A 72,089-nucleotide genomic window follows, 5' to 3' on the forward strand; every position below is an offset into this window, starting at 1 on the left:
GAGGTTTTTGTGCAAGTAAGCAGTTTAACAAAAGCTAAGATAAGCAGCTGGAGGGGGAGGTTTGCACAGGTTTGCACAAGCAAACAGTTTAACTGAAGCCATGTTAAGTTAGCTGGGGCATCTTGACCTCAGATTCTTAGAACAGAATTGGGTGGTTTTTCTCATAGGATTCTCCATTAAGGAAATCAAATTCTAATAAAACCTAAAATGGCCTCAGCATGAATACAAATGGAGGAACCTCTGCACTGTCTTGCCCCGTCACAATGTGTCTGTAGCCCCGGAAAGATTGGAACGCATGGCAAAGGGAAAGTTTTGGAGCAATGCCTTGCATCTTCCCATCCCAAGCCTCCTTTCCCCACATAAACACACGGCCCAGCCTTCCTTTCCTGTACTGATCAGTGCTAGTTGTCCATGCACCCAGCTGGGCACAAAGAATATCAAGGGCGACCTCTGGGGACAGTTGGGCCTCACTCCTCTTGAGCTTCATAGATTTAAAACAATAGTTTGAACTGCATGAGGAAATACAGTGAGGCAGTGATGGAAAATGGAATAAAAATTCTCCCTGGTCGAGACAGGTAGAAAGGCCACTAGAAATACCAAGCTTGTCTCCCATGAACTTGATTTTTAATATTAAGACCTTCCTCTACAGGAGGACATTTGCTAAAATGTTATCTAAACTTAATTTCAAGAAGACAAGCGCATGGCTGGAATTGAAGCCAAGAGCTTGCTTTCCAATGCGGAAATCCTTGGCCCTCAGGGGAAAGCAGCTCCTTTGAGCTGTACTGGAGGCAGCCTTAGAACAGGAAGAGCCATGGTCTCCCTGCTGCTTGGCCTGTCTCTTCTTTTTCCCTGTTTGGGCTTCCCTAGCACTGGACCTTAAGCTTTGCAGTCCCCCTCAAAGCCCCACCCCGCACAAGTGGCTTTGTTCTTTCATTCAGTTCAGGGAGTATGCTTGGGCATACTGTCAGTCAACAGGCCCTCCTATGGCTCAGCCCAGAGCCTATTTTTAGGCTTTCAGTTCCTCTTCATCCCTTTTCTTTTCTCTTCACTTTATTGATCACCTACATGGTTTTGTTCCCAAAATTCAACAGTGATATGGGAATCAGTCTGCCCGGCTCTCTCTGTTCTTTCTTGTTTTCCCACAGTAACCATGAAGCCTTTCATTTTAAGGGTTTATTGCTAATAACTACAGAGGAAAAAAATCAGCCCCCAAACTAACAGTGACAATAAATACAGGGAAGTTCCAAACCTGAAGAAATCCTTCAAAGTTTACACAGCATTGGTCTCCAGGCTACAGTTATGGTTTCCTTTTAAAATGGTATTTGAAAACTACATTTGATTTCTGTTCCTTCTTTTTATTTCTAAAGTTGGAGCCCATTAAATCTTCCATTTCCCAACACAGGCATAGTGACCATCTTTCAGCCATAAGGACCTTTGACTCTGAGCAGCTCCATCTCATGTCAAATGAGTCCTTGGACCATCAATTAAACAAACAGTTACTCTCTATTCAAATTTCCACCCCTATAGATCCAAATTGAATTTGATCCTTAAGCTACACTAAGTGACTAGTAATTACTTACCATGCTACCAATACAGAGGCAATTGTATTAAGAAAGATTCCATGGACTGGGGGGCAAGATAAAGGAATGATGGAATGATGCTTGGGGGTTGGGGGAATCAGACATGACAGTCCTGTAGAGAATGGAAACCGACCACCTGTCCTGATGCCTGGAAAGAAGCCCTTGCTGAGCCATGTGTTAGTCTGTCCAGTGTTAGAGGGTGTCAAGTCGATATAGATTATCCTAAGAACCATTCTAAGTCCTTCTTTATACTAAGACAAGACAAGTTGAGGTATTCAAATGGAATATAAATTCCAACTGATGTGAATCATGACAAAGCACACTTGAGGAGCCAGATCAAAGAGCTGCAGTTTTGAATTCAGTCTGACATCCCATCAGTGTGCAGGAGGCACACAGTATTCAGGGCACAATCCTAGGCACCCAGCAACAGTGAACAATATCTCTGCCCTATATGGGCTTTACACTGGACAAATGTAAAACCAAAGCTGACTACACATGTGGGTGTTGAAAAGTAGCAGCACAGATAACCAAAAGCTGAAGACCATCTGCTCATCACTAACAGAAGCTCCCCCTGCCCTGCTCCCTACCTGGCTGAGGAAAGCAAGGTGGGGGGTGACTGGGGCTCTAAGCAAACCCAAACACAACAAGGAGGTGCCAAGCAACAATTTGCCTTACAGTAACCGACTTCCCAAATGGGTGCAGGGCCATGTTTTGTATGTTAATTATATGTATCCATTAAAAAACAGAACTGTTTAATGGATATCTATTATATTAGGAATATATATATATCAGGTGATGGCGTGACTTGTTCAGAAAAAGGCAGGGGGAGATCATGACAATAATCACCACAACAACACCACAGCAGACAAATGCTAAGGTTTTGGGTTAGAGCCGAAATGGCTACCTAAAATATGTCTTCACTTGGTGTTTTAAGGCTTATAGGCTTATTACAGGAATTGATTAAGTATAAACTGCCACCTAGTTGTAAAGGCCATTTCTAACTGAGACTGTCTCTAGAATTCCCTTAACTCAAAATTCAAAATTCACTAGCACTCTACTGGGCTGCAGGCTACAAAAGGCCGTACTGTGTCTAATTCCCTCTAAGTACAAGAATGACTTAAGTAGTTAATGAAGAGAGGTTTTCTCCAAACTTTAGCCTCCTTCCCCAAGGCCCTGGCCTCATCCCTTCATCTTTGATAATTCACCTCACCTTTCCCAGATAAGAAAGAGAGTTTCCCACCTAGTGTCATGGCCGGGCTGCTTGCTAACTATTAACAATTGCGTTGATCGCAGAGATTGGCTGGGCAACAAAGAATGATGGAAATTACAGAGCAATGCACAGGAGCCTTGACCAGCAGCTCTTTGCTCTGGAATGGAGGACTTTCCCTTCATTGTGTCACATTTTTAAACACTGTGAGACCCTTCCCAAATGTTTGGAGGGAAGAGTTTGTCAAGACTTCTCTTTCTCTGCTCGATCCATGCCTCCTGCATGACTTATGAGACTTCATAAAAACAGGGCCCCATGTAACCTGCAGTGGTATTACAGAATTCCTGAGGTAACTATGCAGATTAGACCCTTCTATGATCCTGGGCAACTTTAATTTAAGGCAACATGCTAATTAAGTACTAAAAGGTGGTGCAGGCAGCAAGAACAGAGGGAGTTCAGGGTAGGGAGAAAGTTCATGTCCTTCTCAATTCAATTTATAAAGACGACCAAGGATTTTTATTCTCTTTGCCCTTAACTTCTCCCTTACTCCCTTCTGAGACACACCACCACGACCACCGACCACCCCACAACCATACTACATTCCTTCCTGGCAATGACAGGTGAATGGAAGGTAGCAACCAAAGAGAAATCCAATTTGTGTAAGCACCCAATGAATACCTACTATGTGCCATCACGGTGCTTGATAGTGACAATGAAAACTGCCAAGAATCACTCACCAGTCCCATGAAACTTGTAGTCAGGGTGGAGGATGGGTGAGCATGTCAGCAAATTCCAGGCGCTGAGGGTGAGAAGTGCTTCAATAGTGGGATGCACTGCTGGGGAGGCAGAGGAGCAGCTGGCAGGAGGGAGCACCCTGCAAACTTCAGGTGCAGGCAAGTGATGCTCTCCTACAATACTTACACTCCTGAACTCTGAGAACCTTCTGGGAACCCCAGATAGATAAAAAGGTGCATGAGGGTGGATATGCACACATAAATTTGATGTACAAGTGGAGGTAAAACTGTGCCAGACTTTTTAAAAGAAAAGCTAAAGCGGGATTATTGCATAGTGATAAAATGTAAAGCACTTTTCAAATGTTTTGTGGCAATAAAAGACACTTCTGCTAAGCATTTGTGCTAAAGAATGTTGTATGCACATCATAAACACTTTTTGTCAGATTTGTATTCTTCTGTAATTTGAGGTAAAACTTCACTTTGTGGTGTTTTTTGGTTTTTTGTTTGTTTGTTTGTTTGTTTTGTTTTGTTTTTAGGGCAAAACACCAACAAACAAATGGAGGTCAAACCCAATACTGGGTGTGATTCAAAATTTCCAGTTGGAGGAGGCATCAGCACCATCACTGATACAAAAGTCTATATCTAGATTCTAGGCTAGGGCCCTCCTTTGGGTCCAGAAACATGATTCCAAAGCCCAGGATATTTTAATAGAAGACCTAAAAAAGTATTTTGGCCAATGGGAATAAAAACAAAAATTTCTAAAAATAATGTCACCAGAAAAACCTCAGTAAGTTTAGTAAGTTTATACATACACTCATGCACACACACAAAACACAAACATACATTTCCTCCCATGTTCAAGTTAATGACTTGCTTAAACTTCATATACATTCCCTGTCATGAGATTCACTGGCCTTGATTAAGCCTCAGCTTTGGGTTTTTTTATTAGGTCACCAGGTGATTACTGAAACTTGGATACTGACTGTTCAAACTATTTAATCACAGCACTGTCTCTGTCTATCCTTTTCCTGAAATAGCTTAATGAATGGTTGCAACTTCTCCTAGCCATGAGGAGTCCTTCAGTGAGAGCCACTGTCACAAAGACTAGCTTCTATTGTTGGAAGACTATGGGTGCACCCATGAAAAGATGAAGTTGAAATTTCACTCTAGGGTTCACTCTCAATGAAGTGACTCTAATAAAAGAGAATCAAGGTAGATCGTTAGAATCTAGATGTTCACCTGAGAAAGAATTAAAAGTGACCAAAGAAGTTTGCACTCAAGTCAGAAATACAGACAGGTCCTCAAACTTACAGCTATGGTCCTGTGGGCAATCCTGAAAGTGGCCCTTTAACAAGGCCATTATTTGAATATCTGGAAGAAACAAAGAAATGCAAAGCCATAGAGAGCAACCTGTATTAAAACCTGGTACACATTTGCTAGTTTTGCACATAGACAAAAGTATAACTCTCTTTTCAAAATTTATTGCTTTGGACAGTTATACACATAGCATACTTCGGGATAGATTGACTTTGCTACTCATCCTTACTCAGTGGCATCATTCTTTACATCGTTGTTCTAATGACACTGTTCTTTCTTTCTTTATTTATTTATTAGTATTTATTATTTATTTATTCTTCTCTCATATATTACATCCTGATCAGAGCTTTCCCTCCCTCCTCTCTTCTCAGCCCTTCTCCTCCAGGTCCCCCCTTCCCAGATCCACTCCTCCTCTGTTTCCCTTCAGAAAAAAGCAGGCCTCCCAGAGATATCAACCAAACATGGCATAGCAAGTTGCAATAAGATTAGGCACATTGTCTCATAGGCAACCCAGTAGGAGAAAAAGGGTCCCAAAGGCAGACAAAAGAGTCAGAGACAGCCCACTCCTACTATTAGGAGTTCCACAAGGACACCAAGCTACCACAATCATAACATATATGCAGAAGATCTAGGTCAGACCATGCAGGCTCCCTGGTTGTTGGTTCAGTCTCTGTGAGTCCTATGAGCCCTGGTTAGTTGATTCTGTGAGCTGTGTTCTTAAGGTGTCCTTGTCCCCTCTGGCTCCTACAAGCCTTCCTCCCTATCTCCATGGTATTCCCTGAACTCCACCTAAAGTTTGCCTGAGGGTCTCTGCATCTACTCCTATCAGTTGCTGGTCAAAGCTTCACTGATAATGATTATGTTAGGATCTAGTCTATGAGTATAGCAGAATATCATTAGGAATCATTTCATTGACTTTTTAAAAGTAACTATCTTTCACTCATTTGTTTGATGTGTCTAAGGTACTTAGCATGGTTAGCTATTTCTTCCTTCTCAAAATGTGTCCCTTGACTTTTGTGGAGAAGTTTCTATTCTGGCTTTCCCTTTCTAAATTTTGCTCATTGACCTTTATGTATTGACCCTCCCCTTTAAATTGCATTGGCATAGGCATCCCAGCCTTGGTCCTCTATTTGGCAAAACCTCCCACTGATAATTGGATTCTGTCTCCACCTTCCTTATTGTGACTCCATGTCTTTTTGTGATGAACTAATGCAAATATAAAATGACATTTTCCACTTCTTCCTGGTGGATTTTTACATGTTTGGGGCTTATCCTCATTCAGATGAACAGACTCCATAGACTAAACAACTCTGGGTGTCAGGTTCTACATGTGGGTGTGGTGAAGTTCCAGTGATGAGTGGGATTGTGATGAACCTTTTGAAACATTGGCTTCTTCCAGAGCATTGCCTTTGAGGTTAGTTTAAAGGAATCCACTACAGTGTGAATCACATCTGTATCATCAGTACCCACAATTTACAAGTGGTAAACTAGGACTCCATCCTCTTTAAGGCACCTGATTAGAACAGTGAGAATGTTTGCTAGGCCATTTTGGAAGTAGAATCTAGAAGAGAGTTTTTCATGGTATCTGTCATCAATGTGTAAAGAGAACCTAATACGAGAACAGCAACATGACAATTTGAGACTTTAACTGTGGTTTCCTCCCTGGTCCTAAGAACTTCTTTGCCCTTTCCTCTCCCATTTAGTAGAAATATTCAATTACTTTATGGGAATATCATTATAGCAAAGCATGAAAGGTCAGTATTGTTTTTTTTTGAGTCTCAAAATAACATCTTGAAATGATTTCCAGAGAAAATCGTTGGAGAAGAAATCTTTTGATCTTTTGTGTTTCAAAATCTTGTTTTTCTGTTTTGTGAGTATCAAAAGCAAAAGTTTTGAAAGATTCTGAAACTAAAGTTTATTCACTATGAACACAGGCTCAGGGAAAGCAAGAAGGCAAAGACCACCCTGCAGTAGACCAGGTAAAGGTTCTAGCAGCTGGAGTGAGGGAAAATCAAAGAAGCAGAAATGGGCTTAGATGTCAAGAATTCTGTGAGAAAAAGTCCCTTTCCTACCCTATGCTCTCCATCAGGTTTTAAGGTGAAGCGTAATAGAAATTCCAGAAAACTTTAAGACTCTGAGACCAGAGAGGATCCATGCTTGTGGACCAGATAAGGACCAGTGAGCCACCAGCAGGAGCATTATACAAAGAAACCAAAGGCCCTGTTTGTCCATCTCTGAAATGTCTTTGGGGAAACAAGGATTTTTTCTTTCACATCATAGGAAATGTAAGGAACTCGGAGCATTTTTTTGAGACAAAGTCCACATATCTCTACCTGGTCTTATATTCACTATGTGGACCAAATTATTCCCAAACTGTGATGATCTTCTTGCTGCCTCCCAAGTGCTGGGATTACAGGTGTGAACCACCACATCTAGCAAACCTGTCAGTTTCTACAGGAAGCAGAGTATTTTGAGTGGAAATCTCTCTACAGACAACACAAAAATGCATACTTCCCAATGGATGCCAGGGGAATAAAGCAAAGATCAAAGACCAGACATCCCAGCTGTAGAGTGTTTGTGCTACATAAACTTCTGTGAACTAGAATTCAGAAGGAGAAAATTAAGAGGAGAAAACCCAAGTTCATCCTGGATTTCCCCATAGCAAATTTACTCATGAGTAGAAATATAATTAAGCCATGAAAATATATTAATTTACATCTCTATAACTCCAATATCTATCTATCTATCCATCCATCTTCTATCTACCTATCTGCCAATTCATCCATCCACCTATTGAGAGAAATAAAGTCTGTCTATGTAGCTCAGGCTGGCATCAAATTTCAACGCACAAATGATCCTTCTACCTCAAACTCTCATAGTTAGAGATAATGCACATGCCACTACACTCATCTGTAAGCCTAGAATTTATAATTCTTATACGTACTTTGCTAAGCATACTTAAAAAATACAAACAGGTCCTGGAGGTTGCGAGTAATCTTATATGATGAGCAGGTGCTTTAGCAAATCCAATAGATGACCAGTCTGTTGAAATCTCCGGTGTAACTTTCAATATCTTCTCCTTTTCTCTTTCCCCCAAAGACACCCTAGAGGACTTGAAGGAGAAGCCAAATGGGGGCAAACGCTGAGCAGAGTGAGAAAGAAAGTCCATCCAATGATGGTGTGAATACAAGTGTTTTCAAAACAACCCCAGGGGCTGAATGGGAAAACACTGCACAAAATGAGCAGTCATCCAAGTCCCCTTCAGGGACACTTGTCCCACTTCCAGCCTCAGAGCCACTGAAGGAGAAGAGAGCAGCATTATCTCAGAGCCATAGCTCATCAGTGCACTGCCATGGTGGCTGCTGCTTGCAGGTCTGCCTAAAGCAACAGCTCCCATCTCCAGCTGTGAGTGTCCCACAGGCTCCCAGCCTCCACAGAAAAAGCTGCTGAGTAAGAAACTGCACCCTCTCCTCAGAAAAAGCTTCTGAGTAAGAAACTACACCCTCTCCCGGCTCTGCATCCACTCCCAGAGTCTCTCAAGTCCTCTCTGCAGGGGCCTCCTGAAGCTGAACCCTTCCAACTGTAAAACAGACCTAACTTCCTCACCTGAGGAGTCAACAAAACTGTGTCCATGCCTGAAATTTAGCATTTGGAGCCTGAGCTTCCTAAGAATTTCAATTGAACATCTTTAGTCTCTTTGAACTAAGTGAGAATCTCATCATGTTGTTTGAATCTTAAGTGGTCTTTTAATAATAAAAACCCAGTAACAGATATTGGGGTAAAAACTGAAAGATCAGAGAAGCAGAACAAGCCACAGCCAACACCTATTAACTCACCAACTCCACAAATCCTCAGACTGAAAGCCTCTGGGTCCTCATCCCAATGAGTCTTAGCTGAACTGCCTTTGTTCCTGTTTCCTCAAGCCTTACATACCTTTCTCCACCCTGTGGTCACTTCCTGGGATTAAAGGTGTGTGTGCTTCACAGTACTGGGATTAAAGGTGTGTGCCACCACTGCCTGGCTCTGTTTCCAGCATGGCCTTGAATTCACAGAGATCCAGACAGATCTCTGCCTCCCTAGTGATAGGATTAAGGGTGTGTGCCACCACTGTCTGACCTCTATGTCTATTCTAGTGGCTGGCTCTGTCCTCCAATCCTCAGGCAAGTTTATTAGGGTACGCAATATATCACTACATTACCTACAGAAACCAGGAAATTCTTGGCTAGTTGAACTCCCCCAGGGTACTGTGAAGATTACATTAAATTTGGTTAGTGGACATTTAAACTGAGGTGGGTTAGGACGTGTTTCAAAATTAAATCTGAATGGTGTCCAATTCCATTTAAAATAAGTGAACAATATGCACGGTAGTTGAATTAAAGATACATTGATAGTTTGTAAAATAACTAACTGCAGCTGGGACAGCAAATGTGTTTGGGGAAACAAACTCTGCTGTGTATATTTTCTCTGCATCCCAACCTTAAATGGAGTACTTGGGAGCTCATTAGCTTTAATTGCTTTACCTGTGAATTTTCTTATTCTGTCTTGCATAGGAAAAGAAAATGTTGGTGAATTTTGCAGGCAGAGAATCATTTGAACCAACCACAATGGAGCAGTTACAATGGTCCAGGCAATGCTGTAGATCCAAAGAACCCTAAAACCAGGCTAAGGATCTAGAGAAGTCAAAGCTATCAAAGGAGACTACAGTGGGGGTGGATACATTGGGGGTGACCTCCAATAGCCCATGGTCAAAGGTATGGTCTGTAGCCCACAGTACTACTAAAAGGTAGGAGAAACAGAGATAGAACCTAGTGGGGGATTCTAAGTCATCTGGGGGAGTTGAAAGGAATGCAGAGAAACCACTAAGCCTCTCCTCTCTCTTTGCATATCAGCCACCATCCTCCTTGACCACACATTAATAGAATAATGCACCATGCTGCTAGAGACCCAAAGCAATGAGAACAAAAGTCCGTGGACTGAAACCTTTGGAAGGAAGTCCTAAAATAATCCTTGATCCCAATGCAGTCAGTCATTTCAGGTATTTTGCTGCCATGAGGGAAAGCCAACTAAACAGGCTTACACTCGCAAGTCAGTATAATACAATAGGAAAATGCTCTGCTAATTGTACAGTGACCACAGAATGGGAATCCAAAGAAACCATATACATGGGCTAAGGCAAGGAAACCAATATAAAAATAGGTGACTTCAAAGCTGAGATAGCCCCAGATCATCAAGGTCTCTAGGAGAGAGTGAAGAGCAAAGTTCCTGTAAGAAGGAAGAACAGGTAACGTGAAAATGTGCCAAGCATGGCTTGAGGAACTGTGGCTGCAAACAGATGGATAGGGTACAACATGAGAGGCTGAGAAAAGAACCAGGGCCTCTCTCAGGAAAAGCCCCGAGTGCCAAGCTAAGCACTGTCATTTTTATCCTGCAAAGTCACTGAAGACTTTAATGAGGGCAGCCACTTGATTGGAGAGAAAATGGGTTTCAGACAGAAGCAAGGAAGCCATCTGGAAGGAGAACTGTTGCAATGGTAGAAGGGAGATGGACAAAGGGGAATTAATCTAGACTCAGCAGAATGTCCTCTTTTACCCCAAAAAGTAATTGATTAAAAATATTTATCAGCGGGATAACTTAAAATATAGATTGAACCATATGAAATTGCTATTTTTGTAGGCCAACGATGATTGAGCATCAGCAATTTCATATAGTTCAATCTAATATAAAGCGCTGCCCATAAGCTACTCTGAATTTAGCAGAGACACAAGGAGCACATATCTGCAAAGAATCAAATTTCTAGAGCCAAGGATCATATCTGTGTAACTTGCTTTATACATTATCGACAACAGAATTGCCCAGAGCTAGATTCTTAATGCTCCAACAAGAGGGAAAAACTGTCAAAAATATTGCTTAGTGTTTGCTACTTCTTCTGTCTCCTCTTTGTTGTTTGCTTATTTAGAAGTGTGTTATAGAAGACAGGAAAAAAAATCACAATGTGGGCAGAATGGGGAAGCAAAAGAGAGTGAGATTGAAGGGAGTGGGGAGAAATAAGAAACAAGACAGCACTTGCCCAATGCTACCTGTGACCCAGCCACAACGTGGGGGTGCATTGCCTGAGAAAATTCAGAGAGGGTCCCCTAGGAACTTAGCTGGAGAGAAAGACAAAGCCAGCATGAGCAAAGGGAGCTAAGCAGGAGGACAGGGGGATTTGGAAAACATCTGGACTGCCTTTTCTCAGACTCCCTGCTACTCATCCAGTCCCTGGGTGCTGTGGGACAGAATTTTAATCTGGTTCTAGCCCTTCCCCCTCACATTCCTACCTTGTATTAACTGCAGATTAGGATGCATCTCCCTGTTCTGAAAGGACAATTCCTGTATACTGTTGTCTCTTTAGATTTAGAATAAGTGGAATTCATTTCTCTTGTGCTGGTTCTTTCTTTCCACCCTAAAGAATGAGTCAATCTCTTGCTCACTCCTTTTCTCTTGTTCAATTCTCACATAAATATCACACACACACACACACACACACACACACACACACACACACACACACACACATCTATACATACACGGTCCCTCTTGGGATGAAAATTAACATTAAACTGTTCTATTCAAGGAACCAAGACTCTGTTATCACACCCCAGAAAGTGATAAGTTGTAATTTCCACCATGTGGTGCTACTCAGAGCAGCAAAAGGAGAGAACTCTGAAAAGGCACAATGCAAGCAAGCCTGGAAATGTCGAGGGTCTGTTCTCACACCCCCTCTCCCCATCACTACCCTCACCATGCCATATGGCATGCAACAACTGTTCAGAGAAATGAGCTCACGCATTGAGCACACCCCTTTGGCTCTCCCCTGGACCCAGAAACATTCACAAACTACAGAAAGATTAAGTAGCCCCAGATCAAATTGCATCTCATAATCAAGAGGAAGTCTTGAGGAGTCATCATCAGTCTAGGAGTTTAGATCAGGATCTCTTGTCTAAATGGTCCCTCATCCACCTACATCTGGCATCACAGCCAGCCTCAGTGTGGCACCATGATCCAAGGGTTATAAGGACAGAAGAGGCCATACTGAAGATCCCTGCTAAGGAATTCCAAGACAATAGGCAGGTGGTCTGCAGATTCTTGTTCTGACATACTGAAGACCACTGCTGGGTCGCTAGGTTGGCGAGCTGGACATGAGACTTTACAACTGCTCCCACACTGGCATTTCCCTACTCATGAACCTGGATAGGCTTATGACTTGCATAGTCCAAAAGTGATGCAGGATGAGTTCTGATCTCTGGCTTTGAGAGCCTTGTCAGCTTCCTTTCTTACTGCCCTTGGCTAAACTGAACCCGCATGAAAGAGGTCAAGAACCTGATGGATGACAAGAGACAAATGGCTTCCCACCACATCCAACAGCCAGCTGACTGGCAGACAATCTGAGCGAAGCTGAAGTGTTAACTGCCAGCTGAATCTAGATGCCAGAATGAGGCCAGTTAAGACCAGCGGGACTTCTCCAGCTGATCCCAGACCAATTGTGAACTAAATACTAGTTGTTATTTAAAGCTGCCAGATTTTAGGGTGTTTGCTATCTTGTTTAAAAAAAAAAAGAAAGAAAAGAAAGCAAAACTGGTAGAAAGGTAGTTGGATAAGTCTCAATAAAAAAACATTCAGAATCTCTATAGAAGAGAAAAATATGTCTTTGATTTTCAGAAAAAATATTAAATTTCCTGTCATAGCTTCTTTGCACAGAAATATTTATAACTGGCATTGTGCGTTTTTCTATTTCTTAAACAAATAAGAAGGTACAATTTAACCTTTCTTCAGAACTATAAAACAGAAGTCTTTCACTAGGCTACAGTTGCAGGATGTCTTCAAGGCACTAGTGAAGCCCACAGAGAAACGCTGACATGCTTAAGAAATTCTTTTCTCCTGTGATGCTATCTTTGATCCTCTATTATTTTACTCTGTACCTTTATAGAAAACACTGTGATTTTTAATGAATTTGGGGCAAAGAATGATACTCTGCATTGTGGGTTGAATGTGAAACGTTCCCCATAGGCTCCTGTGTTTGATGGCTTGGACTCTGGCTGGGCACTCCTTCAGAAAGCCTAAAGCCTTTAGGAGGTCAGTCCTCCACAAGCAGATTATCAAAGGTAAGCCTTGTTTTGTAACATGACCCCATTTCCTAGCCACTTTCTGCTTCCTGACTGCGGAACAACATGACAAGCCAGCTCGTGCACCTGTTGCCAAGTTTTCCTCGACAGATGGACGGTATCTTCCCAAATGGTTAGCAAAAGTAAGCCTTGCTTCTCTTCTGTCCCTACTCAGTCAGCTGTTCTATTATAACAACAAGAAAAGTAACTAATGCACCCTGCATTTCACGTTTCTTACCGCTGATTGTGTATTCTTACTCCAACTGGTACAATATCTCCACTACCGTGGAGCAGGAATAGTCTGTGTAGGTGCTAGAAAACAGCCATATAGTGATGTGAGCAACTTATCAAGCACTTTGAAAAATCAGCTAAGTTAGGACTTGAGAGAAGGCTCAGCCATTGATGACTAGGCTCACAACCCAAAATTAGCTAAGGCAGTCAAAAACATAGAAAACATAACTTGAGACTAGCCCTAGAAGACTTAAAACCATTAAAGAAATTAAGCATGTCATGTTATTAGAATATTTCCACAAAGTATTAGGAGGATCAGTTCTGGAGTGCATATAGATATGATACCATACACAAGTTAGTTTTATTTCTGGGAAACAAAAAAAGAATAATTTAGAGATAGATCACCTTAGAAGACAGATATGCTAATTATTTTATTTCCACTATTATACAATGCATACATGTATCAAAATACAAGCCTGCAATGGTGAGGGCAAGGGAAAGACACCCTCCCCCACCCCTTGCCCCTGCTACCTGTGGCCCATGAAGGAGCTGACTCTCCCCCTTACCAACTACAGCACTCAAGAAAGTGTGCCCTGCATATCACCTGGGCAGCACAGCAAAGCTGACCCTATTGGCAGGGATACAGGTGAACTGGCCCAGAGAACTTGAGCATGGGAGATCTGGCCCGCCCCTTGTCTGAGATGTGGTAGTGGTGGTGGTGATGGTAGTGGTGAGGGAGGAGATGCCCCCCACACCTTGCTGCCTGTGGCTGGTGGGAGACTTGTCCCTGAGGTCATAAGAGCAGGAGAGCTGTTCCTGCCCCTTACCAGCTGTGAAATAGTCAGGGCAATGCTGGAGAGCTCTCCCTGGTGGTAAGGACAGGGGAGAGCTGGCAGGTTGACCAACCCTGCAACTACCCAGACCCAGAACAAGGGTGATGAGTTGGCCCATCCCAACATCCATACCATCCATGTACATGTTCTTGGGAGTACCTGAAGGGGCCAGTCCTGCAGACCCAAAGCTATAGGAGTTCCATGACACAGGACAACAACAGGATATCCACAGGGAGTCCCCGTGAGGGCCCAGCATTGATAGTGTAGCAGAAACCAGAGGCCTCAAACCAGACCAATGACTCTCTGGAATGAACACTTGCAAGTAAAGATATATGGATAAAAGGGTTTACTGTGTGACTCACTGTGTCACAGTACAGCTTCCATGACAAGATTTTTTCCTTTTCGTTTGTCTTTTTTTCTCTTGAATTTTATTTTATTGGGGGAGGGGAGTCAAGGATTACAAGGGCAGAGGGCAGATATGAAGGGACGGGGAAATAAATGGGATGAAGATGCATGATGTGAAAGACACCAAGAATAAATAAAAAGAAAATTTTAAAAATTACCATGTACCATATACATATGTACAAACACTAGGCATCATAAAAATAAACCAAGAAATTCAATCAACTTGCTTACCTATGAAAGTAATGAAACCAAAATAGTAGATCAGTACTTTAAAAAAAAATTACATTTTAAACTGAGAAAAAAAAAATCATACAGCTACATCTTACTGTGCTCATATTTTCCTGCTTCTTCTAGCCAAAGCCATGAACTGAGGGGGGAGATTGTTAGGGTTGTTCACAATAACCAAATTGAAAAAACAGAAAACAAAAAACTATTGCTAAAGCCACCGCACACTTTGGATGCAGAATACAGAGAAATCAACCTTGGGTTGACCGGAAAACTCACTCCTGCTGGCTAGCTTTTGTAGTGTTGAAAGCGCAAGCCCGGCTACTGGCAGAGAAACAGTGTCTCCTGCCTTATCCGGCCCTGGACCCAGCATGGTACAATACTAACATGCCAGGCAAGATGTGCCCACTAAGCCAGGCGGTGGTGGCGCACGCCTTTAATCCCAGCTCTTGGGAGGCAGAGCCAGGCGGATCTCTGCGAGTTCCAGGAAAGGCACAAAGCTACACAGAGAAACCCTGTCTCGAAAAACAAAACAAACAAGAAAAAAGATGTGCACACTGGTGCAGTCGTGGCAAGACTGTTTATGGGGTAACCAAAGGCTCTCTTGGTTGGATTGGAGGCCTGCTCTATAGGAGGAAATTTATGCCTTAGGCCTTGAGGAGGAACCTACTGCTGTTTTTTCTAAATGGTCGTGTTGTCAAACATGTGTTTGTGTTTATATACATGTTTTCGTGCAGCTCTCAACTTTAGTCACAGTAGGTTCTTATTGCAGTGGGCAATGGTTAATGCAAAGACTCACAACTTTTCAAACGCTGAGAGTAAGTGACTATGAATGCTTGCTCAGTCATGGGTAGGACTTCTATACCAACTTGCCCCACCCACTCCACCTACAAAGGCTCCTTAGAATGTCTAGAAAGAAGGGGCAGAATGGACAGTGTCAGAGCCAGAGGATGGGGAGGAGTACTGGTAAGTACTGTCTTCTGACATAACAGAAGACAGTACTTATGCACTCATAAACTCACAACAACTGCTATTACTGCACAAGAGCAAACAAGGGTAAAAATTCAGCATGGACCAGGGAGGGTGCTGTGGATATTGCTCTGTGTAAATAAAGTGCTGATTGGACAGTAGCCAGACAGGAAGTACAGGTGGGACAAACAGAGAGGAGAATTCTGGGAACAGGAAGGCTGAGGCAAAGAGACGCTGCCAGCTGCCACCATGAGTAACAACATTTAAGATACTGGTAAGCCACGAGCCAGGTATAGATTTACAGAAATGGGTTAATTTATGATATAAAAACTAGATAGCAAGAAGCCTGCCACGGCCATACAGTTTGTAAACAATGTAAGTCTCTGTGTGTTTACTTGGTTGGGTCTGAGCGTCTATGGGCCTGGCGGGTGAGAGAGATCTGTCCTGACTGTGGGCAGGCAGGAAAACTCTAGCAACCGGAGGACCTCAAAAGGTCCCCTGCCTACCCAATGAGCTAAGGGAAGTTTTTAGCTGCTATGTAAGAGAGAAATACTTTTTTTTTACAGGGGTGGTCACTGATTGTTTGCCTATTTTTAGAGGATGTGTCTAAACCAATGTGCATAGGGAAAACTATGATTTGATTCAGCTGGTTAAAATAAGTAAATAAACAAAATAATAAATGTTTTAAAATATGATAATTTGCTCTACAAAAGTTTTCTGTGATAATGGGCAAAGATCTTGAAGCATGTAAAATTACTAACATGATCATTCCATAAAGGCTTCTATTTCAAACAAAAGGTAATATGCAGATATATGGGGGAAAAACTGGCATACATTAATAACCAAACAAAAATTAGACAAATGGCAGAAACAGAAGAAAAAGCCATGTGAAAATGCCCAGCACCATTAGAAGTTCCAGAAGTCAATCATATTTTATCCCATCTGGAGAAATAAAAAACTACTGAATTTAACAATAACTAGTGGTAGCAAGGGTGTGGAATGTGAAGACCTCATATGCTAATGGGGCACTAATATGTCTATTCACTTCTGTGTTGTTTTTCTCTAGCTTAATATGCTCCAACTCAATGATGTGGAAATCCCCCCCCCCCCGCCTTTGGTATAACTTCTCTGGAGAAACTTTTTGCACAAGTATATGATAATACATGAGAAAAATCATTAAAGTAACATTACTTGTGACAACAACAGTTGGATATTGTCCAAACACTAATCAATGCTAAAACAGTTACCTATAGTGTATGTAAAACAGATGGTGTGAACACTATAAACTAACTGCATCAATGTCATAAATAAATAAAGATATACATATATATTTCCTTAGTGTCTATATATTGTACCGTCTGTGTGTCAGGTACTGATCTTACCAATTTACAAATGGTTACAAATGTATCTTAGAAGGAAATAGTGAGAGCTGGGTGAAGTGGCACATGTCTGTAATCCCAGAAAAATGGAGGCTGGGGTCATATGATGATAAGTACAAGGGCAGCCTTTGCTATACAGAGAATCTGCCTAACCACTAACCACCACTCTGAAAAAAAAAAAAAGAAAAAAAAAGAAAAATAGAAAAGAAGGAAGGAAGGAGGGAGGGAGGGAGGGAGGGAGGGAGGGAGGGAAGGAAGGAAGGAAGGAAGGAAGGAAGGAAGGAAGGAAGGAAGGAAGGAAAGGAAGGAAGGAAGAAAACACAGTAAGGTAGGTATTAAGGTAAGGTTCACTGTTGGCCTCATTTTGCAGAGAAGGATACTGGCATACAGACAGTATACAACTTCAAAGCCCAGAGAAGTATTTACAACATAGTGTCCTTTTATAGCAAACAAACAAACCCAAGATTTTATTATTTATGGAAATATGTATAGAAAATGTTTTCAAAGAATGAGTAAAATGAATGCACCAAATTCAAGAAAGTGGTTATCCCTGAGTACCTGATCTGCTTGAAGACTGAAAGCAACAAGAAAATATTGCTGTTGGTGGACAGCCCAATTTGGCAGGCACCTGCAGTGGGCTTCCTGTTCCTTGGAACAAGGAATTGGATATGTCCGTGGATAGAAGTAGGGACAGTCTACTAGAAAAAGATACTTTCAAGGGAGGAACCAGGCAGAAACTTTAGGAGTTCAAATGGCAAAGGTTGTTTAAGGAAAAAAAAAAAAGGTGTTTATACCAAATAGTGTGATCTCTAGGGTTTTTTGCATAGTGCAGGCTTGCTTGTACATTATCTGTTACATGTAGCTCTACATACAACTTCATGCATCATGTCTCATCTCATTAGTTTCTTAAATTTCCATCCAGGAGTGTGTATTTCAGTATTATAATGAGCCCCAGGTCATAAGCAGACACTCTAATGAGCCTCTGCATCTGGACCAGTATCCACTGGTAGTCAGCAGAGACTGGGGGATTCCAGCCTTCTTCTTTGCTAACAGGGAAATATGTTGCAAAGTATGCTCATTCTGCAAACTTTGTATAAGGCCTTCCTGACCTAACTTCTCACCCTACTCTCTACTCCCTATGCTCTAGCTTCAGTATCAGTAATGTCCTAGCTCTTTCAATTGGTGATGGACTCATGGTTGACTTAGTTCTTTCTGTTGGTACATTTCATTATATACATTTTTTATATGTATACACATATATGTGTGTATACTATGTAGTGTTGTTTATATGAATATTATAATTTAATAAAATGGTTACCTGAATTTTGTGACACTATGCTGGATAGTTTTTGGTCAACTAGACACAAGCTAGAGTCATTTGAGAAACGGGAACCTCAATTAAGAAAAAGAATGCCTCCACAAGATCAGACTGTAGGCAAGTCCACAGGGCATTTTCTTAGTTAGTGATTGATGGAGGATGGCCTTGCCCATCGTGGGTGATGCCACCCCTGGCTTGTGGGTCTGGGTTCTATAAGAAAGCAGGCTGAGCAAGCCATGGTGAGAAAGTCAGTAAGCAGTGCCCTTCTGTGGCCTCTGCATCGGCTCCTGCCTCTAGGATCCTGCCCTGTTTAAGTTCCTGTCCTGACCTCCTTCAGTGTTGCGGAAGTGTAAGCCAAATAAACCCTTTCCTTCCCAATGTACTGTTTGGTCATGGTGTTTCAGCCCAGCAATAGAAACCCTGACAAAGAGAGACACACAGTAACAAGGAAGATCATTTTGCTTACCTTCTAGTTTTCAGCTACACCCCAAAAGGGTGGGATTGTTACTTCCTTGGCTTGTAGAAGAACAAATAAAATTATGATCACTTTACAGTATCTGTATAGTCATTCTGAAGATAAAACCAATGATTATAGGAGCAAGTGTTGTCAAAATCTACTCTTTTTTTTGGCACACTAAATTAAAAAACTGGATCTGACAATGAGAGCTAATAAATTAGCAGCTTCCCCCACACTCCCTTTAATGAAGATAACTACCTTATTGAGAGAATTGAAATAATAACACAAGAAAATCAGCAATATGAACTGCCAATTCAGGACCAACATGAAAAAGCTGGGAAATTGTCACACTCGTAACAAGTGTGTAACTCGTAATACGCTTGTAACAAGTAAAAGTTGGACAGACTGAAATAATGATGACTTTTCTTGGACCCATTAGAGAACAAACTGCCACCCCCATATCTGGACAGACAGCCTGGTTCTCGGAGGCTCATTCAAGATCTGTTCACATGGAACAGAAGCTTCTGAAGCCATACAGGGACAGCAACACTTGAATGGTGCCTCTGGGGAATTGTTGAGAGTTGAATGTGACCTAGAACGAGAGTAAAATGATCTGGAGATTCCAGTATACATATTTAACAGTCTTTCAAAGCTTACTTGAAAGCATTCCACCTGGTTCTCAGGGTGAAAAATCCATGAATGATCCTCATAACTGTTAGTCTTAGTCTGGAGAAGAATCAGTGGAGTGTACCTAAGACATTCTCTATAACAAAGACTAACCTTCTGGGGAGAATACTAACCTTAGCCAAGATGGGAAAATCATCATTTTGGCCCATCTTTCCTTCCTTCTAATCTCACTTTTAACCTTGAAGGAAGAGAAGGAAGGAGCCAGAGACAGAAGATGGGGGATAAGGACAGGGGAGGGAGAGAGAGCAAACCACTGAGAAAGTATTTGTCATAGTCACAGTCCAATGCAACAAGACTAGCAAAAGACAGATTCACTCATAAGAGAACAGAACAATGTGTCTTTTACACTCAACCTCCATACCAACAAGAAATTTCTGGAGAAATCTGGTAAATTATGAATGACAGAACTGAAGATGTAGACTCTTTTTCAACCAGAGTCATCAAGAAATTGCCATTTCAAAAGGAGAGGCAATAAAAGGGACATCAGAGAAATCTGATTATCTCTGACACTTATTGCTATACTAGACATTTAATATCAACAAAATAATAACCAGATTATTACAAATGTTTACAGTATGCTACATGTAGCTTTCATTAAAAAATAAAGCATACAGAAGAATATAAAACAAACTTTGAAGGGAGAAAACAAACATTAAAAGCAGGTTAATTCATGAATTCTAAAAGAACAATACTACCAATGAACTATGGTCATGTCATTTGATAACAGAAATATAAACAGCAAAGTCTAACACAAAATGTGTTAAAGAAGTAGAACTGATATATCAAAAGATAAACTTGAATCATTTTAAATGTTTAATTAAAGTTGAGCAAATGGAGAAAAAAAACATAAAGAACTATAACTTCCAGAAAACACAAACATGGGAAGTACCAACTCAACTACATCAATAATCACTTTACACATGTTCTCAATATGGCAATTAAAAACAGGGATGTTATTGCCGTGAGAATTATTAAATTGCCAACTATATTTCATCTGCAAGAAAGCCACTTTAAATATAAACACTCAGGCATTTATATTTATAAAGACAAACCATATTGATGCTAATCCAACTGGTCTAGAGTAACTTTTTGTTTCAGCCAAACCAGAAATAGAAAACTTATTATGACTAAATAGGGTCATCCTGCAGTAATAAGGGGCTCAGTCCCTAAACAGATATAATAATCATAAGTGAGTATGCATTTAGGACCAAAGTGTCCCAAACTAATAGAACTGAAAGGAAAACTGCAAACGTATTACTATAGTTACAGAATTTCACAGACATTTTCCATCAGTTGAGAGGTGTTGCAAGCAAGCTAGATGAAAGATATAATCTCTATTATATTATTATATAAATCATATGTATGTTTTGTTGAGGGTCTATTAAGTTACATTAAGGATATTATTGATGTGGACAGCATTATAAATCAGCTTTATAACTAATATTTAAAAACATTTTAGTCAAGAATAGCAGAATTCTATTCACACACATTGTGAATGTTTACCAAGACAGATCACATTCTGGGTCCTAAGACTTATCTTAATGAGTTTAAAAGACTAGAAACCACAAAAAATATATTTTCAGATTATAATGGAATTAAACAAGAAATCTGTAACAAAAAATATCTGGAAAATATGCAAATATTTGGATATTAAACAATGTCCTACTACACATTACATAGATCAATAAGAAGCCTCAAGAGTAATTAAAACATTTTATAGTCAATGAAAATGGAAGTGCATCTTTTCCAAATCTATGACGTACAGAGAGATCTGAAATAGAGTACGTATCCAAAAGGAACATGATCTGAAATCAATAGCCCATGCTCCCACCTCAGGAAAATGGAAAAAGAAGAGCAAGTCAAAGCTAAAGCAAGCAGAGGAAATTAATAATAACAAGCTCAGTTGAAGCCATTAAAGAAAACAGAAAACGCAGCGGTGGGACCAGAACTGGCTCCAATGTGTCTGAATCCAGTACTGGTGGGACTCTGCATGTAATCCTCTCCTCTCCCTTCAGGTGCTATTCCTCTTCATTTGGGACTCAAGAAACAAGTGTGGAAAAGTTTAAGAAAACAGGTTAGGGAGGGAGAAGGTGGGGGTGAGGATGGTGAATGAATACAAATGGGAAGGATAATAAATAAGGAGCCAGCATTCCTGAACAATTCTCAAACACATCCTAGGTAGCTCATTCAGTTTTAAATCCAAGAAGAAATCCTCTGCAACTCAAGAGTTCCACCCTCTGGGATCTTGGCTCAGCTCTCCAAGCCCAAGATCTGCCCTCTGAACCACATTTCCATTTCCACGAGAGTTAGCTTGAGTTTCAGCAGGACTTTTATCAGCCAGTGCCTTCCCTGTAGAACTGTGGGACTGAAACAACTTTGTATTTTGTGCGCCCTCTGTTCTGCTCAATCTGAAGCAGCAGCAGCAGTGTTTGTACCAACAGAAATCTCCCAGGAACTTGGTGTGGGGCTTGGGGTTTTGCTTCACTGAAGACAAGGATCCTCCATAAATTATTGGGTAACATCATTCATAGTCTGTCTTCTGTTGAGATGGTTGAGGACACTCGGGTCACAGGACTGATTCAAGGAGCCATCTGTGACTGACTGGGTGCTCACCTTGAGAAGAACCAGAGCAAAATGCAGCCCGGGCATATTCTTCTTGAATTTCTCTCCAAAGCATACTTTTTCTAACAGTGCATCACCAGACTTCAGTGTATTTTATCATCTTGACTGAGAATTTCATAACCCATTCATAGTATCTTCTTCATATTTAACTATCCTCTCATTAAACTCTCTTTTCTCTTACATGTTGTAAGCAAGGAGACCCAGTCTGTATCTCTACTGCTTTGCTCAGGAGTCAGTTTAGTTCAATATTCAAGTTCACCATATGTCAGTTTGCCCCTCCACATAAACTACAGAACGGGCCTCAGCTCAGATGTCTGTCATAGTATGGCAAGGATTCTCTCTGCCCTGGTTTTCAACAACACGCTCCTTTCCATTGAGCTGACTGATGGCGACATGAACTCCCACATTTCCACTGACAGTCTTTAATAATGATACAGGCATTCTATAAGACCACAAGTGCTTTTTACAGCTTGCTCTTCACATCTTTCTCAACCTTCACTAGCAGAGTCCTTAACATGTATAATCCTACCTGCATTCTAAGGAAACCTAAGTTTTGTATGTCTCCCCTATAAATTCTTCCAGCCAATGCACACTGCACAACTTGCAAGCCTACTTTTTGGCATTTGTTTACAACACCTCACTCCCAGTTACTAAAATCTACATAAACTTTTTTCATTTCTATTGTAATAAATTATCATACACTTATTATCTTTATTAACTCATAGTTTAAGTGTCCAGGGATTTGAATAGGTCCCTATGGGTTTCATCTGTATTCTCTTCCACCTCCAAAGCTTGTACTACCTCTAAAGTCTATCTCTTAGAACTTAAAAAATGCTTCCCCCTTGCATCTTCTACATCTAGGCAAACTTGGGCTTCCATTGAGCCCTCTGGGAATTCTTTTGCATCCTGTCTATGGGCAGCTGACTGACAACTTTCATCCCAGCTGATAACTCAATCCCTTTTTTCTAGATTATATGACACAGTCATGGGTTCCATGGGCAATGATGCAGTTTTTCAAGGTAATTATTTGTGTGTTACAAGGAAAATGAAAACCAAGAAAAATGTACAAAGCTGTCAAAGTAGAGGAACCCAAGGATCTATGATGACAAAATATTACTGTGACATACTACATGGATATCTAGGGGGGGGGGAAGTGATGTTAGATAGGAAATAGTAATAATAACAATGGAAGAACTGACAGATACTAGTTAATAATGATTAAAATATTGTAAGATTTTAGTAGTAAAGAACACTGTGTTTGGAGTGCAGAGGACTTTATTCTCTGTTTGACCTAAGGGTTCTGGCCAGACAATGTCAGAAACAGGGATTTCATCTTGATGCTGAGATTTATAAGAATGCAGAAAGATCTTTCTGCAAGATGAAAAGTCAGGGAGCCTGTTCTTAGTAAGAAACAAAACTCTGTTTTTAACATAGTTATCAGAAAAAAAATGAATCTTGAAGTGTTTGAGGGGTTTTTGGAGTTTCATCAATTATTTATCTAGGAATCAATATGATGTTATGTGTGTATGTGTTAGAGAGAGAGAGAAAGGAGGGGGACACTAACATACATAAGGACCTGGGTTCAATTCCCAGTACTGAAAACACAATCAAAAGAATTGGGAGCTCATTAAAATCTTAGGCACAAAGGAGACCCAACACATCATATTTTTTATGTGCCCTGTGACTTTATTCCTCTGTCATTGTCCTCAGGAGCTATTGGTGAAATTATTAAGGCCACTCCACGTAGTTAAAAGGGAGGTTTATTTTGTGGGGTAACTTACAAATGAAGGGGTAGGTTGCAGGGTCTGGCAAAGGTATAGCACAGTCCGGCGGTGTTCTCTGGAGAACTCTGCTCGGTCTACCTCCAGCGTCCGGGGTCCAGGAACCAAGAGAGACTTCTTCCTGATCCTTGGTCTTCTGCTTCCTCCTCTGCCCTGCTTGTGGGCGTGACCATTACCGAAGCCTCAATGGGGGTTGGAACTTCCAGGCCAGTGCTGGGATGGCTATCCACTACAAGGAGCTGTTCCTGCTAAAGGAAACCAGTCAAGTGTGGTTTCACCTGAAGAGTCATCGGCATTCAGACACCTGCTTTCACTCTAGATGTCACAACCTCTGATACTTCCTTCTATCACAGCTCATCATGCTGTAGTTGGCTTTTATCTGGCTTTCTTACTGAGCCTGCATCTCCATCACAGTGTCCATCCCCTGTACTCTGTCACCGTGAAGCTGAAGGGCAGGGACTTTGCCTGATTTGACAGCAAAACAAGGGTGGCAGTACCTTGCACAGTGCTTGGCACAAACCATAGGACACAAAGAGAGAAGGGAAGGAGGGATACAGACAAGAAAGGAGCTCATGACAGGCCTCCCCGGACAAACAGAAGAAAAGCCCAGCTCATTGCACAGTGCCTTTTTGTTTCATGATCTGCCAAGGCCTAACATAAATTTTCTTTGAAATATGCTACTCTCAGCTCTGCTCCTTCCAGCCAAGCTCTCCACGTTTTGCAGGGCCTATTTCCACTGAGACCCTCCTCATGTTCTCTTCTTTTCCTCAAGCCCTCTTATGCATGACAGTCCCCCAAAGGCAGCAGTTTACTTGAGAAGTACCAGCTCACTGCGATTTATATTCTAGCCACCTTCTGGAAGATTCTGAGGTCCAGCTGCACATTTGTATATTCATTGAGCCGTACTCTCAACTCCACAGCCTCCTGACAGCTGCAGATGGCAAAGCCATTTTTCATAAGGTGTATGTGAAAAGGAGAGGGACAGCGGCGGGCTTAAACATCACCTGGAGGAGGCAGCGCCTTTGAAGCCACCACAAGCACCAGGTATGACAGAGAACTAAACTAAATAGGGAGCAGACAATAATATTGTCTCAGTCTATTGGCATACACTAAAGGCTTGTACACCACTCTGCCATTGTCAGGGACCATCACACCCTGCACAGTATTCAGAATGCCTCAACTGTATTCGGATGCTCATGGCAAACACATTGAATGTAGCGCACTCTCTGCTGCTGCTGCCTTCCCTCCCCCATATTCTTTCTCTCCATGTTAGTTTGATAATCCTAAGCTCTGGGGTGAGCAGGTCACAAACACAAAGCACCAAGAGTTTGATATAGCCGAAGATGTACAGATAGCTAGTTCATAAAAAAAAGAAGAAAAGAAAAGAAAAAAAGAAAGTTTGGAAGGTCTAGTTTTTGTGTTCTGTGTGGGAGGAATTACCCATGGGTCCTGGCTCCTGTCTCGGAGCAGCAGCTGACAGTTGTCACATCAAAACCACCACTGCTGTCTCGCAGGAGCGGGAATCAATGAACCTACAACTTCGCTTCTCCCCTGAAACAGGAGATGTATTTCTGCTGACGAGTGGGCCCACCTCCTTACAGAGGAACCAATGGGCCACCTCTGCCTATAGGGGTCTCTTTTGTCACCCCACTCAATTTTATACTCAGTTTCAGCCCCTGCTCACATAAAGCTAAATAGAATCCACCCATGCTATTTTCTCTATGTCCCTTCATTAATATAATCTCCACATTTGTAGTTTTTTAGGACTGTAACAAGACTCTAATCTTTATCTTCCTGCCTCATAATATCAGGGAGTGTTCTATGCTGCATAAGCCTGTCCTGGTGACGCCTTAATAGAGGCCCAGAGGCAAGGTTAGGGTGATCATCGACTGGAAGCTAGAGACTAAAACTAATCTTTTCTCTGAGTTAGTTATGGTAACTATTTTGTTGCAACACTGAAAGAATATAGTGTTTATATTTTTTATCAGCTAAAGAGGCTTGAGCTGGAAGGGACAGTTCCATTGCAAGTTGGAAGAAAAGCCATTCTTGCTACAATGTGGGAAAATATTGAGCTGTATTTTTTCCCATGCCCTCACACATTCTGGAAGCCCAAGCTTAAAGGTGAAACACTAATTTATCTGGAAAAGGGAATTTCAAGGAGCAAAAAAATACCCTTCAGTTTGTGGTTGGGTATTACTATCTAGACAAATTTAAATGAAGATTCTGAAAATAAAAACAGAAATTTTGAAAAATTTGCAGTTTGGCTTACAGGGAGCATAAACATGTGGCCAAGGATGGAGTAGTTGTTATAGCTGATGGAAAGAATCCAAATGCTCTTCATTAGGATAATCAGGTGTCTTATGGGCACCTTAGAAATCTGAGAGGACACACATACACACACACACACACACACACACACACACACACACACACACACAACTGGCTCAAAGTTACAAAAATACACACTTGTTTCAAATATCTTTAAAGACAAAATAATTTTAGAGAACTCCAGGCTACCCTGCATGTCCAGGGCAGCTTTAAGATCCATTTTCCTAGAACTCCTTCCTTGGCTATAAAGCATTCCAAGACCATTGCAGACATGTTTCAAGCTGGCCTGGGTACAATTGGCACTGATCTACCTTGGCATCACCCACATGATTCTATTTGTTCAGGCATACAGAAGGCAAGAGATATGGATTCCTGAAGGCTTCTACTGAAATGCGTAACCCTGGGAGGCCAGACAGTCTTCTCCATTGTTCTGGTATCGGTAAGATGCCCTGACCAGGCAACTGTGGACATGAGAGAATGAAGCCAAAGCTATAAGGGAAAACTCGAGTAGATGTTGACAATGGGCAAGGCTCATCTGGAAAAATTACAGTGGTATGCACATGTGTGTGTGTTTGAGTGTGCATGTGTATTCGCATGTGTGCGCATGCATGTGTGTGTGTGTGTGTGTGTGTGTGTGTGTGTGTGTGTGTGTGTGTGTTAGTTTATTAGATTGCCTTACGCAATCAAAGCTGGAGAGTCCCATATGGTTATGTGCCGGCTAGGGAGCCAGACAAACCATTAACTGCTCAGATAAGAATATGTAGGCCTCAGAATAAGATGGGCCAGTGATGCAGCCCAGTCTGAAGCTAAGAGGCCAAGAAGCCCCCTGCAGAGTTGCTGTTGTATGTGCTAACAGGCTAAGAAGCTGGAATCTGGAGTCCATAGGTGATGCACAGTGGTGTCACTAGGACACATGCTCAGGACACATCTGCTGCTTTCCTTCTTCTGTTTCTGTTTTATCTAGGCCCCTAAACTATTTAGATGGTATTGTTCATATTTAAGGTGAATCTTTCTCCCTTAGTTGTAGTCCTACAAACCAAATATCTCTAGGAACATCCTCAGTAGTGTAAATTGATAATATTCTAGGTGTCTCTCTATCCAATAAGGTTGCTAACTAAGATTAACCATTACATAAAGCCACCTCCTGCCACAGTCCTGGATTCTAAATATTAAATTTTAGAATTTATTGTTCATCTGCTTATGTTTGGATTTTGAGCTAATCATTCCTTGCTATTTTCCTAAATCCTCTGATCATCTCTCTCTCTCTCTTTCTTTCTTCTTCTTCTTTTTTTTTTTTTTGACTTTGTTTTCTTGTTGTTTTTGTTTGGTTGGTTTTTCATTCCTTGCCTGACCCTCATATAACAAGTCTTTCTATATCTCTCCGCTCCCAAATAATGACACAGACAAAGAGACTTATTATTAATTATGAAAGCTTGGTCTTAGCTTAGGCTTGTCCCACTAGCTCCCCCCCCCCCCCCCCCCCGGAGGTAGAGTTTCTCTGTGTAGCTTTGCACCTTTCCTGGAACTCACTCTGTAGCCCAGGCTGGCCTCAAACTCACAGTGATCCGCCTGCCTCTGTCTCCTAGCATGCTGGAATTAAAGGTGTGCACCACCATTGCCCGGCCCCACTAACTCTTATAACTTAAATTAACCCATATTTTTATTAATCTACACTCTACCATGTAGTTTTACCTCTCTTCCATCTTTCACCTCCTGTGTCCTCTCTAACATCTCCCACAGGCCTGGATTCCTCACCCCCTTCCTTTCTCTCCCTGGAAATCCTGCCTATACCTTCTACCTAGCTATTGACTGTTTAGCTCTTTATTATGCCAATCACAGCACTACACCTTCACACAGTGTACAACTATCACACAACACCCTCACTCAATCCATCATGGAAATGTATGGTTTTCGTTTCAAGCTTTAGAGGGGCTCTCAGCTGAGTTGAACTCTTAGGAAACTGAAGCTGGACTTTAAAACAGTGCTGGAACTGCTAAGATTGGGGTTAGACCAAAAACATTCTGTCCCATACCACGGGCAAGAAACTTTGGGGAATGTACATGAAATGATAGTTTGGATCTTGAATCTCCACAAAGTTCTACATGTCAAGGTCTTGGACCCCAGACGTGGTGAGGATACTGCAGAAGATAGAACCTTTGGCAGGCAGGATCTAGTGGTAGGTACATGAGTCATTGTGGTATGACTCCAAAAGGAATTGGGAGAACCAAGCCCTCCCTTTCTCTTTCCTCCACCATGCATGAAGTTTGTGGATGTTTCTCTGTCATTTGCTTCTTGTCATAATGTACTGCTTTACCAAACAGGCCCAAAGCCATGGGACCAAATGTCATGGACGGTATCTCCAAAAGAATCACTTTGTCTTCATAAGTTCATTACCCCATGTGATTTCTATCATCTCAAATGTTTTTATGTGCCTGAGTGCCTTATCTGCCTGTGTGCCTGTATATCACTTGCTTGCCTTGTACCTGTGGAGGCCAAAAATAGGGTCCTGAGTCCCCTGGAATTACAGATCATTGAGCAATAGAAATAGAATTCCCCCTGAAACAGCAGCAAATTAGTCTTAACTGTTGAGCATATCTCTAGGCCCAAGTCTTAAAATTTTTAAGAATGGCTAGGGAGATGGCTCGGCAAATATGAGAGCTTGCTGTACAGACATGGTGACCTGTGTTCAGATCCCCACAAGTCATATAGAAGGCCTGGTTTGGTGTGCCTATAACACCAGCTTTGTGGTAGGGAATAAGAGAGCTGCTGTGGCTTTTGGACCGACAGCCTACTTAAAAAGTGGCAAACTCAGGTTCGGGAGAGACCCTGTCTCAAGGAGCTTTTGTGGAGAAGCATAGAGGATGGCACTTAATGTTCTCCTCTGACCTCTGCACATATGCATGTTCATGTGAACCTGCACACCCACGTACACATATGCAGGCACCACACATACACACAAAAACATGTACATGTCCCGAAATTGAAGAAATCTGACATTGTGTTAAGTATCATTTCTAACCATTACAGTATAAATGTAGAAATAATTAACAAGAGGCACTTCAGAAAGTTCACAAATATAAAAAGTTAAATATCATGAATGCATATCCAAGAAATCAATGAAGAAAATAAAAGGAAAATTTAAAAGTTTTTGAGATTAAGCAAAAATAGAAACACAATAAACCCAAACCTACAGGATGCAATAGAAGCAGTTATCAGAGGAAAGGTTAAATGCCTAAATCAGAAAAGAAGAAAGATTCCAAACATTTTATAACTCAGAGTTCTTGGAAAGCAAGAAGTGGCCAAGTCTAAAGTGGGAGAAAGAAATAACAACATTATAGCAGAAATAAAGGAAATGAGAAACAAGAAAAGATCAATAAAGCCATGAGTTGGTTTTTGAAAATATACATAAAATCAATTAAACTGTGTGTCAATAATTTTTAAAAAGGAGAAAAAAGACAAGAAAAGCTGAAAAGAAAAACAATACAGATGATGCAATGGGAACACAAAGGAACAAAAACTATCATGAATAATTATATGCCAATAAATTGGATAATCTAAAAGAAATCAATACACTTCTTGACACGTACAACCACCCAAATTACATTATGAAGAAATAGAAAATCTGAGCACAACAATAATAAGTAAGGAAATTGAATTGGTATTAAAAAGTCTTCAATCAAAGAAAAGCCCAGGAACTGGTTTCACTGCTGAATTCCAGCAAACATTAAATGAATTAAAATCAATCCTTCTCAAACTCTTACAAAATATTCAAGATCAGGAAACATTTCCAAACTCATTTTTATGAGGCCAACATTACCCTGGAGGAAGGGAAGCAAGAAAAGTGAAAAGGACAGGGAAGGAATGGAGGAAAGAGGGAGGGAAGGAGGGGAGAGGGAGGGAAGGAGGGGAGAGGGAGGGAAGGAGGGGAGAGGGAGGGAAGGACTATAAGCCAATATCCTTGGGGAGCATGGGGGGAAAATCCGCAACACAATATTAGCAAACTGAATTCAGTAGCACATTAAAAATATCGCTCAAACTGGTCAAGTGAGATGTAAAAGTGTACCATATTTGTAATAAAAATATGATGCATCATGTTAGCAGACTGAAGAACAAAAATAATATCATTCAATAGAATGCAGAAAAACACTTTCAATAAAATTCATCATCCTTTCAGAAAAAAAATCTCTCAACAAATTAGGTATAGAAAGAATGTTTCACAATGTGGGAAGAAAGGTCATGCATGACAGATCTGTAGTAAACACAATACTCAGCAGGGGAAAGCAGAAAGCACTCCTAATATCCACACAGGCAGTGGCGCTTGTTCTCAGCACTTTCATTCAGTGCAGTGCTGAAAGTCCAAACAAGAGAAATTAGGCAAAAGTAAGATGCAAAAGGCATCCAAGTTGGAAAGAATGAAATTATATTCTCTGTGTTTTCATAAGACAGATTTACAGATTTACATCTCATAAATGTACAGATCAAGAATGCAATTTTACTCAACGCTGTTAGAACTAATGCATGAATTCAGTAAAGTCACAGGATACATAGTCACCAGTGATACAAACGTCATTAGTACTGTTATATACTAGCAATGAACAACCTAGAATAGAAATCAAGAGAGATATCAAATTTATAGTAACTATCAAAATTTATAAAATACACACAGGCAAACTTAATATGCAGAAACATCTTACAATGATAGTTATAAAACACAGATGAAAGAAATTAAAAAATGGAAATAGGCACAAAGACATGCCGTGTTTATGGATTGGGAAAAGTTATATAAGTAAAGTGTCCAAACTACCCACATGGTCTACAGATTCAGTGCAATTCAGTCTCAAACAAGCAAACCCACAAAAACATAGGGATGGGATTCATCAAGGCCTATGGTAAAATGCATATAACCACAAAATAATCCAACAGACCTAACAGTCTTGAGTAAAAGAAACAAAGGTAGAAGCATCATAAAATCAGATCCAGAGGCCAAAGAAAAATATTCAGATTAACATGACTAAGTTAGCCAGCCACATCCCCTCAGGAATCCAGTAACTACATGGATGAACCTAGAGGATGTTTTAAATGAAATAACATATGGATCTCATGTCTATGTGGAGTCATTTTTTTTCTTTTCCTCATTAATAGAGAAATTCAAATCAGATGGTTGGTTCCAGAAGGTGCATAGCAGGGTGAGGTGAGGCAAAATCAGTCAAGGATTGCAAACTTCCAATTAAATAGAAAATAAAATTAATTTCAAAGAATTAAGGTGTCTCTCGTGCAACAGTTTGACTCCACTTAAGGTTATATTACATTCTTGAGTAGATATAAGCAGTTCCCAGCAGAAAAGTGATAAAAAGTGAGGTGACGTTCATGTTAACCATCTAGAACCAGCCTTTCTGTATGGTATACACACTCCAAAACAGCATGCTAAGCACTAAGAAAAAAATGTTATCTGGACCATGTTTAAATTACACATAAAAATATATAAATACACATGAGAAACAAACAATGATAGTTGCCTAAACATCCAGCTGAGTTTTATTTGTAATGTGTAGAACTCAGGAAAGGGCCCTTTCAGCACTGAAGCAGGATCCCCATCACTGTGGGGCTCTGTAGGCATGAGGCTGATGAGGGACCATGACAATCCTCAGGGGCCTGTCCATAGGACAGTGAGGATTGTAGGTACCCAAAGAAACTAAAAACAAGACATCTACCATGAAATCAATGGAAGGGTAAAGATGGCTTCTTTTATCTGATGATTTAGAAAGAGAGGTCCAGCCTCACCCAGAGAACATCAGAGATCTTAAGTAAGAATGTGTTTTGAGTCTGGAAGCATACACAAGTCTAACCTCTAAAAAGGAAAATGTGTTTATCAGAGATAAACACCAAAGAGAACTTGACTAGAAGTTATGACATTTGACTCCAGAAGGCTCATAGTGAGTAGAAGAAGATACCAGAAACTCAAGAACAATCCAGGCTCAAACATAGACAGGGATTCGTGTTCTCTCACCTGGAATCACCTGATCTAGTCTCAGAAGGTAGTGTTCATGTATGTTTGACTTTCATGTAGTTTCTCAGGTGTGGTTGTCATCATAGCTCAGGACACAGAAGACCAGTAAGTAGCCCTAGACTTTAGAAATAAAGTGGATTTGGCTTTTGGTCAGAATTTTGCTTTGTTTTTTGTTTGTTTGTTTGTTTCATCCTTCCTGCTTCAGGACCTCTATTTCTCTTCATCGCTCTCCTCTAAGAACTAGCCACATACTTGCCCTTGCTGAGGTGAGAACTGGCCCTTCATCATCAGGCCGAGTGACTCTAAGACACAGCTGAGCGAATGGAGTACATTCTTGACTCAGGCAGAATCTCTTTAATAATTTGAAGATGTGCCTAGAGACAATAGCTGGAGGGTGCTGGGCATGAGATGAGACGTGAGAATGGCAGCCGTGGTTGCCTCTTCCAGTCACACACGCCAACACAGAAAGAACTCCTCCCCTCAATGGACTAAATGATAAAGAATGTGTGCTTTGGGAGAGCAGTAGTGATAAGTTCTCAAGCAATGTTTCTCAACCTGTGGTTCATGACCCTCTTAGGGGTCATATATCAGTTATCCTGCCTACCAGATACTTTTATTATGAATCGTAACAGTAACAAAATAACTGTTACAAAGTAGCAATGAAATAATATTATGGTTGGGGGTCATCACAACACAAACTGTATTAAAGGGTCCAGCATTAGGAAGATTGAGAACCACTGTGTGGCTAGGACACGATATCTTAGGCTCTAATTTATCTACTTGCTGAGACCCCAGGTTTCCCTTTTTCCACTGGGTTTTCAGATATTTATTTTATTTATTTACTTGTCTCTTTCTTTGTTTATGTTTTTATTTATTTATCGTGGGCAGTGGTGCAGTGGTGTGTGTGTGTGTGTGTGTGTGTGTGTGTGTGTGCGCGCGCGCGTGTGCGTGCGCGTGCATGCGCGTACATGTGGAAGAGGTCAAAGGACAGTCTGAGAGGGCTAATTTTCTCCTTTTGCCATGTGGGTCTCAGGGATTGAACTTGTCGTCAATCTTGACTGTAAGCACCCTTACCCATGGAGTCATCTCCCTGAGCCCCTCCCTGTTTAATAAAATTCCAATCCCCTTTTTAAAGCTAATTTGAAATGTTTCCTACTTTTATCACCAAGCCATCCCTGGCAACAATGATTTAATTTCCCTGCTCATGAAGACACACGTACTTGGAGTAAAGCTGGAGCTTCGTAACTCTCCCAACTTCTAGCAACATACTGTATCCCACATACCCCACTCTACCTTCTGTTCACTTGTATCCCTTTTTCTGATGTATACTCCTTCTACTGTCCCCATTCTTTACTCTTTCCACCATGCAGTCTAGAAATTGTACTTCATGGTAAATTAAAACCCTAACTTTTTGTTCTCCTTTCCATTTCTTACTAAACGGAACAAGGCTAACCCCAGAAAGTCCTTTCTACTCTCAGTTTGTTCAAGCAGGAAGTGCCATTCTCTCATTTTCCACACATGCTTCAGGGATGTGAGAAAGCCTAGTCCAGCTCCTAGCTGCTTTCCGCTACTTCTAACCCATCTACTTGCCACCAAATTTTGACATAAAAAGAACTAAGCCTTGCCTCATCTTTATCAGACTCTGGTGGCCGTGTATTGGGAGACGTGTACTACACTGATCTATCCTCAAGGTCATTACCACCCTCTTCCACATTCATGGGGAGAAGGCTGCCTTTATGTTTCCAAGAGTCCTATTCTGCTCATGTTTACTATATGTAAATACACCAAGTCTTTCTACTGGGAACACCTTAAATCATTTGTTTTTCTGACTGATCAGGATTATAGAGGGAGAAAAATCGTTGTTGCTAATCCTTATAGTTACTTTCACGTAAAGGCAACTTTATCAGCTTTTTCCTCCTAGACTCTTACCACTTTCCAAGAAAGGAGACCTAAATGATTTGTTAGTCTGGTTCAAGACCTGTGCACACACATTGACCTGACACTTTTTGCCCTCCTCTTTTTAGAGCTCACCTCTTCTCCATGGGTAAATTATATTGTCTATTTTCTAATCACCTGAAATAGGTCTTCCTCTTCCTTGCCAGAAGCCTTCTTGGGTCCACAGCTTTCTAAGCCTGGATTGCTAAGTCCAGGATTCAGTATTAGACAGTAAACTTTAAAAAGCCACATTGTCTAAAATTGAGTTTATGAGTAATAAACATCACCTTTTCATTCCCATCTCCTTAAATTATCTTCTCTCTCTTCATTGTTTTCAAATTAGATTGGAGGAAAAAAATGCAGTCATGAGGGCCCCATAAAACTCCAACACTATAATTCAGTTAGTCTCAGGCAGCAGCTCCTCTCCACATAGTGTCTCAGCAATCTTCCTCCTCTCCCTCATCTGCCTCCAAGGTCCCATCTACCTTCATTTGTAGTCAGTCGATTCTATATTTTAGCTTGAGATTTTCTTGACCCCTTTATCCCCAAGAGCCTTGGCTCTTCTTAGCACATGTAGCAGAGAAACTGAACCAAGCTGTGAATGCTGTGATACTCTTAGTCATTTCCAGCTTCTGAGGCATCTTTGCTTGGAGTAAGATTGAGTTTGAGACAGAATATCACTCTATAGTCTAGGCTAACCTGGAATTTATCATTTAGACAAGGCTAATTTTTGACTCACAATCCTCCTGTCTCAATCCCCTAAAGGCTGGGATTACACCATCTCTAGTTTCATGGCTACAGTTTAATGCTCTGTAATTAGTTAACAAGTTAAACCACTAAGTGAAAGCCAGAGGATTCACAACCAGATGGGCAGTGTCAGGAGTTCATGAAGAAAGGCTAATCCCAGGCAGTTCAATGAGAATTAGAACAGATACAAAGGAAGGAATGCGTGACATGGCCACAAAGGAAGGCTCACCTTGGTCCTCAGCTACTTCTGCTGCTTGATGAAATGTGTGTCTAAACTTGAGCTCTTTTCAAGTTTGCCATTTGCAAGTAACCAAATGCGGTATCTTCTTTATGATATTGAATTTGGTTGAGTTGATTTAGGTGGGGAGGTGAGAACAATTAGCTTGAATCTGCCTAGCCTTCTCATTTGTCCCCATGAAATTAAGGATGAGCATCTCACCCATACTAGCCTGTGGTTTTTATGGGGCCACGTCACTTACAGCCCTCATTTGGGTATTTTCTTTCAGTCGTGATCCCAAGGCAAAAACTTCTCTCCTGATCTTTGACTGTAAAGCAGGGAATGGTCTGATGGGATCTACAAGGCATTACTACATCCACCTAGGCATTTTAGAATGACAGACCTAGAAATCTCCTTACCAACACACACACACACACACACACACACACACACACACACACACACACACACGTATGTGTGTATGTATATATATATATATATATATATATATATATATATATATATGTAATATTCCATGGAGCTCTTGGACTTCCTCTCATGCTAGGCAGTACCAGGGAAACAACTTCATCACAGACCCAGCATCGGCTCAGCACTTCATTCTCAGACTCGCTGGGACCATTTCTCAGCTCTTTCACCCAGGACAAGGAGTGTGGCATGATTGGCACACTCTGTGCAGGTGTGAGAAGATAGTTAGTACCTCAGCAGGAGCTACCCAAGCAGCCCTGCCAAGAGGTTCTGTGAAAGAGCCTGGAGGTATCTACCACACCTCACACTAGCTTTTCTCTCTCTTAAAGAAATTGGTGAAAAGCCATTTAATTACAGAGTGTTAAGTGAACACCTAATTATGTCAAGTTTCTGAACTCTAAGCTCCCAGGGACTGGTAGGATTTCTGAGTTTTAATCCCTCTTTTCACACTCACTTCACCTGTCTTAGCAGTGTGGATCTTTTTAGGCTGTCTTTTTAAGAACAGCAAAAAATAGAAACTTAAAAGCACCACTCAATGATATAATGGCAAAATTCTTCAAAGTTTTCAAAAATTAATTATTCAAAGGCTAAAAACCGTGCTATAGTGCAAGCACAAGAGCCCTGGAAGATAAAATAGCCATGCTCAAACTTATCTTTGCCATGCTAGCCCGTGCCTTGAGCAAATTGCCCAACTTATCTAAGCCGTCATTTCTGGGAAATAGACACCAAAAAACCCTGACAGTTTATCTCTGCCATGTAAATTTGGAAGGCGAAGGACTTATTTTTAACCCTTTTCTTAATCATTTGCATCATATTGTCTTCCTTGGCAATCTCATCTATACTGTGACTGTATTCACCACCTTTGTATACAAATTCCCATCTGACGCAGACCTCCCAGGATTTGCTATATTAAATCTGATAATTCCCCTTGGGGACCCTAAACAAAACATCAGGTCAGTCTTTCCACTACTCAGTATGATCCTCACTTATTATTCTCTCTTCCTGGGAAGGGCTTCATCATCCATGGCAATCCAAGTGCAAAACTTTCACCATTATCTTGACATCCTCAGCTCCTCATCCCTAGTATCCATGTACCCAAATCTCCTGCTGGTTGACAATGTTTTTTACTGTCTCCCATTTTCCTCATCTCCCTGTTTGTCAAGCTATTATGAAATGCTATCGTTTCCCCCTTTCAAAATCCTCCTAACTGCTCTCCTCAGATTCTCCATTACCTCTTCTTCTCTAATCCACTTTGCTTTTCAACATCAAAAGCAATCTTAAGCAAAAAAAGTTAATCTTGTTATTATCACCCACTTACAACTTTCAAATAGCCCTTCATTGCTCTTACGATGGAAACCAAACTCCCTTCTATGACCCTCAAGTTCTAAGGCCAGTGTACAAGGACAACCTCATGCATTGCTTAGCTTTACTCTCTGCCTTCCAGTTACATTAAGCTTTTCTTTTTTTCAAGTGGGTTCCCTTTCTTCCTAACAAGGAAGGCTGGCACGTATAGGTCTCTTTGTGTGGAGCACTATTCCAGCTCTTCCGTCTCCTTAACTATAAACACATCATCTTCACATGTTCCCAGTTCTTTCCCTCTCTCATACAGCAAGAGTCCTGACATAATTTCCTTGAAAAAGACTCCCCTGACTCAGGGATTGCAAGTACATTGCTTGATGCATGAGGGTAAAGTGATGTAAGTAATCCAGTCACACTTCACTCATAAGTCCTATGCCTCAGTATCTTTCATCTAATCTGAAATTCATGGGCCAGGTTATGTGGCAATGCAGTCTTATGTCCCTATACTAAGTCAACACTTTTTAGAGCATTTCTAGTTATGGAAGGGCCATATACTCTCATTTATAATATCATGATGCCAATTTTATATTTATGTATATAATTATTGAGGGTTTTCTTTGTTGTTTGTTTGTTTTATAAACCTGACACAATCTAGAATTGTTTGAGAGGAGGGACTCTCAATTCAGAAAATTCCTCCATAAGACTGACCTATAGGTAAGTCTGTCAGGAATTTTCTTTTTTAATGACTGATTTGGGAGGGTCTGGACAGTGGCACCACTGGGCAGTCTCCTGAATTGTTTGAGAAAGCAAGCTGAGCAAACCATGAAGAGCAAGCCAGGAAGTAGCATCCCTCCATGGCTCCTCATCTATCCCTGCCTCTAGGCTCCTGCCCTGACTTCCCTTGGAACCTGAGAGTTACAAGCTGACATGAGTGCTACCTCCCCAAGTAGCTTTTGGACATGGTGTGTGATCACAACAATAGGAACCTTAAGACATGTATTCAATGCCTGTCCCTTCCAATAGACTTTAAGTTTCCAGATACTCCATCTGACTTGGTCACCACTTTATGCATTTTCTGCCATCATCTTTGATCCACTATGGACACTCAATAAACATCTATGTAATTAATGAACAAAAAGAGAAAGACAATTATCATAAAAATATTTTTCTTTATTTATGAGATCATAACATTGCTGAAAACCTGGCAAATACTGAATGCATTTTAGCTTGAGCATGAAAAATGAGTTAACAAATTTCCAAACATTAAGTGACTTACTAAGAGCGACAGTGATATCGTTTGCAAAATGAGGTGCCCCTTAGGTGAGTCCTGTCACCACAGAGACTTCTCTTCATACAAGGGGTTTAGAGATTCCACAAGCCTGCCTGAGACATAGAGACCCCTCTGACTCTTCCCTGGTATCAGAATCAAGGCAATGTACTGCAAACAGTGGGGAGTCTGGGTCTCCCTGCTTAGCCCCGATTGTTCAGCCAGCAGTGTTTATAAAAGCCAGGCATTTGGTCCGTGCCACTCAGAAAAAATGAACTGGCAGTAGAAGTCCAATAAGACCTCAGTCACTGTCTCGGATGAAAATCATTAGCCCCGTCATAGCTCTCATGTATTGAGTACTTTGGGGACAGGCACTATGATAAGTGCTGTCCATGCATTATTCATTTCCTCTACACAGTGACCCTATGATCTATTAAGTGGAGGTATATAAAATTGTCACTATTTGACCCTTTGTGACCTACAAAAAAATGAAAGTTTTATGTTTCAGTCTAATAGATCTCATGCCCCTCCACTTTAAAAATGAGGAGCTGAATTTCCAAAGCCTGGTATGGAAACCCAGAGAGCCTGATTCCAGAGGCATAAACAAAATGGTAAACCAAAGAACAGCTAACAGAAATCAAGAGTTTATCAATTTTTTATATGCACTATTTTAGGTCTCTCCCCATTTTGTACTGGTTCATATTAAAACTTTTTACAATGAAAATGTTCTCTCTCTCTCTCTCTCTCTCTCTCTCTATATATATATATATATATATATATATATATATATATATATATATATATATATATATATATATATAGTGTGTGTGTGTGTGTGTGTGTGTGTGTGTGTGTGTGTGTATGTACAAGAAGATGATGCCCACTTCTTAGAAGGTAGTTGGCAGGGATAGAGTGAGTGGCAACAGGCTGTGGAGAACTGCTGAGAAATTAAGGAGTCTCTGCCTACTCTTGCAAACACCTGGGAAGAATCTGGGACCAGCAGCCAAACAACAGCACCAGTAGCCATACCCTTTCTGCAGCACCTGTAACTGACAACATGAAGTCCATCTCAAGCTTTTGTTGAAATTATTACCAGAAGAATTGTCAGGGACCTATGGGTCACATGCCTCGGACATCTCTTTAAAGATGAAAGGTTAACTCAATAAATATATGCTGAGTAATTACTACAAGCCAGACACTGCACTGGTTTTTGCTTGCAAAGATATGGGTGGGAGATATACAGCACTTGCCCTCATGGGGCTTACAAACTAATCAAGCAGGTGTGAAACACTCCATTCCACCATGAGCTTAATGTCCAACATGTGGTTATAAGAGTGAGCATGGGAGTTGGGGATTTAGCTCAGTGGTAGAGCGCTTCCCAGCAAGTGCAAGGCCCTGGCTTCGATCCTCTGCTCAAAAAAAAAAAAAAAAATCTCAGCTTTAAGCCCAGCGGTGGTGGCGCATGCCTTTAATCCCAGCACTCAGGAGGCAGAGACAGGCAGATCTCTGTGAGTTCAAGGCCAGCCTGGGCTACAGAGTGAGTTCCAGGAAAGGTGCCAAAATGACACAGAGAAACCCTGTCTCAAAAAAACAAACAAAAACAACAAAAAAAGAATGAACACAGCTTGTTGTGAAGATGTTCTATGTTCTGAAGAAATGGCTGGAGGAAAACCTGAGAGATAAGCTAAGCAACTGATGAACACCTTGTCACTAGGGCCAGGTGGTTTGCTCAGGATCAGAACATTAACTCCAATATCATGCAACTTAGTGCCTCTCTGTGTCTCTTCTTAAAACTGAGTTGTGGTGATATTGTGTTCCCCAAAATATTGTGCACCCTAATAAATTTATCTCTGTATCTAGACAGCTACTAGATACAGAGGCAAGAAAATGGTGGCACTCACACCTTTAATTCTAGCATTCGAGAGACAGAAATCCCTCTGGATCTCTGAGTTCAAGGCCACATTGGAAACAGCCAGGCATGGTGACAAACACCTTTAATCCCAAGAAATGAGCCTTTAGTCCCAGGGAGTGATGGCAGAAAGCAGAAAGATATATAAAGCTTGAAGACCAGAAACTAGCAGCATTTGGCTGGTTAAGCTTCAAGGCTTCTGAGAACAGTTCAGCTGAGACCCATTCTGGATGAGGACTCAGAGGTTTCCAGTCTGAGGAAACAGGATCATCTGAGGAACTAGCAAGGTGAGGTAGCTGTGGCTTGTTCTGCTTCTCTGATCTTCCAGCATTCACTTCAATACCTGGCTCCAGGATTGATTTTATTAATAGAACCATCTAAGATTCCTGATACATCAAGTAATATTATTTATTCATGGGACTATGCTAAGCATTGAATGGGTCATTACTAGCAATCCTTGGAAAATAATAGTTGCTCACTGAGGGAGTGTTCTATTCCCCTACGTTCTTGAGTCATCACATTTTCTACTGTGTGGCTTTGTTCTTACTCTTAGGGAAATCAGGGTCAATGATTTCAGACTGTTTTGATACCTGTTTAATTTGCTGCAATGTTATGATCAGGGACTGGAAAACAAACATGACCTGAAATTATTGCTGTGTTGCCATTATGAGTCCAAGAGTTTTATGTTGCAGCCAGGGACTTGGGTGTTCTTTTTCAGTTCAAACTGTTGCCCATGTTTCTTCATGATAAAAGTATTCTTGCTTCAGGAAGCAGATTTTAGGCATGTTTACTCCACTGTATGCCTAGAAAATTGTCTGTTGGTCACTTTGCCACTGCTGGGGAGAAAGCACAATTTAATTGATAATGTGGCAATGAACTTGAATGGATTATGATCCTGGCACCCTTGGGACTACCTGTTCATATCCCAGTTTCACTGTGGAGAGGTCTGGGTGATATGTGGTAGTACTCACCAGAGAGTTACACACAAGCACCTGCTTCCTTCTCCCAAGCTCTCTGGTGCTTAGCAACGTGGGAAGCAGGTTAGGGGGTTGTAGACTGGAGTCCAGGAGTGAAGTCAAATGAATCAGGAATAAGCAAGTTTATCAGGTGGTTTTGCACATCTCATAGGAGTTTGCAAGAGAGCTGATGTTACTTGTTTTATTAAGCATCTAGCATATACCAACTGTTCCGTATACATTAACTATTAGCAGTTATTATTATCATATTTATTTTATTAAGATTGCCTTTGGCCTTCAAGGGTTCACAGTATGGCAATAATAATATATGCAATATGAATAGTAATGATATACAATATTAATAATTAATCTGAAATTTCAAAATGTTCCAAAATCTAAAAGCTCCTGTTTGCCTGTATGGTACCATAAGTGGAAAATCCCACAACATGAAATTTTATTTAATGGACCAAATTATTTTAATTTGTTTATTTTGGGAAGAAAACAACAGGTTTATTGAATGTCCTGTAAGGGGCAGCATACTGGGCAGTGACAAAAGTACTGCCTGCGCCCACAAAATTATTAAAAATATGTATTATATAAAATTATCCACATGCCATATGTGCAAACTATATGTGAAATATAAGTGAATTTTCAGTTTTAGACTTGGATCCCATCCCCAAGATAGTTCACTGCATATATGAAACTATCCACAACCAGAAAAAAAAAATCCAAAATCTCAAAATATTCTGGTTCTAAGCATTTAAGTAAGGAATGATCAGTTGTAGTGTCATCAATATTTCTAGTAGAGTACAATAATTTCAATGATGTATGCATTTTCTAATGATTATATTACAGTAATAACATTGTTATTATCATTATTTTATGAACTAGCCACTGTTCCAACACTATCACATGGCTAACCTAATTTAATGCTCCCAATAACTCTCTCAAACACATACTACTGTTATTATCACTTTACAGATGAGGAACAAGAGCTCAGAAAGGAGAAACTGACCCAGAGGCACGTGTTTACCGTTGGTACAGTGATGCTCTGATGATGCTACTGGATGCTATCAGTGTACCTCAGATGCCAGGTAAACATGAACTACTTAACCTTCGTGTCATGGAGCTGAATTTTAAAGACTCAGAATTACCTGGATATAAAGGAAGAGAAAAGCTTTCTCAAACAGGGAAAATGGCATGAACACAGAGCTAAAGTCTGAAGTCACTGACAGGAAGTATCACATTAATGTAAAGAGATGTAGTGGGAAGACAATGGAGATGGGGACAGGTTGCAGGGACATCATGTTAGAAGGGGAGCCAGGACCAGATGGTAAACAGCATTGCCTAGTCCTTGAGGAGTCAGACACTACATTGTACATGACAGGGACTCTTTGGAGAGTTTCCTGTAAAAGAGAGACATGATCAGAATAAAGGCTTGGTGGATTTCTGGGGAAGTAAAGACAATAGATGGATAATGGGAAGAACAGTTAGTTCTCCAGAGGAGAGAGGAGGAGAGTATCAAGTGGGGCCATGGTAGAAGGGGTGGAGGGGAAGGGGAATAAAATATCACTAGAAGTCAAAATCATCCAGATTGGGTGAGTGACTGAGAGATAGTAGGGTAGCACAGAAGGAAGGACAAATGGAGATGACTCCACAGGCTGAGCTGCAAATGAAGGAAAGCAGGTTGAACCTGGGGAATGTGGAGACTGCACACTGGGTTAAGAAACTGCTTTATGTAAAGTTACTAGAGGACACCAGGGAGACATGGCCAAATGGCAACTAGTCTTGCTAGTCTGGTGTTCATGGGTAGTGCTACAGAGTTTTTAAAGTGGGAAGGGGAAGTAGCTGCATACACACACATAGATTAAGGTCCCAAATACTAGATGAAACCTCCAAGGACCATTAAAAAAGTGCAATGTGATGATAAAAGTCCAGAGAATCATCTCCTGGGAAATAACAACATTTAAAAATCAAATAGGAAAAATTTGTTGGTAGAGAAGGACATTACTGATAAAAGGCAAAGTAGAGCACAGTCATTAAAAATCCTTAACAGGACACTGTGCCCCATGCTGCAGAGTTAAGGAAAGCACCAATATTAGGTTGCATTCCTATCTAGACATCAGGACTTGGGCAGAACAAGTCTCTACTGAAGGGGAGACATGAAAGCCAGTGGACTGAGAGGAAAATGGGATGTGAGGAAATGAAGGGAGAGCCTTGAACATTGTCAGGGGTCACCATGACATCCAAACCACACCCCCTTGTTCTTCACACACCCTCTAACTTACCTTACTCTGACTCCTGTGTATTCCTACATCCCAGAGCCAGATATAATAAGGCTAGAATAACATAATTGATTTTCCAAACCAAGGCCAGGGTTCTCAAATTTAGATGTTGTTACTGCAGATTCAGCTACTCAATTTTTACAAATTATATTTGTGTATGTGTGCATGCATGTCTCTCTATATATGCACATATGTACATGTGTTTGCAAGTGGAGGCCAGGGGTTGACAGTCCTTTATTGCTCTTATTTTACTTGGACAGGTGTAAATCAGGCTGGTGTTAAATGGTTAATTGGGATCTTCACGCCTTCACCTCTTCTGTATCCTCTACTGGTATACAGCACCAGAACTGGCTACACCTTAGTTTTTGAGACAAGTTCTCTCACTGAACCTGGAGCTTATCAATTCAGCTAGAATGGTTACTCAGAAAGCTTCAGGGATCTCTCTGTCTCTCCCTCCACAGCGCTGGGATTATGGGCATGTACCACAGTGTTTAGTTTTACATGGGTGTTAGGTTGAAACTTGGGTCCCCAAGCTTGAGTGTTCAGCATTTTACTAACTGAGCCACTTCCCTAGCTCCCACACTTATAAAAGGAAATGTCATCTTTCTGCATTGACAAATGCAGGATGAAATGGAGAGACAGCTCCCTCACCACTAGCTCCCACTCTAAGCTGTCACTATTTCTTTCTGAACTGCAACATGATACTCTTGGCACTCCTACACTTGTATGCCCCAGTGAAGACAAAACATTCCTTTGAAGAAGGAAACTAATTCTAACCTTGCCTTTATTCAAAGCAATTTAATATCCTCTCTTCTCACCTAAAATAAATCTCGGGTCCAACCAAGTAGCCTAGCTGGACTGATTCTTTGCTTTCATTTCCGATCTGTCTGTCTTAGTTAGGGATTCTATTGCTGTGAAGAGACACCATGACCACGGCAACTCTTATAAAGGAAAACATTTAATTGGGGTGGCTTGCTTACAGTTCAGAAATTCAGTCCATTATCATCATGGTGGGACATGGCAGCATGCAGGTAGACATGATGCTGGAGAGGTAGCTGAGAGTCTTACATCTTACAGGCAACAGGAAGTGGTCTGAGTGTCACACTGAGAGAAGCTTGAATGAAAGAGACCTCAAAGTCTGCCCCCACAGTGACACACTTCCACCAACAAGGTCACACCTACTTCAACAAGGCCACACTTCCTAATAGTGCCACTGCATTTGGGTACTATTTTCTTTCAAACCACCACTCTATCTATCTATCTATCTATCTATCTATCTATCTATCTATCTCTCTATCTATCTATCTCTGGTCTTAATGCTTTTCCACCTAGCAAGTAAATGCCTGTATCAGGAACAAACAAATGTTCCTTCTGAAATGCTATCCTCTAGAGAGTTTCATTTCATTTGTACTGTTTCAATGTCATACATAGATGACAGACAGACAGTTGTATGTGTACAAGTATACATAATGATTTTTCTTCATCAATTTTTCTATCTATAGATATGTGGGAATGCCCCCAAGTACATATCCACCCACAAAAAATGTAAGCTCTATAAAAGTATTAAATTTTGTCTATAGCTCTCTCTAGGATAGAATTAGAACACAGTTGGCCATTTAATACATAACCATTAATTCAAAGGGGGAAGAGATCCTTATGTGTAATTGTCCTAGCGAGGGTTTCTATTGCTGTGAAGAGACAACATCACAATGGCAACTTTTGGAAAGGAAAACACTTATTTGGGGCTGGCTTACAGTTTTAGAGGTTTAGTCCATTGTCATCATGGCAGGAAGTATGGCAGGTGCAGGAAGACATGGTGCTGGAGAAGGGGCTGAGAGTTCTACATCTTGATCTGCAGTCACCAGGAAGAGACAGTGAGCAATGCTGGGCCTAGCTTAAGCTTCTGAAACCTCAAAGTCCTCCCACACAGGGACACACTTCCTCCAAGAATGCCACACCTACTCCAGTAAGGCCACACCCACAAATAGAGCCACTTCCTGCAAGCCTATGGAGACCATTTTCTTTCAAACCACCAGAGTAGTTGATACACGTCTCAAACTCTAAAATCAAAATAATAAGGCAAAACCAAAATTAAGCAAAAAATTTCTATGGCAAATGTGTACCAAACATTTCTGGTGTGTCTAGGGTCATGTTGCATATGGTATAACAAAGAGATGCTTGGCCCTTCTCCATGCTAAGCAGCCAGTTAAGTTAATTCAATAAAGTGGATTGTAAGAATTTTTTAAGGAAAGTAATAGCAGTATCTATATTAAAATCCTAATTCATGTATATACTGTTATTGTCTTGTTCTGAGACATGGGACATTTCCTAATCCTATCATTATCTCATCCTCTGCCATAAACGTGTCCTTCTTCATCATTACCTGACATCATTCACTACTGGAGCCTTGACTTAATTGATCTTCATTTCTTCACTGAAGGAGCTGTCCTAGCTTGCTGTTTAGGGATTTCCTAAACACTGTCATTTTCCCTTCAGCTCTAACCTTTGACCCTTTCATCACTGATAACTTCAGAATTCTAAGCACAGGATGCAGATGGACCTGTTATTACATCTGAACTACACCAGTAGCTGAGATTAGTCATACCTGAGGCACACTAGTAGCTGAGGTCAGTCAAACCTGAAACATACCAGTAGCTGAAGTTAATCAGTGACTTGAGACAATTGTTTCCAATGTCAATGATATGGGAATTTTTGCCTATGACCCATCCAGTCTCAAAAATATATCATTACATATTTACACACACTGAAACTTTGTGCACCTCTTCTTTCTGGTCTCCATAGATTGCTGAATAGGGTCTCCAAGTCCAGTAAGGGAAAGGAGCGAAATCAGCAGCTTTGATCACTTGGCAAGGCCTTTGCCTCAGCAGGCTTTCCCTCAGACTCATTGCTCATTGAAAAAGCCTCACCAGTTACCCCACTAATTCGAAAAACTATCACATGCATGAGGCTATATGAACTCCAAGATGAAACAAGCAGAAATGATGATCACACTGCAGTACAAGACCGAAGAATGTGTTCCTCTATTAAACAAAAACATCGATAGAGTAATGATTAACCTCATTCAAAGCAGGCAGTCAGCCCTGTGTGATTACTCTCAGAATAACAAAGAAAAGAAAGAAATCTGATACAGTGTTGTGATATCTCCGAAAGCAGGAGGTTTAGAAGGGTTCATGTATATTCTTCTCTGAATTCAGAGGAGAGAATAGATTCATTTATTCAACTAACATGTATTAAGCACAGCACTGAAGTGACACAGGACTATTAAGGAGGCACACTGTTCTTTCACCAGCATTTCTGAAAAACAGACATAGAAACAAGCAGCGATAACAAACTCATGCGTGGAATAAACAAGCACCAGATGAGGGCTAGGTCAGGAAGGAAGGATGGGGAATAAAAACGAGCCGGAGTGAAACAAGTCAATCTGTCCTTTTACAATTATCCAACGAGTTTCCACATCCCTCACACTGAGACAAACATAAGACAAGGGTGCCAGCTCAGATGATCTGGAAACTTCCCACAGAAAACAGAACACACTCACTAAAGCTAAGTCAAAATAAGTGCAGCATAGCGGAATCTGCAGGTTGAGTGGCAAAACAGTGTGTGTGCTTCAAGAAGTGTGGGAAAGATAAATCTCTGCTGTGGTGAACTTGGAGAGAGCTTCACGGGGGAAATAGGAATTGATTTGATATTAGATGAGGGGGAAATTTGAACATATGAAAAGAACACTCATCCTAGTCAATGGAAACCAAGTAAATAAGTTCTACGGATGAGAAAGTATGTGACCAAGATGTTGGTTAATGTCTCCTGTTATAAAATGCGACAATCTCCGGCTCAATTAAAGCTGCCTTTTTGTTCACAGAGTCTAATCCAGACGTTCGAAAGTCCAATCCAGGTGTTCACCGTTCTCAGAGAGTGGGTGACTTTCTGCCTAATCATTTAAGGACTGGGGTTCTTGTGACTTTGGGTATGTGTACCTCTGGGTCTTTATATTCCTTTCTCTTTACAAGCTGCATGGGAAGGAGAATGAAAGGACAAGCTGTGTGTGGAGAATTCCCACAGGCCAGGTCTAGCAGTGATAAACCTCAGGTTTGCCCACGTTTTCCTGGCTAGAATTTGTTCCCAGTACCGTGATCTGTTACAAAGGGGTGCCTCATTACACGCCTAGAAGGGTGAGGAAGTAGGATGTGTTGGCTTCATAGTAGTCTCTACCACAACCCACAGCTAGAGCTGAGAGAAAGAGAAATAAAAGGTAGAAAGTGTAAGTCATCAGGCTGCTCTCTGGAGGATTGGTGAGGAATGATAAGTATGCATAAGTCTGAAAACCAAACCAGATAACACACCCAAGTCTCTTGAGGTTGCTGCATAGCCTAAATGGGGAGGAAATTCTTGGAACTAGGGGGTTGCTCAAGGCAGCCTAGGTGGGAAAGCTTCCAAGGGAGATATGAAAACAAAGGTGAGCCTTTAGGAATGGATTGTAAGAGGCAGGCAGTGTATGAGTGGATATCCCAATTGAGAAATACAGACAAGGGGTGGAGAGAAAGCAAGGGATCACAGGTGATAGGGGGCACAAAGATCACTGTGAAGCTGGCAGAAGTAGATGCAAATCAGGCAACCATGAATGGGTAGCTTTTAGAAACGGGGCCATGGGGACTAATCCTTCATTTATAAGACTATCCCACATTGCAGGACTATCAGCATACCTGAATGCCACCCATTAAGTGTTGGCACTGTTTGCAGGAAATAATGACAGTAGAAGTAATCCACATTCCAGATCTTTTGAGGGAGAGAGATAGAGAAGCAACATCTCTCTTCATAACCTTGGAATCAGAGTAGAGATGCCAGAGAGATGGAAAAGCAACCCCTCTCTTCCTGACCTTGGGATGAGAGTAGAGATGCCAGCAGGAAAGGATGGTCTTGGCTCCTAGATGTGAGCCTGCAGAGGTCAAGATAGGAGAATTAAGATAGGAATCTCTCATGGGTCTTGAACTGAGCAGTGTGTTAAAATGGGTTTGCAAATTTGATACTTTCAAGCTTGCTGTCCAAGATACAGTAACAACAATTTAAAGTTGTGTTTCAACTTGAGGTATAACTCACAAATGACAGATATCTAAGTCGAGTTGATCCATCCACAAATAGCCATTCAAATATTAAATGATAAATTCCTGAAAATTCAGGGTGCTCCTATCTGCAGATCACTAAATCTATCTCTTACTTTCCAAGGCTAGATGGTATGAAGATGAAAGTAACTCATCCTAATGAAAGAAATCAATCCGGCAAGAAACCAGGAGTGTTAAACACATTTGAAAGCATCTACATTTCCTGCACATCCAGCTTATATTCGAAATGTTTGGACTGCCAAGAGCACCATTGCAGCTACTTCAGATATGCCAGGTTTTCCAGACAGTGACATCTTGCTTTGGTTCCCAAACCACTGGAAAGCATACTCTAGGAAATGACAGAATGGCTGATGGCCAGGCTATACATTTGTCCCTGTATCCTTTGCCTCATGAGCGGCCCTTGAAAACAAGAGTTGTTACCTGAAGAGCAAGTTTGGGGCTAGGGGATGACTGGTTGGCTGGGATTGCCTTTTCTTCTACAATCACAGAGCACACTGTGGCCCTCACAGCACTGAGGTGGAACAATCAGGGAGGCAGGTTGGTGCACCTGCAGACCTCATGGGAAGCACCACTTTAAAGTGTCTCAGCTGCAAGAGAGACATCACAAAAAATGGATGTTTGAAAATAACCATGATGAGCGTCAAAATGGGGCACTTAAAAGGTCTTCAGAGGATAAAAGTTAGGGTTACAAAAACAATTCTAGGGAACCATCCCTCATAACAGGAAACAGGCAACACTTCCCAAGCTATCCAGTTTCTTTTAAAATGAAAAATCTTCTCATGGCATTCTTGTGATACAAATATCATGTAGACAAACAAGCTTCCTCTTTTTTGAAAATTTAGACACCCCCAAGGAGGACTCTGATGTGATTATTTGGACATCATTATTTTCTAAGAAATGCACTGAAGCAATGGGGCTTATGATTAAGAAATGGAAGAGATGGGTAACTTTGCTACATTTGGGACATTAAGATACAGGACACTAGAAGGTTTCACTCATTACAAAGGGTAGAAGAAGAGAGATGTGCTGGTTTGTTTTATGTCAACACAACTTAGAGACATTTGGGTAGAGAAAACCTCAATAGAGAAAATGTCTCCACCAGATTGGTCTGTGGACCAATTTTCTAATCAGGGATTGATATGAGAGGACCCAGCTCATTAAGAGTGTGGCCAACCCTGGGCAGGTGGTCCTGGAGCAAATAAGAAAACTGTTTGCATAAGCCATGAGGAGAAAGCCAATAAGTAGCATTCCTCCATGGCCTCCTTTTCAGTTCCTTAGCAATGAATGGTAACCTGAAAGTTCTAAGATGGAATAAACCCTTCCCTCAAGGCATCATAGTGTTTTATCAAAGCAATAAAGACCCTAACTAAAACAAGGAATTAGGAAGACGTGGGGGAGGGAAGAGTGCCTCATTCACACATCGCTCTCCTTAACGCTGGAGACAAAGTAGAGCAGTTCCTTTCGCTTTATGGCATGCTTACTGTTTACATGGGGCCAAGAGTACCGGGATCTAGGCATCCATTAGTCAACAAGAGTTCAAAACAAACAAAAACTCACTCTATCATTGGAAGACAGAAAACGGTGTGATGATTGGGAAGATCTGTTTCTGTTTGGGATCAAGATCAAAGAATCCTAGGAGTAGGTGATGGTGCAGAGAAAGCAACCAATAAGAAGAAATCCTGTGATCACAGACCAATGTGGAGGAAGGGAGGAGGGGAAGGCCAGGTTGCCCTGCACAGCTAAGGAAGATCAGAGGCAACTGCTGGGCGTGAATCTGAGGAGGAAGAAGTACAGAAGCTGTAAAATGTAGATACTGTATTCTTGACCTCAGCAGGTCTCCTAGTTTGCCTGATCTTTATCCTTGTGTGTGTGTGGGGGTGGGGTGGGGAATGTAGCCTGCTGAAGGGCTTGATATGCAAACCTTTGATCAAACACTGGGGATGGATCTGATGAAGCATCACTAGCTGAACCTTCAATAATAGTCCAGCAATCCACTAAATGTCCCCTTTGTGTCTTGCAATCTGTGTACTTTCTGATCTTGTAGGAATTCCTTCAGGAGCCTGCTTGGAATCAATGAAAAAAAAATCTTTAATATCAACAGATGGTTATTGAATAGTAAGAAACGGCACATAAAAGTTCAATAGCAGCTTTCCTGGAAAATCTAGACCTGCTCATTCCACTTCAAACAGGTAGATCACCCTGCTGTCCATCAAAGATGCGGGGAGCCCTCTCACTTCAGTGTGGGCACTTACCATTTACTCTGCAGACCTTCCCAGAGAGAAACACAAAGCATCCATCTTCCATCAAGTTTTGCTTCCATGTTACCATCTTGGCAGGCCAACCTGAAAACCCCTTTGAAATTGCACACTTAAAGCACTCCTTCCTCCTTGCCCTCCTCCATTTTTCCCACAGCACTCACTATCTTCCGCATACTATATAATTTACTTTTTAAATTATAAATGTCTCTCCATCCCCTGCTGAGAATGGAAGCTCTGTGGGCCTGTGGATGTTTTTCTCCCTCTTCTTGTTTCACTTCTGTATTCCATAATCTTGAATAGTTTCTGATACTAACTAAATTATTTACTGAATAAATGAATGAGTGAATGAATGATAGCTCTGGTCCGTTTTTATCTCTTAAAAATTAGCCTGGTAAAGCAGCCTCGTATAATATCTCCAGCCTCTCAGATCTCTGGTAATTGGCTCTAGAGAAATAACATTGTCAACATAGCCAATAAATACCCTTTACATTACTAGGGCATCTTATCAGGACAGTCAAAATAGCATATCAAAGATATGAACGAGATAGGGGTGGAGAAAGGAAGGTATGGGGAGAAAAAGAGGAACAGGGAGAGAAGTCAATGGGGCGGGGATACAGGGACAGAGACAGAGAAATGAAGAGACAGAACCAAGAGTCAGCCAGCACGCAGTGTGTGTTGGATGAAATGAGCACGGCATCCATAGGCTCATGTATTTGAGTATTTGGTTCCCAGTTGGCAGATTCTTTGTGAAGGATTCAAAGGTGTGGCCTTGCTGGAGTAGGTGTGTCACTTTTGAAATCTGAAAAGTCCACTCAAAAGTCCAAAAGTCTAGCTCACTCTCTTTAGGTGCAACTTATGGATCAGAAGTGAGCTGTCAGCTACCGCCCCCAGCTCCTTGCCTGCCCATCTGCTAGATGCCACACTCCCCGCCATGATGATCACGAACTAACCCTCTGAAACTGTAAGCAAGCCCCCAGTTAAATGCTTCTTTAAAATTTGCTTTGGTCATGGTGTTCCATCACAGCAGTAGAGTAGTAACTAAGACACAGAGAGAGGGATAGCATATTATCAAACATCTACCAGACTGTTCTCTGTCAATGTCCTACCCTTGTGTCACCAGCAGAATAAGACTGCCCTAGCTTGGTCGGGAGTTGTTTAGGGGCTGCCCCTTGTCTCTTCCATCTACTGTGGAAGGCAGTGTCTGGTCTTATAGATGTGCTGTCATTGAACTGGGCAAGATCAGGTGGATTGATTAGCCACTTAGCAAAATGCTCACCAAGATTTCTTCAGAGAATTAAATGTAATGCAGACTGCATATTGACAGAGACAAAATGCCTCTTTGAAGTGAATGCTAGGATGCTTAAGAGTTGTTTTTATTAGGACTTGTATTCAAGACCTTGAATTTCAGTGTGTGTGTTTTCCTAATGGAAGCAAAGCTTTGCAATTATGTCAAAAGTGATTTGATACACAAATATTAGCTTTATAGCCAACTTCGTGCATTCGATGTACAAAGCAAGGTCAACCTTTGCTTTACTGTGGATTTTGAAAACTCCCCAGGCCCTCATTACCTTCCAACAAAACATAAATTTGTAAGCCTACAGTTGTTTTGTTGTATGCAAGCCTCTTAACACTCTCCACCCTTCCAAAGTCTCATTTTAGTTTCTGAAGAGATTTTCCCCTACTTTGCATCCCAAATGACTTTAAAGCCTGGGGTTCAGATGAACATTAGCCCTACCAGTGTGTGAAGCAGTGTCTGGCCCCCATTGTCCTGTGGAGGATGGGCTTTATGCAGTGCTAAGAAATGGACTTTGTGGTCTCATAGTCCTAAATTTGAATTTCATTACATGGCTGACTCTGGTCTTGGATAGATACATCTCTAGCATGTTATATAATAATATAGGTCACTGTTTTTGAAGTGTCATTGTTACAAAATATGGTGCACCTCACATGAGGGTCAACAAGAAGACATCCATTCCATCTCCCTTGTTGGACTTTACCATCATCTATGACTATTCTCCTTCAAGGGTGCCCTAGGTCCAGGGTCCTATAAATCCCAACTCATTTCAAACCCATCTGGTCTTACTCCAGGTATATAATGAGACTGAAATGATGAGCTCAGCACAGCTCTGCAAAAAATGTTCTTGTCACTGAGCAGCTGAAGCTACAGCTGAGGAAGATGGTTACACACAGGTAGGGACAGTCCTGGCTTTACTGTATTTTGAAGGGTGTCCTGTATTCTAAATGTCTGTAACTTTATCCAGTAAAACCCTCAAAAGGTTAAAGAGTTGTACTCCATCACCTACATGGGAGTTTCTCCCATATAAATACAGAAGTAAAGCATTTATTGTCAATGGTTCCTAACTAGAAATTTAGCGGGAACCCTCACAGTGTATACCAGAGATGTCTCTGCACTGATGTAAATTGGTGCCATTTGTTTACTTCCATGTACCAGAAAACACTTCCTCATTTAATTCTTATTTTTTAAACAAGGCATATCTAGTTCTACCTTTACTACAGTAAAGGAAATTTAATACCAAGGTTGTGATTTAAGGAAATGATGAAGATAAACCATGGGGGGGGGGAGAAAAAGCCATAATTAATATCATAAAATGTGTAAAATGTGTGCAACACTGAAAATAAAATGTATAGTTAAAGAGGACAGAGACATTGCTACTATCCATCATGAAAAGAGGGTACCCCACTCAAGACTGTACACACATTGAAAAGAAAAGTGGAGAGGCAGTAAAAATAACATTAACAAATTCTACAGCTTAAATAAAATGGAAAAGTTTCTTGAAAAACACATTTCACCAAATAGACACAAGATGAAATAGGGCCCACATGTTCTTTTGTTAAAGAAATTAAAAGTATTAAGCAGGCATTGTAGCACATTCTTAGCATCCCAGCAGTCTGTGGGTCAACAAGGGAAGACATGGAGGACAAGCTGGGCTACAAAACAAGATCTGTTCCAATAAGAAATTGGGTTTATTATCAAAAACCTTTCCATACAGAAAATCGTAGGTTCAAGCGGGGCTCTGGTCACTGTCACATTACTATCTCGAATTCCAGAGGCAGGAAACTTATAAAGAAAAATGATTTAATTTGGTTTGTGTTTCTAGGTATTCTAGTCCAAGATGGAGTAGATTCATTCCTTTGAGCCTCTGGAAAAGATAACAAGTCTAGCAATATAAGGCAGAGAAAAGCAATTAAATTCTGAGCCAGGAGCTAGAGAAAGAAAATAATTGAATCCCATAAGCCCCTCCAAGGGCATGCCCCTAATGACCTCAAGGCATTCCAGTAGGTCCCACCATCTAAAGTTTTACCAGTTTCCAATAATGTCATCCTGGACACTGAAATTCAATACATGGACTTGGAGAACAATATCTCAAACCATAGCAAGTGGTTTTAAAGATGAGCTCCACCAAGCCTATAGGGACGAATCCACCATTTCCCTACTAATTTTCTGAGGTAAGAATAACACTGATGGCAAAAACTGGAAAAGAAATTGCAGAAAAATAAATCACAACTCTCATGAGCAAAATACACATATACTGAACAAAACAGTTCTAGAATAAAGAGGATGTTGCTTTATTAGAACATTTAAACATCAATGTTATTCAATATATTAATAAGAAGCTGAGATAAATTATTAATAAATTCAGGAGATTCAGGGAAAGTAGTTGGCATTTTTCTAGTCTGGAAGAAGATATTTGAGGTTTTAAGTTACATACATTAGAGTATATTGTTTGCTTGCTTTTATTTTATTCATCATTATTAAAATGTATTTGACAAATTAAAACTATATATAATTATAGAGTACAACATGATCTTGGGACATACATATGCATCATGAGATACTAAACTTAAGATTATAAGATGTTTAAGTAAAGGTACCTAACATATCTATTATTTCACATAGGTATCTGTTTTGCTACAGGAGTATTTAAGATCTACCTCAGCAACTTTAATTATAATCTATGATTTAAAACATCATACTTAGTGTAGGACACTAAATATTTTTGTATAATATTATAAACAAACAAGGATGCCCACTTTCACCGTTCCTATTCACCATTTTACTGGAAGTTATTTATACTCAAGGAAGCAAATGAATAAAAGGAAACAAATGACTCAAAAATAAAACAGAAAAATAAAGATGTCTAGTTGCAACTGACATGATTTCTTCAGAAAATTCCAGGGATTTGCAAAGGCTCTAGAATAACTAAGAAATGTATTTAACCAAATTTCAGCACACAAAGACAGATTGAAAAAATATACATTTTACATACAAAGCAATGATAATATTTAATGACAAATGATTTTATTTCCAATATCATAAAATTTATAAATTATTTAAAAAAGTAAGTTTAACACAATGTTCAAAAAGTGAAAACTATAAGAAACACTGAAGAGATATTAGAAGCCAAATACAAAGAAAGATATACAATGTTCATAAAACATAGGACTGATATTACGGAATTCTCTATGAACTGATTTCAGTTCTCCAAAAACAGTTGGAAAAACAATCCCAATGCAAATCTCAGGAAATTTGTAGGCATTAAAACTGATATATTAAAGTATATATGATAGTACAAATGTCTGAACTATCCAAATGTAATAGTAAAAAAATTAAGTTACACAACTTTTTACAATTTGTCTAGAGACTTCTAAAGCTATTTATTGCACTCTAGAAACATGATATTATAATACAAATTGGCAAATTAATTCAAAACAGAATAGTTCAGGGATATACTCATGTTTACATGATCATATAATTTTGAGCAAAATGTTAAGAGCTATCTAAGATAAGAAGGAATTATTGCTGACAAATTATGAACAACCAGATATGCCTATGTGGAAAAGACGAACCTTTGCCCTAGCTTCACATAATATGTGAACTTTAATTTGTAGTTGCTTCTAATTCCAAAGATAAAAGGATTGAAGAAAATCTTTCATACACTAGACACAGAAATCAATAATCGGGCTGGAGAGATGGCTCAGAGGTTAAGAGCACTGACTTCTCTTCCAGAGGTTCTGAGTTCAATTCCCAGCATCCACATGGTGGCTCACAACCATCTGTAATGAGATCTGGTGCGCTCTTCTGGCCTGCAGGCATACATGCAGGAAGAACACTATATACACAATAAATAAGTAAATCTTAAAAAAAAAAAAAGGCCACAAATCAATAACCATAAAAAGAATTAACAAATTAGGCTTCATTAAAAATAGAAAGTTTCTTGCAGACCCTCCTCTTTCTCGACATTTGGACACCTGGAGCTCCACCTGGGGCCTGGCTAAGGATCTCTGCATCCACTTCCATCAGTTATTGGATGAGAGTTCCAAGACGACTGTTAGGGTGTTTAGTCATCTGATCACCAGACTAGGTCAGATCAGGCTTTCTCTCAACCATTGCCAGCAGACTACAGAGGATATATCATTGTAAATTGTTGAATCCAAGATTGCAAAAAGCACAGGGACAAATAGCCAAACGAATGGAAGCACATGAATTATGAACCAAAGGCTGTAGAGCCCCCAGCTGGATCAGGCCCTCTGGATAAGTGAGACAATTGAATAGCTTGAACTGTTTGGGAGGCACCCAGTCTGTGGGACCAGGATCTGTCCTTAGTGCATGAGCTGGCTGTTTGAAACCTTGGGCTTTCAAAGGGACACTTTGCTCAGTCCGGAAAGAGGGGACAGGACCTGCCTGTACTGAATCCACCAGGTTTAAATGAATCACCAGGGGTGCCTTGATCCTGGAGGACATGGGAATGGAGGGGAGGGTCTGGGGGGAAGGTGGGGGTGGGTGCGGGAGAGGGGAGGACAGGGGAACCCATGACTGATGTATAAAATTTAAAACACATAATAATAAAGAAAAAAAATTTAAAAAAAAATAGAAAGTTTCACTTTCACTAGCTAAACTAATATTAAGAAAAAATCTACAGTGCATAAGATGGGGAAAAGGGTATCTGTAAAATGAATATAACTATAAACTGATGTTCAATAGAGATTTCTTCAACTCATTAATAAAAAGCAAAATAATCCAATAAGAAAAGAGTAAATGACTAAGACATATCATAATGGAAGATGTAAAAATGGCCAGTAAATACTCAAAAGTATTCCATATTATTAACTCTCAAGTAAATACCATTAAAATCACTATAGTTAAAGCATATAATTATAAGAATTATTGAAAAATAAAAAGTGATACAGCATCAATGTGGTCAACACAGAACTCTTCTACACTGTGGTAGGAATAATTAAGTGGTACAGCCACCTAGTTTATTACATTAAACATTTATCTCATGTCCCAGGAATACTTATTCTAGGAGTTACTCAGAAGAGCAAAAATACATATCTAATGAGAATATTTGTACAAGATAGTTCATAGTAATTTCATTCATGAAACTGGCTTTCCTTCCCTTCTGTTCACCAATGGGAAAGTTTATTCACCTCGTAAGTTGATCATAGCTCCAGCCAACTGCCCAAAAGTCTCACTTTCAAGAATACCCTGGGCTACTAGCCACCACCAGACAGGAAGCAGAGGGAAATGCAGAATTTGTGGACTATTTATGAAGAACCTCCATACATCTGATTGGAATAAGCAGGTTCTGCATTTGCTATAAATCCTGTGATGCTGGAAGATGAGCTGAAGGGGACTCTCCTCCTGTTTAGTGGATAATAAACAGCTAAGAACATAGCACATGGGGAACAACATCCAGCACATTCCACTGTCCAAGTGGCTGGGGGCTGGGCACAGTTGCACCATGCACATACATTTACACAGTGGATAATCTCACCTGCTAGTGTGTGGTAGTTGTGACCAGAAACCCATCACTCTGTGTAGAGCAATGTCCTCTACACAAATGTCCATGCCCAGCATCAGCTGCATCATCTAAGATAAGAAGCTTCAATTCTACTAGGTTGAAAGAACAACTATTATCTTGTCAACTAGGGCAAAGAGCCCAAAGTGTTAGTGTTTCCTATAATGACATTCCAAACATCTTGATTTCAGATAGGCATCATACTCATCCCTTAATGGAGCTGATGCTTCCGACTCTTAATTCTTCTGAGGTTCTCAGGTATGAAGAGTCTTTCTGAACATTTTTCTTTATTCCAAATGCATTTGCTTTACATTTTTCTCTAATACACTAAATTATTTAACATCCAAATTCGTATTATTTTTCATTTCAGTCCTCTTTTTCTCAATTATTTTTGTCTTTAACTTTTACTATAAAGATCTTTTGAGAGAGTTGGGTTGAGCCTATTATCACAATATTCTCTTCTATTTCTCTTGACCTTGCTTTGAGATTTCTAATTTTCAAAAATCCCATTGAATATTTGTTTGCTTTTCTTTTACTCATTATCCTTTCTGATCTACTTAAATATTACATTTTCTTTTTTAAAATGCTTGGTCATTCTATTATAGTGTCTTATTCTTAATTTTTTTCATTTATTTAACCATTATAGAAATAATTCCAAGGTTGTTTTCCCCCCAAGTTCCTGTTATTTGTTCTACTTGTTGACTTTGGAAGAAAATCGTGGTATATTATTATTTTATTACATAATTTAAATTTTTTATTTAGTATTCAATAGACTTCTACCTGTAAAAATAGAGCAAAAAGCTTTATATTTATTCTAAAGAATGGTTTTATAGTTAATGATTTTATATTTTGGGGAGATGGCTAAGATGGGATTTTGTGTAGCCTAGACTGGTCTTGAACTCTTGACTCTCCCGCTAAGTGCTAAGATTAGAAGTAATGTTCTACAACTTCTAGCTGGTTGCTTTGTGTTTGATTCATCTAAATTTTATGCCTGCTTACTTGTTTGTTTGTTTTCCAGTCCTGGGGATTGATGACAGGGCCTCTCATAGGTAGGGAAACACTCCAACACTTAGCTAGCTCCCTAGCACTTAATGGTGATTTTCATTAGAGCATATGGCTTGTGCAATGTAAGTTTTTATTTCCACACATGCATAGAATGCACTACTATCCTATTCACCTTCCTCTACTGACCTTTCATTCTCCCATACATACTCTTACTTTCATGACCCTTTCCCCCCATGAAATTGCAGGTATGAGGGAAAACATGTGACATTTGGCTTTGTGAAATTGGCTTACTTAGTAAGATGATCTTTAGTTGGGCTCATTTTCATGTAAGTGTCATAATTTCACTCTTCTTAAGTTTTATACTACATACTATTATTGTTGATAGTTTTTGTCCTTTTCTCTTTGGGCTCTTTTGTGGGGGCTGCCCCCACCAGCTTCCAAATACACATGGAGGCTTATTTTTACTTATAAATGCCCAGCCTTAGCTTGGCTAATTTCTAGACAGCTTTCCTTAACTTGAAGTTATCCTGTCTATCTTTTGCTTCTGGGCTTTTTCCTTTTCTTACTTCTGTAATTTTCCTTTCACTCTTACTCTATGGCTGGCAGTGTGGCCAGGTGGCTACCCCTACTCCTGTCTTTATTCTCCTGCTCTTTCTTCTTCTCCTTCCTTCTCCCTTTCTGTCCAGATTTCTGCTATTTATTCCCCCTGCCTGCTAACCCACCTATCCTTTCTACTGCCTCACTATTGGCTGTTTAGCTCTTTATTTGACCATCGGGTGTTTTAGACAGGCAAAGTAACACAGCTATATAGAGTTAAGCAAATGCAACATAAAAAATGCAACACATCTTTGCATCATTAAGCAAATATTCCACAGCATAAACAAATGTAACACATCTTAAAATAATATTCTACAGCATACTATATTTTCTTTATTCAGCTATTAATGAGCTCCTAGGATGATGTCCTGCTTAACTATTATGAGAAATTTCACTATTAACATGGATCGAGGTATCTCTGTTTTATGCTGATTTTTAATATATTTGTGCAGATGCTCAGTAGAAATACAGCTGGATCACATTAATTACTTTTCTGTTGCTGTGGTAAAACACCATGACCAAGGCAACTTACAAAAGGAAGAGTTTATTTGGGCTTATGGTTCCAGAGGGTTAGAGTCCATAATAGCAATACAGCTATGGTCTGAATGTGTCCCCCCCACAAATGTATCTGTTTTTTCAACCCAATATTCAATGCAAAAGTCTTAAGCTGTGTTTAAGTCATGAGGGTTTCTCCTTCAGAAATATATTGCTGCTATTACAGAAGGAATGGTGGACAGAGCTTGGGACTTTGGCCTTTCAACATTGGGCTGTGTGAGAAAACAGTGTTCCACATTTCTGAAGGAACAACAAGTCACCATCTCAGAAGAGGAAAGCAGCCACCACCAGACACTATACTTTCCAGCATGTTGATCTCCAATTTTCCAGCTCTCAAAACTGTACATAATAAGTGTATTGATTTTGAAATGACAAAATTGGAGAGATATCACTATAAATAACCTAATAGAAAAAATGAGGAAGAAACCGGTTATAGCACGAATCTTAAAAAGGTCTTACTAATAAAAACAAACCCAGAGGAAGGTATTGGGGTGAACACTGAAAGATCAGAGAAACAGAACAAGCCACATCCAATCTCACCTTGCCAATTCCTCAGCTGATCTTGTTTCCCCAGAGTGAAAGCCTCTGAGTCTTCTTCTGAATGGATTTCAGCTAAACTGCTGCTAAAAGCTAAAAGCCTAAAAAGGCTCTAGTTCCTGGTCCTCACATCTTATATACCTTTCTGCTTCCTGCCATCACTTCCTGGGATTAAAAGTGTGTGTCACCAACAGCCTGGCTATTTCCAGTATGGCTTTGAACTCACAGAGATCCAGGCAGATCTCTGAATGCTAGGATTAAAGGCATGTGCTACCACTGCCTAACCTGTATGTTTAATATTGTGGCTGTTCTGTTCTCTTACCCTAGATAAGTTTATTAGGGTGCGCAATATATTGGGGAACACAATATCACCACAACTGGTTGATAGGAAAATTCTCTGATATTAAGCAGTATGCTGGAAAATATTATTCTGCCCAATATTTTGTACTTAGGTTCTCAGAAGAATTTCTTTAAGAGGGCAGAAAAAAGACTTGGAAAAGAGTGTTGAGAAAAATTCTTCAGCCAGAAATCTTAAGTCTATAGAAAATTAACAAAAATATAATGAAAAATATCTAGGCAAAAAAAAAAAAATCCTGTAGAAATTCATCCCTAAAAGAATGCTTAAAAAGGTTTCTCATAATGAAGGAAAATAACAGCATATGGAAACACATATCCACACAAAGAAATGAAAATCTAAAAACAAAGGATCACTTTTTTCTCTTCATTTTTTAAATTTGATTTTTATTAAGATAAAATTAAAAAAACATAATATTCGCCATCAAGCCTCCTTAAAGTACAGAATTCAATAGTATTTACTATATACATAATATTGTACAAATATTATGTATCACAAAACAATCCAAGATTTTTTTTATCACTCTAAAAATAAGCTCTAGATCTACAGCATACTTACCCTACTCCTGCCTTACTCCAGACCATTGTGAATACTCCTGTGCATTCTATGTCTATGAATTTGTCTATTCTAGAACTTCATCCAAATAGAATCATATTATATTTGGTCTTTTTTACTAAATATTATATTTATAACTCATTCATGCTATAATAATAGCAGCATTCCATTCCTTTTATGACCAGTAATATGTCATTGCATAAATATTTCACTAGGTATTCACTAACTAGTTGATGAATATTTGGCTAGTTCTATCTTTTGGATATTATGAGCAATGTAGCTATGACCATTCATAATGCATAAGTTTGGGGTTGAATACAATTTTTAATTCTCTTAGGTAAATACAAAGTTCCTTGTATACTTGAGAAGAATGCATATTCTTCTCCAAATGAATCTTTAATACATATTTTGGATTACTTGGTGGGAGGGTTATTAAGTATTTTATAGCTGTCTGATAGGTTTGATTTTCCATCACTCTATTTAAATCTACCCATTAGCAAAAATGTGGCATTGAAGCCAACTATCATATTTGGACTTTCTATTTCTCCTTACAGTTCAGTCACTTTGGCTTCATGTGTTTGAGGTCTACAGTTAGATCTGTACATCTTTATTAGTGTTAGTGTCTTTTGAAGAATTTCTAATTATACAATATCCTACTTTGTTTTTCATAACAAATTTGCCTTATTTTCTTTGATATTAGATTATTCTAGATATCTTTTTAAGTATATATATAATCTTTCCATCATATTTTTCATTTATCTGTATATCTAAATATAAGCTTATTTAAATATCTGAGTCTCTGCTTGATAATATATAATTAGATCATAATTTTTAAATCTATTTTGCTCCTATTTTCTCTTTAAGACTTAATTCATTTACATTTAACACAATTAATGTTAATGAAGGACTTCTGCTATTTTGTTCTCTGTTTTTATGACATCTTAAAATATCTCACCTAATTCCTCTTTATTTTCCATAGGGTTTATAATAAAAAATTAATTTATGGTAACAATGATTTATAAAATATTAATTTTATAATTCATTAATTCATAATGAGTAACATATAAAACTTTCCTCCCAAATGGTACAAGTTAAAGCAGAAAAAGCTCAATGTACCAGGAACTGTGACAATACTCAAAGAAACAAGATATTTCAGGAGAATATTAGAATAGCTTGGAGGACTTCTCATAGGTGAAATACAGAAAAATTTGAGTGCTGACATAAATACTGACTATAATGAATTAGAATTCATTTAACAAAATTAAAATTCACATGTATACCAATAGGAAAGTACAAAAATTGCAGACTGTCATAGTGAGGCTATTGAACAGCTATGGAAGTTTCAGGAGTTGGGGGCCTGAGCTACCAGGTGTTGCTCTTTGAGGTGGTAGCACCTTGAGAAGTGAAGTCTTTTAATGCAGCTGAATTTTCCTGTGTCCCCATCTGCCTGCAGTCGGGACAAATCTCTCCCACTCCATTGGCTAACTTTTGCCACAATGAAAGTTAACTCCATATGCAGTTTCTTCAATGCCCATATCTTCTCTGAAGTAGATTGGTGCTGCCAGGAGCCAACATGTCTCATAGTCATAAAAAAAAGAAAAAATTTCTAAGTTATTAAAACATTTTAAATGCCATATTCTGTAGATCTCTAAAGGGTTTGAAGATGACCTGTCTATGGAGTTAACTTTCATTGTGGCAAAAGTTGGCCACTGGACAACAAATTATCCTTGAATTGACTGCTGACAAACAGGACAAAATGGACAGACAGGGCATGAAACAAATGACTACCTATTCTTGCCAAGACAACTGTGGTTGTGGCTTTAACAACAGGCATCTTCTGAGGCCAGGACAATATGGCACCATCCCTGAAGTGGCCTTTGCAATCTGGAAAAGATACAGTGCCTCTTTATTCGAAGGCAGCTGAACTAGCAGTGGACTGATGGCTTCTGATGTGCAGTGGAACAGCAGCTGAAACAGTTATTCTTAAAAGAGTAACTAAGCTGAAAGGGTCTAACCTCTCAATGGTAGACAGGCATTTAATAAAAGAGATGAAGCCACCCACAAGCCAAGAAGAATGGAGAGCTGAATTCCAAAAACACCAACTATTTCCAGAATTTAAAATCCTAAATCATGACAGGACACTGGTGGAATTCAGGTGTTTCTGGCACATGGACTACTCTCACTGAATGTGAGGTCAAACTGTAGGCCTTGTGTACATCCTACTTCACAAATAAGTCTGTCAGATATGCTAAGCCTATAGCCTGAAGATGATGTCCCAATGTTGTGGAGAAACCTCAGGTGACTGTCTAGGCACCTGGCTGTTTCTGTCAACTCACAATTATTTTGGAAGCTGCTTGCATGCACTTCCTGTTTTATTAGGTAATATTATTTCTTTCTTGGGTCTCTGAGGGAGTTGAAGATTAGATAGTTATAGTTATAGTTAGTTGAAGATTAGATAGTTATAGTTAAAGATTAGATAGTTATAGTTTTCCTTGTTAAGAATTTCAGAAAAGAAACTCACTAAAGAGGTGTAAGCGTATTAATTTGAAAGATATTATAAGATAGTACTCTGTTAGTAATATAAGTTAGGATAGAAAGTGAATTAGGTACATTTTGGACTTACCAAAATAGGATAGATAATGGAATATTTTCTCTGAGTTTGTCAAATGCAAATGGACTAGACATTGTTTAGGTATTTATTGTTGTATATATTGTATATAGTTATTATACTTATTGTATATAGTTTTTCTTATATTAGTTATAACTTTTTCCTTTTTTCTTTTTATTAGAATAGAAAGGGGAAATATGGTAATATTTTATTTGTGCTGAAATATGATTTTATTTGTATATTAAATAAAGTTGCCTGGAGATCAGAGGTCATAGCCATTAAGCAGAAGTCTGGCAGTGGTATCACATGCCCTTAGTCCAATCACATGGCAGGCAGAGTCTCTGTGTGTTCAAGGACACAACCAAGCATGGTGACACACACCTTTAATCCCAGTACCAACCATAGAGACCTGGAGGTTTGAATAGACAAGCAGTGATGAAGAAGTGGTTGGGTTTAGGGCCAATGAGAAGGCAGAACAGAAAGGCAATAAAAAGACAGGACACAGGAAGAAGGTCTCACTCTCAGGGGAAGGACGGCAGCGAGTGGTAAGCTAAAGGCTTTTTGCTCTGGTCTCTTGGGCTTTTAACTCTGTATTTGGCTTTGTGATTCTTATTTAATAACACCATTGAGAGTTTTGTCTACATTGTAAAGACCCTTAAATCATTGGAGGCACAACCCCAAAGGGAACTGTGAGAGCCTGGCCATTCCTTTTTTTTTTTTTTTCATTCCCTGGATTATGAAGTTTTGTTCCACCCACCTGCTTCAATTTTAAGAGGCTGCCTCAATTGGGACCCAGGCAATGTGTCAATCATAGACTAAAACCTCTAGAATGAGCCACAGCAAACATTCTCTTTGTATAAGCCACTTGTCTTGGACACTTCATTTTAATAATGGAAAGATAATTCATATACAAGGTAAGAAAAATATTTTTACAGTTGAATCCCAGGAGTAAACAGGAAAAGTCTGATGAAATCAACACTAACTGTTAAAGCCAGTGTGTCATATGTTGAGTGAGAGCTGTGTATTTTTTGTGTTTAAAATATTTGACAAAAAGGTATTTATTAATTACAAAGAGGAATATTTTAAACTAGGGGTACTTGGAAAACACTTTTATCCAAGTCATTATAACTAACGCAGGCATTTGAGAACAGGCTGACATCACACACCTTCTAATAAGATTCATCGAGAAGAATTCACCATTGCTTCAGCAGTATTCTTGCCAAAAGTGCATATCCTGAATCTAATCATGAAGAAACATCAGACAAATCAAAGTTGAAGAACATTCTACAAGGCAGCTGACTTGAAATCTTCAAACATTCAAGGTCAAGAAACACAAAGAAATACTGAAGAACTATTCCAAATTAGACACTAAAAAGATGTGACAACTAAATGTAATGTGGGATCTCAGATTTGATTTGTAGTGGAAACAATCAATAAGCTACACAGGAATTTATTAGGACAATTGATTAAAGGGGTCAGGTGATAGTGTTGTATTAATATCAAATTTCCTGGTTTTATAAGTCTAATAAGTTTATGCAAGAGAATGTCTTTGTATTTAGGATGTGCACACTAACATAGTTAGGCATATAATGGCATGATATCTTAGTTTTATTCACACAAAAAAAATCCCAGGAAAAGGAACTCAGAGAAAAAAAGAGACAAAGACAGAAATAAAGAGAGAAAGTCAGATATTGATGATAGAAATCAGTGACAGACTATATGAGAATATATTAAAATATTTTTAAACTTTTCTGTCCAGGTGAAATTACAGTAAACTATGCTTCTGCTGTGTAAACATGACATAACAAAGATTCATCTTTTCACTTGAAACAAGTGAAAAGGGTAATAAAACCACAAAAGATATAAACCATAGTTTTCAAGATGTGAGGAATGAAATGGAACAATCCAGTCATTCATGAGGATGGGAAGAATTGTCTTTCTGGAGACATATTCTAGGACACAGAGCAGGAGAGGGGTAACTAACAGAGAGCAGCAATTTTCATGAGCACATATGGATATGAAACTAGAAAGGCTAGTGTGATCTGTGTTGAGTGCCAATGTTCTAAAGAGGCAAAGGTCTCCTGAAAGAGAACACTACTGAACTGACAGTCTACTTCAAACCCTCAGCTAAGCACGGATGACAGGACACACATAAAGAAATCACCGAAGACTGGGGAAAGAGAAACCAAGAGGAAGAGAGGGAAAAGTCTTAAGTTTGTGTTCTTTTCCTCCAGAGTATAAAAGTCACAGTGCACAGGGATATTCTACAGTGCTGGAGAAGAGCCATCTCCCTGTTAACACTGCTACAGTTATGCCTAACAAAGTTCAAAAGGATATTTCAAATAGATCAAATGGGTTTCAAATAACAGTTTCCCAGAACAAAGCTCAAAAATATTTGTATGAATATCAAAATATACAGCACTCCAACACACTAAAAGGAAAAAATGCTTGTCATACAACAAAAAAAAGATGGAAGACATGCCAGGAAATTGAAGAATGAAGTCCATAACAAAGAGAAAATCTAATCAATGGAAACTAATGTATAAATGATATGAATAATAAGCTAAATGGAAAAGGACATTAAAAGTTATTATAACTACATTCCATTTATTCAGGGAGGTAGCAGAGAAATTGTAAATGTCAAACAGAGACAAGAAAGGCATTTTAAACTCCAAATAGATTTGATAGAAATGAACTACAATATGTTAGATGAAAAGTGCATTTGATGGGATTAAAAGCAGATTCAATTCTATAGAAGAAAAGATCAGTAAATTTGAAGGCATAAGAATAAAACCAACTAAAGATAAACACAGAAAAAAAGACCAAAAAAAAAAAATGAACTAGCACATACTTTCCATCAAACTCAGATCCAAGAAAATCAATAAACCCAAGCATAAGAATCATAAAGAACATTATGAGAAGGCACATTATTTTAGGAAGAGGTATACATAGTAACAACAACAGACTTCTTGTCAGAAACAATATGGGAAAGAACAGTTGTATTTTTAAAATGTGGAAAGAAACCTCTGTAAGCAGTGAATTCTATACCCAGCAAAAATATCCACAAAGCTGATAGTAGCAGTAGCAGGAGGAAGTGGCTAACAAAAAAGATAAGAAAAAAAAATGCAGCATTTATACTGTTTTCAAATTCAAGTGTAATCTGATATCACAAAGGGTCTAAAATTCAAGAGGAGTTTGCTTCTACCCTCAAGTCTTCTTCATAGACTTTTCTTGAGCATGTATAATAAAGAGAAAGTTGGTAGAAAAGTCTTCCTCTCAGGTCCAGGTGGGGAAAATCTACTGGTGTCTAAAGATGAATAGAAAAGCTAAACAAAATCTCACAGCAGCTTCAAAACTTAATTCTAGCCAGTAAGTATGTACACTAGACATGCAGAAGGAAAACTGAGGGGAAACACCAGATATGTAGGCTTGGGGCAACTGTTGTTGCCTGAACAAAATGCAAGAAAACCAAAGATAGCCTGAAATAATTTTGACCTTCTATTGGGAATATTCTTGATCATGGGCCTGGTGGGATTTTGAAGACAATGAGAGCATAAAGCAAAAAACCCTTGAAGTTTTAAGATTTCATTTGAGTACAAAATAGTAACTGAACTTTAAAGTGGGATAAGACCCCTGGGGGAAAAGTCACTAAGTCACAGGTATACACAATCTGTTGAGTTGTAATATAATATATATACTCTCATATTCAGAGACTTGTTACAGGAATAAGACATTAAGTGCTTGCCTTCAAATAAGTTGAAGCCTGGATGAAATAGAGCTAACTAAAGTAAAGGACTTACCATGTTTGCCAAACCTTTGACACTGTGTCATGACACTGTCAACTGCAAAGTTCACCCTTAATAAATATACAATCAAGTTAGAGACAAAGATAAATTTAAAAAACACTCATAATATTTTAAGTAAGTTTATGTTTGTGTGTGGTCTATAACCATAGCTACTCTCTGCTATATGAAGTCAGATGCATCCAGAAAATGCAGTTCACACACCAAAACTATCTCAAGAATAACTTCATCCTCTAAAAGTTCCCTGTCAAAAGAAGCACTCACAGTGAACCATGGACAATCTGCATACTTTAAATCACTAAGTTACTTACACCTAATATAATGTGAACACTATGGAAACAATTATCATGTTCAGGGCATGATGACAAAAAAGAGTAAGTGTGTGATTGGTACAGATGGAATTTCAGAAAATATTTTTAAGCCACAGTTGGTTGAATCTGTTCATGCATGAATACATGAGCCCATGAATATGGAAGCCTGGTTGCATTACTTGTGAATTGGAAGAGTTTATATTTTAAGATACCAATTCTCCCAAATTTAAGCTGTGACCAGTAAGATTCAAAGAAAATATCTACAAGCTTTCTTTAAAAAATTTAGCAATTACTTGTAAATTTTGTATAAAATGTAAATTTCTTTTATATTTTAGTAAAACTTTAGTTTTCCACAACCATCTCTCACTCTCTCTCTCTCATTTTAGAACATTTCCATTACTCAGTAAACTTCTCTGATGCTCATTTCCAGTTAATCCCCATTCATTCTCCTATCCGGGGGAATAATCAATATCCTTTATATCTTACGTACTCATTTCTCTACACACTTAATGAAAGCTAATCAAGCAGAGGTGATCCTTTCCAGCTGCTTTCCTTTGCTGGCACGCCTTTGGGGGTCACACAAACTGTGGTATTTATTGCTGGTATGTTTGGGTTGCTGAATAGAATTTCATTGTATGGCTCCATTGTGACATGTTAGTTTGTTCACCAGTCTATAAACATATTGTGTTTGGTTATTATAGGTAATGCTTCTATGAACACTTCTAAACAAATATTTACATAAATAAATATGTTCATTTGTTTTGGAAAAATCCCAGCAACTTGGTTGCTGGATTATATGTAAATTCATGTTTAGATTTTTAAGGCCCTGACACAATATTTTAACTCTTACATTTCTCTTTGACAATGCCTATGGGGTTCTTGTTGCTTGCTTATTTTGTATTAATTGGCTTTTAATTACTATAATGAAACACCTGAGGCTGCTTCCCTTTAAAATAAAGAAGTTTGTTAGATCCCTATTTGGGAGTCTGGAATTCTAACTGCACAGGCTGTGTTTAGGAACACTCTTTAGCTGAATCATCTCAAGTGGTAGTTTGAAGAACAATCCCCTTGGGTTCATATATCTGAATGCTTCATTCTCAGTTAGTAGAACTGTTTATGAAGGATTGGGATGTGGGGCCTTGTTGAAATAAATATGTCATTGGCGATAGGCTTTGAGGTTTCAAAAATTCATGCCATGCCTAGTCTCTCTCTCTCTCTCTCTCTCTCTCTCTCTCTCTCTCTCTCTCTCTCTCTCTCTGTGTGTGTGTGTGTGTGTGTGTGTGTGTGTGTGTGTGTGTGTGTGTGTGTTTATCTCTCTGTCTCTCTCTCCTTGATGCCTGCAGGACAGGATGTAAAGCTCACAGCTATCCTCCAGTGCTATGCCTGCCTGTATGCTGCCATGATGACTAAAACTATGAGCAAACCCCAATTAAATGTTTTTTAAGTAAGAGTCGCCTTGGCTATAGTGTTCCAGCACAGCAATAGCAGTTAATAACAGTAACTAGTAGTTAACAGTTAATAGTAATTAATAGTCAATAGTAACAGTAACTAAGCACCTTGTAATACAGAAAGCATAGTATTCCTTATCTTCCTAGTTTATTGGAAGTTGTCTTTTGTTTTCTTCCTGAAAGCTTGTTAAATTTTATTAAATGTTTTTAGTAGCTCTTGATATGATCATTTGGTTTTTGTCCTTCATTCTGTAGATTATCATGTGTGTTGATTTGTGTCCAGTGATCTTTATTTTCTATCAGGAATGTTATATAGAATTCAGTATGGAAGTATTGGAAACTTTCCTTATGTTTAGTACACAGGTCTTTTTAGTGCTTTATTGCACTACAGTTCATATACTACAAAAATCATGCACTACAATTGTTGAAGAGGTTATTATATTATACCCCCCCAAAGCATCCAATAAGTCTCTACCAATAGATCCCAAAGAAATGTGTATAGATGCAGTGCCTGATAATTTAAAGAACTCCTATAACAAGCTCAGTGCAACCTAAGAATTCAACTAAGCAGTTAAATGAAATTAAGGAGATTGTTCAGGATCTGAGTGAGAAATAAAGCAAAATATAGGAATTTTGAAAAACAACTATATATAAGTTCTATATATTAGGAGAATAATACATTAAAAAAAAGTACAATGTCAAACTTCAACAGAGACTAGATCAAGTGGAAGGACTATCTCAAACTGAAGACCAGTTTTAAAAATATCCCTGTAAGCAAAAAGAAAAAAAAATATTAGAGAATGGAAAAGTATCCAAGGGCTTCAGCAATCAAATATCTACACCTTTTGAATATTCGAAGATGAGGAGAAAAATATAATGTCTTATAAAATACACACAGTGAAATAATAACAGAAAGTTCTCTATTATTTAACAATTATAAGGACATATTTCCATAGGAGGCTGATAGGATTCCAAACAGGCTTGAGCAGAAGAGATATTCACCATAACTTAAAATTTCAAATATGTAAGATAAAGAAAAATTTCTAAAATCTGAAAAAGAAAAGCAACAAACTACATTAAAGAATCTCTACCTTATACAAACAGCAGATTTCTCAACTAGAATCCACTTGCATATGGAAAATGGAACAACATATTCCAAATCATGAATCAAAATAAATGTCCACCAATCCCAGACCCAGCAAGACTATTCTACAGACATTAAGGAGAAATTATGATCTTCCAAAATAAGCAAAATATGACCACCAGACAAGCTTACAGAAGATGTTTAGGGAAATTCTACATTCAGAAATAAAAGATAAAGCCACTATGAGAATGTGAACTCATAACTCCCAGAAGAACAAATACACTAAAAGGAAATACAAAATAATTACACATTATTAATGCACAAAGATGACTAAGGAAGCAAATATTATGAAAAAACATTCAAAACAACTGAAGAGCCTTTAAATAATAGGAATCTTACTTCTAAATAATGATTTGGAGTATAAATAAAATTCTTCAACTAAAGGACACATGGTGGCTAAATGAATCTCTTAGAAGGCTAACTATGATACTATTGCCTACAAGTAAAGACAAACCAAATAAAGTGAAAGAATAGAAATGCTATTCTAGGCAAATGGAAACCTAGCAAATATGAACATCTGTACCTAAGCTTGATAAAACAGAATTTATAGGAGAAACTGTGAGAGACAAAATGGGTTCATATATAGTGACCAAGAGAAAATTTCAGCAACAACAACAACAAAAATGATTGTAAATCAAAATGTACCTAATGATGATACATTCAACCATTAGACCAAAAGAGGCCACTGAGGTCACAGGGCATGTTTCAGATCCCTGAAAGGAGGACCTGAAAGGCCATTAAGTGAAAATTTGAAAGTGAAGCCTAATCTAACATGGAGATTGCAGGATGTTGAGTACCAGGAACCTGGGATGTCTGTTGAGATAAGACGCAGTTATCAAGTGGAGGCATCCAAGAAAGAATACATACATGCTACAAGTCATATGATGGAGGACTGCAAAAACCAATCAGATCCCAGATAATATTCTCATGTGCTCCAGGTGACAAACACAGATTGTAGGGATTGGTGGTGATCCTGTAGAACTTTGATCTTCTAGTCCAGCCATTCATTACTTGCTATGCCCTCATTCCTACCTTTCAAATAGAGATATTTACCCTGTGAGTGTATATTGGAAGTATGTAACTTATTTTTAAGATGTTTTGTTATTTTCATGTGCACGTATGTATGTACATGTGTGTGGATGCATGCAGAGGCTAGATGGGTGTCAGATCCTCTGGAGCTGGATTTATAGGTAGTTATGAGCTGCCTGATATGGGTGATGGGAACTGTATTCTTATCTCTGGAAGAGCCATTTCTTCTGACCCCAAAATTTATTTTATTATTTTTAAATTATGCATATATGTGGGGGATGAGATGAGTATGGGCATGTAAATGCAGGTGCCCGTAGAATGTAGAAAAGGATGTCAGATCTCCTGGAGCTGGAGTTATAGTTGGTTGTAAATCACCCAATAGGTTTACAATAGGGTAGTTTACAAAACTCAAGTCCTCTATGAAAGCAGTTGGCACTCCTAGCTACTGACTGTGTCTCCAGCACCAGAAAGCAGTTCACACTCACAGCTACTGATCCATGTCTCTAGCACCTGAAAGCAGTTCACACTCCTAACTAATGAACGGTGTCTCTGGCACCTGAAAGCAGTTCACACTCCTAACTAATGAGCATGTCTCTAGCACCT

Source organism: Onychomys torridus, chromosome 11 (assembly GCF_903995425.1).
Source record: "Onychomys torridus chromosome 11, mOncTor1.1, whole genome shotgun sequence".
Lineage (NCBI taxonomy): Eukaryota > Metazoa > Chordata > Mammalia > Rodentia > Cricetidae > Onychomys > Onychomys torridus.